The sequence below is a fragment of the Hyla sarda genome, chromosome 12, assembly GCF_029499605.1.
Source record: "Hyla sarda isolate aHylSar1 chromosome 12, aHylSar1.hap1, whole genome shotgun sequence".
Classification (NCBI taxonomy): Eukaryota; Metazoa; Chordata; class Amphibia; order Anura; family Hylidae; genus Hyla; species Hyla sarda.
Window position 1 is genome coordinate 52,036,051 of NC_079200.1, and position 72,089 is coordinate 52,108,139.

Below are 72,089 nucleotides of genomic sequence, written 5' to 3' on the forward strand. Positions count from 1 at the left end.
TTCGGAAGCACCACCTCAGGTAAATCCAGGGCTTGGAGAAAGCTGGGAAGATCCACCGGAGAGCGCAGGGACACCACGCGCCCCCTATTGCGCACTGTGAGGGAGAAAGGAAAACCCCAGCGGTACGGAATGTCCCTGTCACGCAGGACCTGCAGAAGGGGCTTAAGAGCAGCTCGTTGGGCCAGTGTATGGCGTGAGAGATCGGGGTACAACTGGACAGGGACGTCCTTGTAGGTGATCTGTCGACGTCTTCTCGCACGTCGCAAAATGTCCTCCTTCAGGGCATAAAAGTGTATCCGGCAGATTACTTCTTTTGGATTGCGGTCGTCAGAGCTCGGTGGGCGCAGAGCTCTATGTGCTCGGTCCATCTCTATGTGTGCCTCAGGAGGCCTGTCTAGGAGGTCATTGAAAATAGCAGGAAGGGCCTCCCACAGCTCCCCAGATGACACCGCCTCTGGCAAACTACGGATTCTGATGTTGTTCCTGCGGCTACGATTTTCAATATCATCCAAGTGTTGCTGAAGATGGAACAATTGGTCAGTGTGGCCACTTACTACAGCCTGCAAAGCCTGAAGGGAGGTTAAAGTAGAGTCCTGTGCCGCCTCCACGGTCTCCACCCTGGCGGACACAGAGGAAAGTTCTGAACGTAGTTGTGCAAATTCTTGCTTGCATTCGAGGACCACCTGTCGGGTCAGTGTAGAGATATCATCTTTAGTTGGGAGAGACTGTACCAACGACTGTAGGTCGGCCAGAGTGATAGGAGCAGAGGCCGCAATGGCAGGAGGCACTACCACATCACAATGCATAGAAAACTGGCCTAGATTTGCAACATGAGGCCGCAGTCCTGAAGATAATGGTTGAGAGGGGAACAGTGGTGGGTTGGCATCCAAGCTGCAGGATACCTCCTGGTGTGTGGGAGGCAGTTGAGGGCCAGGAGGGGGCGAGGGTGATGGCCCCTGGCTGGAAGGTGCAGAGGCCGGAGGGGAGGCAGCTAGTGCAGACTCTGCAGGAGATGATGAGGCAGAATGTGAGCCAGCAGCCCAGGAAGAGCCAGACACCCATGGTGGGGAAGGTGACCCAGCTACCAGGCCAGCAGGTAATAGAGATGGTGGCGGTAGGAAGGCAGGAGGTACTTGGGGAGACCCTGGGGGAGAAGCCCCCTCGGGTCTCAGGAGAGGGACATCCAGATGCAGCATAGCCGTAGTGCCCCTCCAGGAGGGTGGGGATGGGCCCAGTGGAGGCTGGAGGTGAGGTACCGTGGGGGTTAACAGGGTAACCCCTGTGAGCAAGTCTAATGTGGGGGGACCGCTGACAGGAAGCACCTCCGTGGCTGGGGGTCTCTCAGGGGTTCCTCTTACCTGGCTCCGTGAGGGTCCAGGCTCTAGACCGCACACCAGCAGAGCGGGAGCCACGTCAAAAAGGTGGGCCTGCTGTGCGTTGCCATCTTGCTGCCTGGGAGAGCCGGAGAGCAGGGGAAGGAGCCGGAGGACGCAGCGCTTCAGAAGGGATGGCCGGAGGAGCACCGGAACGCTCCGGAGGTGAGCGGTGATGATCCCGAGGGCGGGAGCACTCCTCTTCAGTGCGGCCCTGTATCAGGGCCAGAGCAGCCGGAGGGGCCGTGCGTGTACCGCTCCGCTGTTCCAAGATGGCGCCGGGCATCAGAGCAGGCAATGGGGTCCCCGTGCGGGAGGGCTGGGCCCCGGTAAAGTAAGTGTCCAGAGACATGGGAAGCGGTGGGGGGATGCCAGAGACCTTCTTCTTTTTGTTCCTCGATCTATTCCCCATAGGCACAGCACAAGAAGGGCAGAAATAGCTAACGGCAGGCAGGAGCTCCTCAGCAGCACGTCCTCACACAACCATGGCTAGACACACCCCCCTAAAGTAAATTTTTTAATGGGCGAGAACACACCTGTCATTTCTCCCAACTGTTCTTTTTCTACCTGCTTGTAAAGCATGCCTACACTAACTTTTTAATTCCTTAAAGGGGTACTCCGCCCCTAGAAATCTTATCCCCTATTAACGCATGCCTACACTCACTTCCTAATTCCTAAAAGGGGTATTACATTTTTCATTTTCACGGACCACTGTTCCAAAAATCTGTCAGACACCTGTGGGGCGTAAATGCACACTGCTCCCCTTATTACATTCCGTGAGGGGTTTAGTTTCCAAAATGGGGTCACATGTGGGGGGGTCCATTGGTCTGGCACTATGGGGGCTTTGTAGACACAAGAGGCCTTCAATTCCGGACAAATTTTCTCTCCAAAATCCCAATGGCGCTCCTTTCCTTCTGAGCAGTGTAGTATGCCCGCAGAGCACTTTACATCCACATATGGGGTATGCTCTTACTCAGAAAAAATGGGGTTACAAATTTTGGGGGGCTTTTTTCCCCATTTTCCCTTGTGAGAATGAAAAATTTAGGGTAACACCAGCATTTTAGTTAAAAAATTTTTTTTTTCCTTTTCTTATCCAACTTTAATGAAAAATTGTCAAACACCCGTGGGGTGTTAAAACTCACTATACCCCTTAATACGTTTTGTGAGGGGTGTCGTTTCCAAAATGGGGTCACACGTGGGTATTTATTTATTTATTTTGCGTTTATGTCAGAACCACTATAAAATCAGCCACCCCTGTGCAAATCACCAATTTAGGCCTCAAATGTACATAGTACACTTTAACTCTTGAGCCTTGTTGTGTGTCGGCAGAGCATTTTGAGCCCTTTCAGGAGAAATTGTGTTACAAATTTTGGGGGTCTTTTTTTCCTTTTACCTCGTGTGAAAATAAAAAGTATGGGGCAATACCAGCATGTTAGTGTAAAAATGTAAATTTTTTTACACTTACAGGCTGGTGTAGACCCCAACTTTTCCTTTTCATAAGGGGTAAAAGGAGAAAAACATGTGTGTGCGAGTGTGTGTGTGGGGGGGGGGGGGTGCAAACCTCCAGCTGTTGCAAAACTACAACTCCCAGCATGCACTGACAGAAAGTGCATGCTGGGAGTTGTACTTTTGCAACATCTGGAGGCACACTGGTTGGAAAACCTTCAGTTAGGTTCTGTTACCTAACTCAGTATGACTGTTGAGACCCAATTAGCTCCTAGCAGGCTATAACTACCCCTCCCCCTTACTACAATAATTAATTAAATAATAACTGACACAACAACAATTCAACTTTTTTATGGGTGGGGATCGGCCACAGCTTTATTTATAAAATTACTTATATAAATAACAATTTAACTGTAACAAAGACACCGATTGGCTTCTTGCCAACCCGAGAGGTGCTGCCACACTGTCCTGTGTGGAGGTCTACCCCGGGTTGACCCCGCTTTCACCGTCTTCTTACCGCCAAGCTGTGACTTACAATAAACAGAGATACAAAAAGGGAGGGAGGGAGGGCAAAACTCCGGGTCCTGGGCAGATTGAGGGGGGAAGGGAGGCACCACAGCTATAAATACCCAGGGGAGGGCCCCTGAAAGCCCGGGAAACTATTACACCACTGATTGGTGCACTCCTTCCCCCCACCCATGGGACATACCACTATAGTTAACAACAAGTTTTTACAGGCGGGGGAGGGGGCTAAAAACCTTGCCTGTATATTTCTTAACCCCTTAACTGCTCACCAGTCAGGGGGCAAGCTAGTTATGCACAGCTTGCCCCTCCAGACTGTTGAGACCCAATTAGCTCCTAGCAGGCTATAACTACCCCTCCCCCTTACTACAATAATTAATTAAATAATAACTGACACAACAACAATTCAACTTTTTTATGGGTGGGGATCGGCCACAGCTTTATTTATAAAATTACTTATATAAATAACAATTTAACTGTAACAAAGACACCGATTGGCTTCTTGCCAACCCGAGAGGTGCTGCCACACTGTCCTGTGTGGAGGTCTACCCCGGGTTGACCCCGCTTTCACCGTCTTCTTACCGCCACGGAGGAGACCAGTATAGCCCTACACTGGGCTCCGACCCCCACCCAAGAGATACTGGATAGCCAACACCTGGGGCCACTTCAGCCCCCCGAACACACCCAACACATTTCCTCTCCAGGAAATCCGCTCAACACATTTCCTCTCCAGGAAATCCGCCCAACACATTTCCTCTCCAGGAAATCCGCCCAACACTTTTCCTCTCCAGGAAAACCGCCCAACACTTTTCCTCTCCAGGAAAACCGAGGTACCTGCCGCCAGGACCTATTTCTTATACTAATTTGTATTCATTCATTTTACAGTATTTATTAATCTTTTTTTTTTTTTCTTTATTTATTTTTTTCTTTATTAACTCTTGTGCGAACACATCTCTCAGACTCACCCATACACCGAAGAGAGCCGCAGCACTCGCACCACCTTGCGGAAAACCGATCGCAAAACATAACACATATGGGAAACATCAAACTGGGCAAAAATAGCAACGCAACATGCAGATCGTCAGCGCCCCACGCGCTGCGCTACCCTCTCCGGAAACCAAGCCATCTCCGCCGGCCCCGATACAAAAGAGGGCGAATCTCAAACTCACAACACCCCATCCTATCAAAGAAAAGTAAAACCCAAAACAGACAAAAAACTCGAAACTGAATAATCGGGGCGGGGAGCAAAAAAGAAAAAAGGGGGAGGCGCCCCACAGCCGCCCCGTCAAGCAATAGGACGACAACCCGAAAAAACAGTCATTCGCTGACCCCCATGCAGCACAAGCTGCGCTACCTGGATCGCCGAAGCAGTCTCGGACAAAAAAGGGGGCCTGTAATTTTTATTATTATTTATTTTATTTATTTATTTATTTATTTATTTTTTAATGTGTCGCAAATTGCATAAAATAGGCACCCAAAAAACAGACACCCCAGTCCCAGATGAGGAGAAAGGAAGTGCCCCATCCACATAGCCCCGAAAAAAGCCAGCGCAAACCTCGGGTGAGCAAAACGACGCAAAAGCGACAACCAAAAATCCGACCCGCAGCTGCAACCAAGTGACCCAAAACTGATAGGAAAAACCGGTCGCCGACAGCAAGGCTTACCAACTCGCGGGCCCAGCCCCTAGGTACGCACCAACATCCCACCAACCGCAAAGTAGAAAAGAAAAAATTACCCCCCGCCATGCGCCAACCGCACCCCACTGGGTTGCAGCACAGTGGGAAAGCCACCCACCTGTTTTCTCCTTTTTTTTTTGAATAGAAGGTGATTCACATGAACAGGTGAAGATACCCGGCGTCATGTACTAAGAATGTTATTTGGATGCACAGAGAACACAGCCCAAATCTCGAACCTCCTTGGAGAGGTGACACAGCAGTCAACTTCCGTCATCACATCATATGAAAACGAAATAGGAATAAACATCAGAGCCCGGAAGGTAACTACAAAGGGGATTCCATGTACGAAAAACAAATCCCCTATCCACAGACACATTCGGAACCTCCGGGACCCACCTCCACTGTAGACATCCCGGCCTCCACACCACCAACCACTCGCAAACGCCTTACCGTGAGTGTGACCAAGTCGCAGGAGCCACCAAAGCGGACCAAGAAATACACACCAAACTCCACGATGACTCACGGGCCAGCCACACAGGCAAACCTTCCGACTCCGCCCGAGGGAGCAACCTCCGGAACCACTGCCAGATAAAAACGAGACAAAGCGTCAACACCCAATACCGACCCCAGGGAGCACAGCCCCAAAATAAATAGTAACTCACAACAGCGAAGCACTAAGTGCAACAAGCCGAACACAGGAAGAAATCCGCAAGAGTAATAACAGTGACAACTCCCCGAATGTCAGACCGACAACACGCCACGATCACTCAAAGCACCCCAGAAAAGAAGAAAAGTAACACCAAATTAGAGCGCTACCAAGCGCAGGGGCCAAGCCAACCCACACAGTATCGTTACAAGTCCAGAACATGAGCTGCCGAAGCAAGCACCCAAAGTCCCACAACCAATACCAAGGCAAAAGCGCTAACAAAACCCAAGCATGGCAGAAACCCACTAACTACCAAGACCCAGGGCTAAACCACCCAGCAGCACCACAGGGAAACCAAACCACACCAACAACCAACCAAACCGGCCTCATCCGGAAACAGAGCGAGCTTCCCGTGAGCTGCAACGGGGGACAGAAAGCAGGCCTGTCCACCGCACGACACATGAAAAAACCCCAACCAGCCGAAACGTCAGCCCTTAGCGCACCCGGGGCACATATGCGGGGGCACAGATACCACACACCCTCGGCGGCCAGAGACAACCTGGAGGAAAAAACTCCGCCCGGAATCATATTCCACATGGAACAATCAGGAAACCATCAAGGACAGTAACCAGGGCACCCAGCGAGCCCCGAAGAAACCAAAACAGAGAAAACGCAATCACACCCTGACCACAGGAAAGCAGCAGACCAACGCCAACGCGGCATGCGGAACCCATGCTAATCTACTCAGTATTGTTCCAATTTTAACATATGTTCTGCCGAAGCGAGCACCAAATATGGAACGCTTCACAATTTGCATGTCAGCCTTGCAACAACAAACCACACCCCCACAAGCGCAGAGCACAGGAGAATCGCCCTCCGGAATACCACCACGAACAGAAAAACTCACAAGGCAAGGCAAACAGAGACTCAAGCGAACCTACCCCCGGAGACTCAAGCGAACACATCAGCTAAAGCACCCAAAACGACATACAGAAGTCCCATGCCTACCAGAGATTGGGAAAATACGGAGAGATAAACCAAACAAAAGGGGGAGAAAACCCAAAGAAACAAACTGTAACTGGGCAGCACCCACCGAATCAGGAAAAGGAACAAGCCGCAGGAGCCAAGTCTGCCAAACCCCGGCCACCCAGAGCGTAAGGCCAAAAGAGCACTCACCGCAGAAAACATTTTTTTTTTTTTTTTTTTTTTTTTTTTTTTTTTTACTTTTTTATGATACCCTACCAAAGCCCCCTGAAATAGAGGAGGAAAGCAGGATTAGAACTCTGGTCTCCCACACAATACACATTCAACTGATGGCTGCTCAGACCACTGACCTACAGCCAGAACCCAAGAAGAGACGTACCCAACTCCCAACCAGAGACCAAACTCAACATACACACAGAAACAAAAGGACGAACACTGCACAGAACGCAGCCATAAGCACACTAACCGGGGAAGGGGCCAAGCCCCGCATCAGAACACTCACCAATTCCAGAAGATGGAGAAGCCAACAGCTGGAAGAACCACTTCACCACCGCCGCAGGCGTGGGACAAGGCAAGTCGGAGACCGCCGGGTCGCGGGCACTCCGCCACCACACTCACTACCCCTTCATGGGGGGCATTGGAAAGGCAGGAGGAAGAAGGAGGGGGGGGGAGATCTGGGAACACGGGGCAGAGAGGTGATGGGGGGGTGGGGGCAGACGCAGTGGGCAGGGGGTGTGGTAAGGGGAGAGGTGCCAGCGTGGCGGAGTGAGAAGCTGGGTAAATGAGAGGGGACGATAGGAGAGCTCAAATAGTTTGCGCCGTAATCCGAAAGAGCCCGCAGTACCCTTGGCATTTTCGGATTGTTTTATTTATTTATTTATTTTTTTTTTGTGAACGCCGTTTATTAATACATACAGTAGAAAAATTGACCGAATATGCTAAACAGAAATGTCATATGTGTATTAAATTACCAATATTATTTATTATGTATATCAAGTGTATAGTGAAATTTAATATTTATTTATTTATTTTAATTTAAAATTATTTTATTTGAATTATTCATTTATTTATATTTGCGTGCACGCCATAGACGGAACACGTCAAGCGACGACATATTGTTATACCCCAGACATGCACTCATGCGGAGATACCACATACATGCATGTCTGCAACACACATTTTTTTTTTTTTTTTTTTTTTTATTATTACATTTTTTTTTTTTTTTTTAGTTATACCTATATATACATACATACACATATATACACTTTTATTTATTTATTTATCGATTTTTTTTCCATTTATTTAAATATATATATATATATATATTTATTTTTTATTTTTTTTTGTATTATTTATTTATTTTTTATTTTTTTTGGATGGGGAAAAGGGGGCAAACCAAACTTTTATTATTGAAGGGTTAAATGACCTTTATTGACTTAAGGTTTAAGGCTTGGAGCAATCAATCAACGAGCGGACGCGCAGGAGGCAGATAAGTGACCCACCTGCTGCGTCCCAGCTGATCGGGACAACGCGATTAGATCGGGATTGTCCTGGTCAGCCCGACTGAGCAGCCGGGATGCTTGAAAGTACACCTCCAGATGCGGCGATGAACTTAGATCGCCGCGTCTAAAGATGTAATGCCGGACATCTACCCGATCGGCGATGTCCAGCATAGCATGGGTCCTGGTTGCTAAGAGCAACCGGGACCCCACGGATATAACGCGCGCTCACCTTGTGAGCGCGCATTATATCTGAAGGAGCGCAAATGGACGTTAATAAGCGTCCATTTGCACATAGGGAGTTAAAACAGCAGCAGCCCCCCAGGGGCCGCTGCCTCCAGAGCCAGGGGGGGGGGGGGGAAGAGACGGAGGGGACCGCAAAGAGGAAAAAGAGACGGAGGGGGACAGGGGGGGGGACAAGGAAAACAGCAGAGCATGCTCATAAGGAGCACGCCCATAGGGAGGGATACAGGAACAGGCAGGGGAGAGGGCTTTGGCCACGGGCAGGGAAGAGGGCAAAAGGAACGGGCGGGACAGGGCTCACAGGGACTATAGTGGGTAGGAGAGCGGGACTGTGAGAGGTCCGCCAGCCTCCCAAACCCGCCTCGGGTGCAACAGGAGGGGAGGCCAGCTCAGCCATAAGGGAGCATGCCAGCCCTCACCCTCCTGCTCCATCCAGGCCACAAATAAGGGGCAGACACATACCAGCCAGCAGTCAAAACTCCGGGTCCTGGGCAGATTGAGGGGGGAAGGGAGGCACCACAGCTATAAATACCCAGGGGAGGGCCCCTGAAAGCCCGGGAAACTATTACACCACTGATTGGTGCACTCCTTCCCCCCACCCATGGGACATACCACTATAGTTAACAACAAGTTTTTACAGGCGGGGGAGGGGGCTAAAAACCTTGCCTGTATATTTCTTAACCCCTTAACTGCTCACCAGTCAGGGGGCAAGCTAGTTATGCACAGCTTGCCCCTCCATTTCCAACCAGTGTGCCTCCAGCTGTTGCAAAATTGCAACTCTCAACATGTACTGATCTGCTTAGTGATCTCCAAACTGTACTCCTCTAAATCTTGCAATACTACATATCCCAGCATGCCCAAACAGCTGTCTGGGCATGCTGGGAGTTGTAGTTTTGCAACATCTGAAGGGCTACAGTTTAGAGACCACTGTATAGTTGTCTTCTAACTGTAGCCCTCCATATGTTGCTAGGCATCAACTCACTGGCTTCTATAGGATCGCGCACCAGGGAGCCATATCTCATCGCTGCCCGCCTGGTAAGTGACTTCTGGCGCCGATGACCACCAGTTCCCTTCTTCAGTTCTCTTCCAGAACAAAAGTCGGTGGGCAGAACGGGGAACCGAACTTTAACTCCCCCACCCCCGAACTGCTATTCGTCAGTCGTCTCTGACCGACCAATAGCAGGAATAGGAGGGGTGGCACCCCTTCCACCTTACCCCTATGCCTTCAGGGGATCGGGGGTGTCTTAGACACCCCCGATCCTCCTTATTTTCCGGTCACTGGAGACCCGTATGACCCGGAATCGCCACAGATCGCCGGTCTGAATTGAACTGATCCCTGACATGGGTGGGGGGGTTCTCAGGACCCCCCCCCCCCCCCCCCAGGGGTTTGCGCGTGATGCCTGCTGAGGCATGCTTTGTACACTTAAAAAAAAATCACAATTTTTCACAGACAGAAATAAAATAAATGAGCAAACAAGTCAAAGAACGTTTTAAAAACAGGGGAACTTTATTATTTATTAAAATGTTTGTGTAGGGGATTTATGTAACCTTCCATCACTCACAAAGAGCGTACAGTAGCTAACTCAGGACAGGAAAAACCTCCAGAGGGGAGGAAACCTGTAGGGAATCCATGGCTACTGTATTGCCCTTCCTCTGGGCATACTAAAGGAGGTTACCTCTAGAATTTGGGCAAAGTGTCTGTGTATGTGCGTGATTCGAGGGTTTATGCCTTCATCCAACTTCTTGCTGTAAGTCCGGAAATATGTGCCTTATTACAACGTCTTGATAGTCCGGAAATGCTACTCCACATCCTGGAAATAGTGCATCTAAGATAGGAAAACAAAAGATAGATTATTTACATGTTTATTATAGAAATGCACATGGAACTGCACTAAAGACCTTTTTGGACACAACAATGTGACACTTACCAATCACAGTGATGTATTCAACTTCACATTCCCGCGCGCCTACAGTGTCCAGCATCGGCCCCTCACTGATGAAGAATGAGCAGGAGCTGTGTTATTTCTGCTCAGTGCTGCTCTCTGGTGGACAATGGTTATGACATCACATGTGTGACACGCTGTTACCTCCTGGGAGTTCTAGTTGAGCAGTGCTGCTCTCTGATTGGCTGAAACCTAAAAAAGCTTTTTAACATATTCTGCATGACTGTTACCTAAGGGATTTTTTTTAAGCATTTTTTAAATAAAATGACACTACTCCCTGTGGGTGTGTTATATTTGTTTATACTCAGTATTTGTAATATCATTTGCTGTCAGGGCATGCTTGGAGTTGTAGTTTTGCAACAGCTGGACAGACGTCTGTCGGAAGGGGGGGGGGGGAGGGGGGAGACCACCAAAGATAAGGCAATGTGGGCTTTGAAAAACGCCACAGATACATTGTGTTTAGTCCCAGCCTAAGCCTAGGAACAGACACAATTTTTGTTTGAGGTTTATTTGGTAAAAAATAAAAATAAACACACCACCACAACTGCGTCCTCATTTCTATTCTCCCAAGATGCCATCTTTGTGTAATTTTTGCCAAAACCATTGGAGGAAATTTATCAAAACCTGTAAAGAGGAAAAGTGGTTGCCCATAGCAACCAGATAGTTTCTTTCATTTTTATGTGGTGGGCAGGAGAGAGTAATTGTGTCTAGGGTGTTGTAGTGGTAGTGTAGGGTCTGTTGGTATTAACCCTAAGATGTCATGATGCCAGGGCGAGGTTTCCTTAGTGTTAATAGTCCTACCGCCAACCGTCCCAGAAACGGTAGGGAGAATAACGGAATATCCACAGCAGATTTTATAAATAAACTGAAGAACTTTACTTGAAGATTTTATACAGCAGTCTTCAAACATAACAGTCTCTCAAGAGTGAACCGGGATACAGGTTCCTCACAGGTTGTGCTGGGACTCTGAAGCAATGAGCTTTGATGCTAGCCACTGTGCTACTAATTATAATATTTTAGCTGGTAGTAGTCACACAGGATTAGGTAGTTTGAGCTTTGGTAACTCACGTTTTAGTGGCTGCTGGATCTTAGGCTTTGGCCTAGCTGACTTGAATTGATGCTGATGAGATTTGTGCTGCTTGATAGTCCGGAACTAAGAGAGGCAAGAGCTAAGAGAGTGAATTGATTGACTACAGCCCCTTATATATTAAGGAGGCTGGACAAAGCTCATTGGCCGGCAAACCTGTAAGTCCTGTCCCAGTGAACTCTGGGTACATCATATGACCCTGTAAGGTCCTTAAACCATAGTACAATCCTAATTAAAGGCACGTGACCTGCTAAGGTCCTATACATAATATTTCCTATACATTAAATATATATATATGAACACAATTTACACGAGGCGACCAGGGGTAAGCCCTGCAAAAGTGCCCTATGAGAGTGAAGGAACTCTGGCTGAAGGGACTTTAGACAGGGACAGGACCAAGTCCTGTACCGGGACACCACATTTAAAAATGAAAAGTGAAAGAAGCGATCTGATTGGTTGCTATGGGCAACTGGTCAATTTTCCTCTGCACAAGTTTTCATACATGTCCCCCAATGTGTATTACTATTATGATAATAGACTTACCTCCCAACCGTCCCGGATCTGACGTGTCCTGCTTCTGTGATTTCCTGTGATGCACGGAGCCTCAGTGTGATCACTACTCACAGTACAGAGCGAAGCCCCAGGAGATCATGGAGTGTCTGCTCTATCATGTCATCTCCCCTGAGCTAAGAGGAAGCACTCATTGGTCCTGCAGCCTGGGAAAGGCACCTGCATCAACCAATCAGAGGCTTCCTGTTACAGGGGGTAGGGGGAGATGCTGCAGATGGATCAGCTACTTAACCCCTAAAGTAAATTGTTTTCTTATTCAAAATCTTTATTAATTTTCAATAATTTTCAATAAACAAAAAAACAGTAACAAGGCACGACAGTGACAGAGGCACAAGGTGTTAAGCATGGCCTCAATGCAAGATAAAAAAACAGAATAAGTCATAAAGACCGTGCATGGCAGAAAGTGCGGTCAGCACTAGAAAGTCCGTTACTCAGACAGACAGGAAGGACATCATGTCAAAGCAATCAGTATACTCAACAAGGAACACCAACTTAGAATATGTAATAACCACATCAATGCTAAAGCGGCAAGGTTCAGAAAGGAAAGAATAGAGGGATATAGATAAAAAGTGAAGAACAGAAAAATAAGAGGGTATGTAAAACACAGAAACAGGCAGACATGACAACATACAGAGACAAGGGTCTTACAGACAGACAAGAAACAACAAGGGAAGTAGGGCGGGAAGGTTACCAAGACAGACGAGAGAAAGCGTAGCCAAAAAAGGGTCATGGCGTCACAGAGGATCCCAAGGCCAATAGGTCACGGTACTCGGAGGTAGACTGGAAGGATGACCAATCATACCACGTTTTGGTACATCTTTCATTTTCTGCAGGAGTCAAGGCAATTAACTCCTCCATGTGCTGAAAATAATTCACCTCTGCAAGCCATTCCCCAACAGTCGGGGGCGTGGAAGACCTCCATTTACAGGGAATAACTGACTTAGCAGCCTGCAGAAAATAGCGTAAGAGAGATTTCCGGAAGGAAGTAGCAGAAATGTCAAACATGAAGAGCAGGACTGCCTCAGGGGAATCCGGAACAGTCACACCGGTGATATCGTGAGTGATAGAGCGTACTGAAGTCCAGAATGGACGCAGTGAGGGACAACCCCACCAGATGTGCAACATCGTATCAGTCGCTTGTCCACAACGCCAACAAAGGTCAGAGACTGACGGGTACCATCGATGCAACTGCTCCGGAGTCCTATACCAGCAGGAGAGTATTTTGTAGTTCGTCTCTTGTGATCTGTTAGGTATGATTGACTTATGTGAAAGGTGAAAGCATTTCTGCCATTGCTCCGGGGAGAACTGAGAGCCGAGGTCCGCCTCCCAAGCGCTACAGAAGGAGGGCAAAGAAGAGGTGTGTTGAGTAAGCAACAATTTGTACAGAAACCCTATGGTGTGGGGGGGCAAGGAGGGGGCCATGCAAAGTCCCTCAAAGGGAGTTAACTCCCGATGCAGGTGGGCCGAGCGTGACACCGAAGAGTAGAAATGTTTTAGTTGTATGTATTCAAAAGGCTTACGGGGATGGGGAGGTTCAACTGGACGTATGTCAGCAAGGGGCAATAAGCCCTCAGAAGACAACACGTGAAAAAAACAGAGTGGGTCAGATTTGGAGCTCCCCACAGCTGGAAGAGTTTTTAAATGATCTTAATACCAACACATGGGGACTTCATTTTACTCATAATATCTTTCACGATAATGCAGAATTCCTAGTTGTTGTTGTATTTAATGACGAAGCCAATAGACTAAGCACTCGCACTTTTTCCAAGGAGGTAGATAGCAATAGCTATTTGGAATTTTCTAGCTCCCATTACAAAAAATGGATTTCTAACATCCCGTAAGGTCAGTTCAAGCGAATTAGACGGAACTGCTCTTCTTTGGAAGATTTCAAACTACAGAGCAACACTCTTAAAACTCGCTTTAAAGCGAAGAAATATCCTAAGGCCATTATAGAGTCGGCATACAAGAAGGCCAGCTTACAGACACAAGCCGAATGTCTGTCTAAAACAACACGCAACAATTCCAAAAACTATGACTGGTCCTCCAATTTTATTACCACCTTCACACGGGAACATACGCAGGTTAAGGAAATTCTATCCAAACACTGGCCGATCCTATTAAAAGATCCCTACCTATGTGACATTCTACCTCACAAACCCTCGGTCACTTTTAGACGTGGGCGCACTCTACGCAATATAGTCGCCCCTAGCAGACTAAGAGCTGCCACTTCTGGCCAGACTAATAATTTTTTGACCAGTATAGGTTGCTATCAATGTGGCATCACAAGATGTAAATGTTGTGCCAGTATTAATAATCGCTTTAAAAAATTCACGTCCACCAAAACAGGCGAGCATTTTAATATCAAAACCTTTTTAAACTGTTCCTCTCAATATGTGATATATCTACTGGAATGCCCTTGCAAACTCCAATATGTGGGCCGTACCATCCGTTGCCTACGGGAAAGAATTAACAAACATCGTAGCAACACCGTTCATGGTTTCTTGCTACACAGTGTCTCCAGACACCTGCTTCAGGTACACAAGCAAGATTTCTGATGCATTACGGTTACACCTATTGAAGGCATCTCAAAAGAGGACCCGCAAAGATTCAGTACATTGAGGAAAAGAGAGAACTTTTGGATCTATAAACTCAAAACTCTTGCACCCGGAGGCCTTAATGAACTTATTGAATGCTCCCTGTAATCCTCACCAATATTATTATTATCTGTCCACAGGGTTATCTGTTTCTCTTGTATCAATTACTCAATATTTGTTATATATACTTTTGGTCCAATATTTACTCACTAATTTATCGAGTGTTTACATTTTAACATATTTTGCATCTTATTTACCGTGTGCTTCTATGTGGTTTTACTAACATCCCAACACTGCGTATTTATAATGGGTTTGTTTACTCCATATCTCTAAATTTTATATTTATGACATTTATATTTATATTGATTTCCCTTATGTTAATATTGATTTTATATCCATGAATTTTATACATATATAGATTTATATCCATATTTATAATATTTACATTTATATCTTTACTTTCATTTCATATCAATTTTTTTACCGTATTTTCCTATATACTGTTATTCTTTTATCTAATTTACCATAGACATTTGTACTTCTGCTTTATATGTCACACTCTTTACGACGAGGTTGTTGGTGATTTATTGCCCCCTTACGTCCGGTTTTATTATCATTATATTAAAACCATCTTATCTATTTTATTCTACACTTCTATGTGTATACTTGTCATAGACAGCTATGGTTCTGTTACCACTCATATATTCTTACATTTTGGTTATGTTACCCCTATGCCCTGATTTATTATGGCTCTCTAGACACGCTTCATCTGATAATCATGGGTCTATGATCCATTCCTATTAATCTCCCTTTTCCTCTCCCCCTCCTTATTCCCCCCCCTCTTTTTCTTTACATTTTATTATTTCTGGCAGTCCATTTGCAACTGCTGTAGGCCCTTAACTTTTAGCCCACCCCTATGAGTGTTTTTCTAGTTCTAATCGCGCTGCCTATTTATCATGTTCCGCTCCTTTTGTCACGGGGTAGGGCTAGTAACTCCGACCTTCGTAAATGACGGCCTCGCTTTCATCGTCCCATTCATAGCAACGCGTTCCTAACAACCATCAGGGACGCGTCGCTTCCTGCAAACAGCGCGGCAATGCCAGCTGATTGGCCGGACCGCGCAGTCCGCTGATGGGTCAATGCAGCTGTACGTCGCTGATTGGCTCTATCCCCCTGCCTCCCATGTGGTTAGCGACGCGTCCCTAGCAATCATCTCGGGATGAGCGCTGCCGTTATCTGCACTTATATATGTCGCTGCTTCAATGCAGCATCACAGAACATCCACCCCTTTAGCCTACCATGGTTCACACTATACAATTGTACATCCTTTCCTTACTATATTTTCATGTTTTTATGATTGTTGATTCTATGCTAGGTGTGTAAGGGCAACACCTGTAGTGACCTTTGACCATTCTAGCCACGCCCACTTTGCGTTTTTGGCGCCTGTTCACATTGTATTTAAACTTGCCATGTGTCCTATGTATGTTATGCTGATCTGATGAAGAGGGGTTTACCCTCGAAACGCGTCATCTTGTCCATTTTATTGTTTTTTTTAAATAAAATGTCCTGCTGAGGACTTTCCTATTACCTTTGGCATCCGCCTCATCTGTCTACAAGAGTCTGCAGCGCCATACCTGAGGATTTTTTCCTGCTCTACTTCTAATATTGACTCCCAGGACGACTTGTTTCCTCCTGCAATCCATCGGCATAGCAGCGACTCGCACTACAGTACCCAGATTATATCGTGGGTGATATGCTTTTTTGCATAGATCTCAAGGATCTTTCATCTATAACCCATTGCCTCCGGTGTTTTTGAGCTAGCAGCGCCTGGATTATCGTTGGTCCTTCTTCCTCTACCTCCTCGCAAAGTAAGATTAAGGTCACCACATAAGACAACAGTGCCCCTAAGTAGCGGGAGAGAAACATCAATAAAGTCAAGCAAAAAGGGGATCTGTTGGAGATTCGGGCAGTAGACATTAAGAATCGTGAATTCGTGTCCCCCAATACTTATAGAAAAGATAAAGTAACGTGCATCCGGGGCAATCGTACAGTTCAGAACCTGATGGGGAAGAGACTTGTGAATGGCGATCGCCACCCCACAGGATCTGGACAGAGGATTGTCAGCATAGAACCAGGAGGTGTAGTGTGGATGTTTGAGAGAGGGTGTGTGGCCTACCTTAAAATGTGTCTCTTGAAAACATACCAGATGAGCCCGTTGCTTGTGACAATGGTGAAGGATCTGAGCCCTTTTTTCCGGGGTGTTGAGACCTTTGGCATTAAAAGAAATAATATTGAGATCTGCCATGAGAAACTCAGAGAAACCGAGAGAAAACAAAAAACCAGAGTTAGTACAGGAATTAGGTGATATTATAGGGGGTCAGATAAAAAAAAAAAAGGGGGGGGGAAAACAAAACACAGGGATAAGACAAGGGGTAAAAACAAAAAGGAGCAACACAAAAGGAGAACAAGTACACAACAAGAGCAGCAAACACCTACACAAGACAGACCAACAAAACAAAAGAGAAGAGAAGGAAGAAAAGAAAAGAAAAGAAAAAAGAGGGGTAACGAAATAAGCAGTAGACAGACAGAGAGAAGAGACTACTGCTGCTGAAACTAACAAGAACAATAAGTAGTAAAGGAGGGAAGAAGTCCCAAGGACCAGATCGTCCCCAGGAGCCCTATACCTATAGGGGGGTAAAGTTAGTCAGGTAGCGAGAGAGACAGAACCCACTACACTGCTGAATATGTAACAGTAGCTGAAAAGAGCCCAAAAGTGCTAGAGGACAATGAAAATGAGTCAGATGAAACAGGGGAAAAACATACAAAAAGCACAATTAGAGGCACTGGGGAGAGAATAGTGACATTACAGTTTCTAATACAATAATCCCAAATCCCCAAATGGCAACTATCAGTAGCACCAGAAGATAACATTAATAAAAATGAGCAATCAACTGCTAAATAGCACATTTCTAGTGGAAAGATCAAGTGGGAGGTTGCGAGGCCCTACGAGAAGCAGCAGCCACCGAGGGCAGCTGCGACTGGCGAGACTGAGGGGCCACTCAGGGTCCGCGAGAGTATCTAGGAGGGAGTCCAGAGCGAGGGGCTCTCGCCGGAGGTGAAGTAGGGGGCGGGACTGGCCGTTGGAACGGAGGGGAATGCAACATAGGCCATTCCGGAAGCACCACCTCAGGTAAATCCAGGGCTTTGAGAAAGCTGGGAAGATCCTCCGGAGAGCGCAGGGACACCACGCGCCCCCTATTGCGCACTGTGAGGGAGAAAGGAAAACCCCAGCGGTACGGAAAGTCCCTGTCATGCAGGACCTGCAGAAGGGGCTTAAAGCAGCTCATTGGGCCAGTGTATGGCGTGAGAGATCGGGGTACAACTGGACAGGGAAGTCCTTGTAGGTGATCTGTCGACGTCTTCTCGCACGTCGCAAAATGTCCTCCTTCAGGGCATAAAAGTGTATCCGGCAGATTACGTCTCTTGGATTGCGGTCGTCAGAGCTCGGTGGGCGCAGAGCTCTATGTGCTCGGTCCATCTCTATGTGCGCCTCAGGAGGCCTGTCTAGGAGGTCATTGAAAATAGCAGGAAGGGCCTCCCACAGCTCCTCAGATGACACCGCCTCTGGCAAACCACGGATTCTGATGTTGTTCCTGCGGCTACGATTTTCAATATCATCCAAGTGTTGCTGAAGATGGAACAATTGGTCAGTGTGGCCACTCACTGCAGCCTGCAAAGCCTGAAGGGAGGTTAAAGTAGAGTCCTGTGCCGCCTCCACGGTCTCCACCCTGGCGGACACAGAGGAAAGTTCTGAACGTAGTTGTGCAAATTCTTGCTTGCATTCGAGGACCACCTGTCGGGTCAGTGTAGAGATATTATCTTTAGTTGGGAGAGACTGTACCAACGACTGCAGGTCGGCCAGAGTGATAGGAGCAGAGGCCGCAATGGCAGGAGGCACTACCACATCACAATGCATAAAGAGCGGAAAAGTGGTGGGGTGGCATCCAAGCTGCAGGCTACCTCCTGGTGTGTGGGAGGCAATTGAGGGCCAGGAGGGGGCGAGGGTGATGGCCCCTGGCTGGAAGGTGCAGAGGCCGGAGGGGAGGCAGCTAGTGCAGACCCTGCAGGAGATGATGAGGCAGAATGTGAGCCAGCAGCCCAGGAAGAGTCAGACACCCATGGGGGGGAAGGTGACCCAGCTGCCAGGCCAGCAGGTAATAGAGATGGTGGCGGTAGGAAGGCAGGAGGTACTTGGGGAGACCCTGGGGGAGAAGTCCCCTCGGGTCTCAGGAGAGGGACATCCAGATGCATCATAGCTTTAGTGCCCATCCAGAAGGGTGGGGATGGGCCTAGTGGAGGCTGTAGGTGAGGTACCGTGGGGGTTAACAGGGTATCCCCTGTGAGCAAGTCCAATGTGGGGGGACCGCTGACAGGAAGCACCTCCATGGCTGGGGGTCTCTCAGGGGATCCTCTTACCTGGCTCCGTGAGGGTCCAGGCTCTAGACCGCACACCAGCAGAGCGGGAGCCACGTCAGAAAGGTGGGCCTGCTGCGTGCCGCCATCTTGCGACCTGGGAGAGCCGGAGGGCTGGAGAGCAGGGGCAGGAGCCGTAGGACGCAGCGCTTCAGAAGGGATGGCCGTAGGAGCACTGGAACGCTCCGGAGGTGAGCAGTGATGATCCCGAGGGCGGGCACACTCCTCTTCAGTGCGGCCTTGTATCAGAGCCGTGGCTGCCGGAGGGGCCGTGCGTGTACCGCTCCGCTGTTCCAAGATGGCGCCGGGCATCAGAGCAGGCAGCGGGGTCTCCGTGCGGGAGGGCTGGGCCCGGGTAAAGTAAGTGTTGAGAGACATGGGAAGTGGTGGGGGAATGCCAGAGACCTTCTTCTTTTTGTTCCTCGATCTATTCCCCATAGGCACGGCACAAGAAGGGCAAAAATAGCTAACGGCAGGCAGGAGCTCCTCAGCAGCACGTCCTCATACAACCATGGCTAGACACGCCCCCCTAAAGTAAATTTTTTAATGGGCGAGAACACACCCAAAATCTGTCCCAACAAAACTTTGCTTTGCATCCTGCCATTTCTCCCAACTGTTCTTTTTCTACCTGCTTATAAGGCATGCCTACACTAACTTTTTAATTCCATAAAGGGGTACTCCGCCCCTAGAAATCTTATCCCCTATTAACGCATGCCTACACTCACTTCCTAATTCCTAAAAGGGGTATTTAATTTTTCATTTTTACGGACCACTGTTTCAAAAATCTGTCAGACACCTGTGGGGCGTAAATGCTCACTGCTCCCCTTATTTCATTCCGTGAGGGGTTTAGTTTCCAAAATGGGGTCACATGTGGGGGGGGGTCCATTGTTCTGGCACTATGGGGGCTTTGTAGACACACGAGGCCTTCAATTCCGGACAAATTTTCTCTCCAAAATCCCAATGGCGCTCCCTTCCTTCTGAGCAGTGTAGTACGCCCGCAGAGCACTTTACATCCACATATGGGGCATGCTCTTACTCAGAAGAAAAGGCGGTTACAAATTTTGGGGGCCTTTTTTTTCCCATTTTCCCTTGTGGGAATGAAAAATTTAGGGTAACACCCGCATTTTAGTTAAAAAAATGTTTTTTTCATTTTCTTATCCAACTTTAATGAAAAATTGTCAAGCACCCGTGGGGTGTTAAAACTCACTATACCCCTTAATACGTTTCGTGAGGGGTGTAGTTTCCAAAATGGGGTCACACGTGGGTATTTATTTATTTATTTTGCGTTTATGTCAGAACCACTATGAAATCAGCCACCCCTGTGCAAATCACCAATTTAGGCCTCAAATGTACATAGTACACTCTAACTCTTGAGCCTTGTTGTGTGTCAGCAGAGCATTTTACGCCCTCTCAGGAGAAATTGTGTTACAAATTTTGGGGGTCTTTTTTTCCTTTTACCTCTTGTGAAAATAAAAAGTATGGGGCAACACCAGCATGTTAGTGTAAAAATGTTAATTTTTTTACACATACAGGCTGGTGTAGACCCCAACTTTTCCTTTTCATAAGTGGTAAGAGGAGAAAAACATGTGTGTGTGAGTGTGTGTGTGAGTGTGTGTGTGTGTGTGTGGGGGGGGGGGGGGGGCAAACCTCCAGCTGTTGCAAAACTACAACTCCCAGCATGCACTGACAGACAGTGCATGCTGGGAGTTGTACTTTTGCAACATCTGGAGGCACACTGGTTGGAAAACCTTCAGTTAGGTTCTGTTACCTAACTCAGTATTTTCCAACCAGTGTGCCTCCAGCTTTTGCAAAATTGCAACTCTCAACATGTACTGATCTGCTTAGTGATCTCCAAACTGTGCCCCTCTAAATCTTGCAATACTGCATATCCCAGCATGCCCAAACAGCTGTCTGGGCATGCTGGGAGTTGTAGTTTTGCAACATCTGAAGGACTACAGTTTAGAGACCACTGTATAGTGGTCTTCTAACTGTAGCCCTCCATATGTTGCTAGGCAACAACTCACTGGCTTCCATAGGATCGCGCATCAGGGAGATGCACCAGGGAGCCATATCTCATCGCTGCCCGCCCGGTAAGTGACCTCTGGCGCCGATGACCACCAGTTTCCTCACTCTTCCAGGACAAAAGTCGGTGGACAGAGCGGGGAACCGAACTCTAACTCCCCCACCCCCGAACTGCTGTTGGTCAGTCGTCTCTGACCGACCAATAGCAGGAATAGGAGGGGTGGCACCCCTGCCACCTTACTCCTATGCCTTCAGGGGGATCGGGGGTGTCTTAGACACCCCCGATCCTCCTTATTTTCCCGGTCACTGGAGACCTGTATGACCCGGAATTGCCGCAGATCGCCGGTCTGAATTGAACTGATCCCTGACATGGGTGGGGGGGTTCTCAGGACCCCCCCAGGGGTTTGCACGTGATGCCTGCTGAGGCATGCTTTGGACACTTAAAAAAAAAATTCACAATTTTTCACAGACAGAAATAAAATAAATGAGTCAAACAAGTCAAAGAACGGTTTAAAAACAGGGGAACTTTATTATTAATAAAATGTTTGTGTAGGGGATTTATGTAACCTTCCATCACTCACAAAGAGCGTACAGTAACTAACTCAGGACAGGAAAAACCTCCAGAGGGGAGGAAACCTGTAGGGAATCCATGGCTACTGTATTGCCCTTCCTCTGGGCATACTAAAGGAGGTTACCTCTAGAATTTGGGCAAAGTGTCTGTGTATGTGCGTGATTCGAGGGTTTATGCCTTCATCCAACTTCTTGCTGTAAGTCCGGAATTATGTGCCTTATTACAACGTCTTGATAGTCCGGAAATGCTACTCCACATCCTGGAAATAGTGCATCTAAGATAGGAAAACAAAAGATAGATTATTTACATGGTTATTATAGAAATGCACATGGAACTGCACTAAAGACCTTTTGGACACAACAATGTGACACTTACCAATCACAGTGATGTATTCAACTTCACATTCCCGCGCGCCTACAGTGTCCAGCATCGGCCCCTCACTGATGAAGAATGAGCAGGAGCTGTGTTATTTCTGCTCAGTGCTGCTCTCTGGTGGACAATGGTTATGACATCACATGTGTGACACGCTGTTACCTCCTGGGAGTTCTATTTGAGCAGTGCTGCTCTCTGATTGGCTGAAACCTAAAAAGCTTTTTAACATATTCTGCATGACTGTTACCTAAGGGATTTTTTTTTTTAGCATTTTTTAAATAAAATGACACTACTCCCTGTGGGTGTGTTATATTTGTTTATACTCAGTATTTGTAATATCATTTGCTGTCAGGGCATGCTTGGAGTTGTAGTTTTGCAACACCTGGACAGACGTCTGTCGGAAGGGGGGGAGGGGGGGGAGACCACCAAAGATAAGGCAATGTGGGCTTTGAAAAACGCCACAGATAGATTGCGTTTAGTCCCAGCCTAAGCCTAGGAACAGACACAATTTTTGTTTGAGGTTTATTTGGTAAATAATAAAAATAAACACACCACAACAACTGCGCCCTCATTTCTATTCTCCCAAGACGCCATCTTTGTGTAATTTTTGCCAAACCCACTGGAGGAAATTTATCAAAACCTGTAAAGAGGAAAAGTGGTTGCCCATAGCAACCGGATAGTTTCTTTAATTTTTATGTGGTGGGCAGGAGAGAGTAATTGTGTTTAGGGTGTTGTAGTGGTAGTGTAGGGTCTGTTGGTATTAACCCTAAGATGTCATGATGCCAGGGCGAGGTTTCCTTAGTGTTAATAGTCCTACCGCCAACCGTCCAAGAAACGGTAGGGAGAATAACGGAATATCCACAGCAGATTTTATGAATAAACTGAAGAACTTTACTTGAGGATTTTATACAACAGTCTTCAAACATAACAGTCTCTCTAGAGTTAACCGGGATACAGGTTCCTCACAGGTTGTGCTGGGACTCTGAAGCAATGAGCTTTGATGCAGGCCACTGTGCTACTAATTATAATATTTTAGCTGGTAGTAGTCACACAGGATTAGGTAGTTTGAGCTTTGGTAACTCACGTTTTAGTGGCTGCTGGATCTTAGGCTTTGGCCTAGCTGACTTGAATTGATGCTGATGAGATTTGTGCTGCTTGATAGTCCGAAACTAAGAGAGGCAAGAGCTAAGAGAGTGAATTGATTGACTACATCCCCTTATATATTAAGGAGGCTGGACAAAGCTCATTGGCCGGCAAACCTGTAAGTCCTGACCCAGTGAACTCTGGGTACATCACATGACCCTGTAAGGTCCTTAAACCATAGTACAATCCTAATTAAAGGCACGTGACCTGCTAAGGTCCTATACATAATATTTCCTATACATTAAATATATATATATGAACACAATTTACATGAGGCGACCAGGGGTAAGCCCTGCAAGAGTGCCCTATGAGAGTGAAGGAACTCTGGCTGAGGGGACTTTAGACAGGGACAGGACCAAGTCCTGTACCGGGACACCACATTTAAAAATGAAAAGTGAAAGAAGCGATCTGATTGGTTGTTATGGGCAACTGGTCAATTTTCCTCTGCACAAGTTTTCTGTTTCAATAGTTTTTATTGAAAAGTATTTTCAGTGATTTACAAACAAACTTTCAAGGTACAAGAAATAAACAAGCAATCTGCCTTAGAATCACTTAAGGAGTAATGGGTATGTAATGGTTGCACCGCGGTGTCTGAGAGCAGTCGTACAAGACATAGTATGACAGTTATCAATCGTTTTACCTAACAAGCAGCACACACCGCAATCCAAATCACCACTTTGACCGTTGCTGCAAACTGGCCAACAATGAAGGCAAATGAAGTATACCGAACAAGACAATGGGATATAACTAGGGGGTTGGAATGAGAGGAGAGATGAGGAGGAGAGGGCAAAGGAGGTGATAGAGAGAGAAAGGGAGGGTGAAGGAAAGGGAAGGTAGGAGGGAAAAGAGGCGTATTAGAGGGGAGAGAAGGGAGAAGAAGCAGAATAGGTGCTACAGTTGAGTATGTGTCATTCACCGGCTTTTGTACAATGCCTAAACAATTTTCATAACATCTCATCCAAGGAATCTGAATAACATAGCATTTCCTATCTCCTTTTAATACAGAACATGCAATTTATACTCCATCCTATTCATGAAGTAAGGTGAGCAAATCGAGATTTTATCCAAGCTTCCCACATTTTTGCCACGTTGGTGATGGTGCCTGTGTTCAAGTAGACTGCCCTCTCACATTTATATGAAAAGTTCAATAAAGCGACCAATTCTGCAATAGGGGGTGATGTGGCAGATTTCCAATGTCGAGTGATTACCAACTTGGCTAAGATCAATATTTTAATCATCAGACATCGGCAATCGGGTGGTACTGTTTGGATGTCTAATAACAACAAGGCCATCGCAGGCGTTATGGATATGTCACATTCAAAAATCTCCCTCAACATTATACCAACCTCCCTCCAATATTCCTCAATCTTCGGGCAAGCCCACAAGATATGTAACAAAGTGCCCTTGGCACCACACCCTCTCCAGCACTCCGAGGATGTTCCTGGGTAGATGACCTGTAGTCTGTCAGGCGTTAGGTACCATCGTAGTCTGGATTTAAAAAATGCCTCTAGGTGTGTCACTGAGGGTAACGCCCTTCTCGCCCATTTACAAGCGCCCAGCCATTCCCCATCAGTAATGGTCCTTGACAGGTCTTTCTCCCAAGATTTATAGGGTGCATGTGTGGACAGGGGCCTAGTACTTTCCAAAAGGTCGTATATGGGGCGTAGACCCTTGAATGGTGTGGTCATCAGTTTAAAAAGATCTTCGTTATAGTTCCATGCATGGTGCGTGTATGATCCCAAGCAATGTCTAATTTGTAGGAATTTGTAGAAATCCCTAGTAGAGATATTGTAGTGTGCAGAGAGGGAGGTAAATGTGCGTAGTATGTTTTTGTCAAACAAATGAGATACCTGTGTGAGACCAGCTGATATCCAATCTTGTATGTCTAGGAGTGGGATAACTGCAGACAATATTAAAAGAGGAGTTGTAGAGGGGCTGTGGAGGTGTTTCTTACCCGTGTTGTTATATATGATGTGCCAGCAGAACAAACCTGCTGCTGTTAATGGGGAAATGTGCTGTGGAATACTAAGGGACCATATTCGATAGAATAAAAGGGACTTTAAATCTCCATTATCACATAAATATTTCTCAGCCTGTAGCCACGGCAGTCGCGCCCCCTCACTCCAATAATGTTTCAATTGTGTTGTCAGAGTAGCTAAATAGTATGCGTACGGATCAGGTAAGCCCACCCCTCCTCTATCCTTGTGTTTACTCAGAAGTATTTTGGATATTCTTCTACGCCCCCCCTTCCATATGTAATCCAAGAGCATTTTAGATATGCGTGTGAAAAAGGAGGTCGGAAGAAGGATAGGCAGGGTTCGGTATAGATATAGTAACTTGGGAAGTATTGACATTTTAAAGGCTGGAATCTTGCCTAACCACGACACCTCCACCCTGCCCAATCTGTCAAGATCCTCTTTAAAGGTATGCAGAAACGGGATATAATTGGAACTATATAGCTGCGGGACTGACGGTGTAACCTGAATGCCTAAGTAGGTGATGCTGTCAGACTTCCAGTCAAGAGGATATGTATTTTTTAACTTTAGTAGGGTGTGGCTGTCTAGATGTATTGGCAAGGCTTGTGTCTTGGACATATTTAGTTTATAGTAGGATACTGCACTATACTTCATGATAGTGTCAACGGCCCCCGCCAGGGAACACTCTGGGTCTTCCAATGATAGGATTATGTCATCCGCATACATAGATATGAGATGTACATCAGGGCCAAGTCGTACCCCTCTTATTGCAGAATTAAGTTTGAGCGCTATAGCCAGAGGTTCTATACATAGTATAAACATTAGAAGTGAAAGTGGACATCCCTGGCGGGTGCCATTACCCAATGAGAAGCTGTTAGAAAGCGTACCATTTGAAAACACTCTCGCGTTTGGGGAAGAATATAGTGCTTTAATCGCTGTTACAATAGGGCCCTTAATACCCATGGCTTCCAAGACCGCAAATGCAAAAGACCAGTTCAGACGGTCAAATGCTTTTTCAGCATCTAAAGCTAGAAGGACCGACGCCATGCGTTTCGAGTCCAGGTAATGTACTAAATTAAGGATACGTCTTGTGTTCTCATATGCCTGCCGTCCTCTAACAAAGCCCACCTGATCAACCGAAACCAGGGTAGGAATCAAGGGAGCTAATCTATTTGCTATCAGTGTGGCGTATATTTTTGCATCTATATTTAAGAGCGAAATAGGCCTAAAGTTGCAAGGCCTATCAGGAGGTTTGCCCGGCTTCGGGAGGGTAACTATTAGGGCTTCTTGGTTCTCCTTCGGTAAGGAGCCTTTTTGCATAGCTTCATTAAAGAAATTTGTGGCATGGGGCGTTATGATATGTGAAAAGGACTTGTTATAGCATGCCGTCAGCCCATCAGAACCGGGAGACTTGCCTATAGGTAAACCTCTAATAGTTTTAGTGACCTCCGTGTGGGTAAAGGGAGCATTAAGTGAAGTTAGTTGGGTATCATTCAACGAGGGAAGGGGAAGATCCTGTAGAAATGAGGCAATTTCTGCTATCGTTGGCTGAGGGATGCTTTGATCCTGGGAAAGGTTATAGAGGGTTGCGTAGTAACCCATAAAGCTGTATGCAATATCTTTAGGGGATTGGAGTTTGTAGGTGTGCGATGGATCCCATAAGAAAGGAATTCTAGTTTTTGCACGTTTGTGTTTGAGCCTATTCGCTAACACTCTACCTGTTTTGTTGTCAAAGTGGTAATATTGGGCCTTCAGTTTATTCATTTGTCGAGCGTGATGATCTAGAAACAAAGTGCGAATTTTCTCCCTAACACCTTTCAGTTTTGCCGCCTGTGTCGCACTTGGGTGTTGCTTATTCGCCTCTTCCAATAGTCTCTGGTCAGCCAATAAACTGTCCAAGTGCCGGGACCTTTCTTTCTTTACAATGTGTCCTAATTTTATCAGGGACCCCCTAATGACTGCTTTGTGCGCGTTCCACACCGTGCTATGAGCCAGACCTATATGTGCATTTAAAGTGAAGTATTGGTCAAGTTCTGAAGCTATAGTTTCCCTGTATTTATCATGTCTGATTAGATATTCATTACACCGCCACAAGTAAGTAGGTGTAGTCGCCATTTTCTCAGAAATGGTCAATGTGATAGGTGTGTGATCTGACCATTTGAAAGGTTCAATCGTGGCAGACGTAACCGAGTCTAAAAGACATCTACCCACTAAAGACAGGTCAATACGAGAGTAACTATTAGAAGGGACTGAGTAAAAAGAGAAGTCCCTTTCACCAGCATGTAGTAGGCGCCATACATCATATACTTCTTCAACATGTAATAAGGATTGTAGTGATATAGCTCGTCTCTTGCTAAGAGAGGATACATCTATGTCTGCGTCAGGGACTGCATTGAAATCCCCTATTAATAGTAGATGACCCTGAGCATGAATGCGAAGCTTACGAAAGACCTTTTTTAGGAAACCTAATTGGCCTCTATTAGGTGCGTATACAGACGCTATTGTATAGTTAACATTATTGATGTTGCATACTATAATCACAAATCTTCCCAGTGGGTCAGAAATCTCAGACAGTAGTTGAAACGCTAGGGTATCCCTGACTGCAATGAGCACACCCCTCGACTTTGTGTGGTAATGAGAATGAAATACATAAGGAAAGTTTTTATGTCTAATCCTAAATGCATCTTCACATACTAAATGCGTCTCTTGTACACACAATATGTCCCCAGCCAACTGTTTGGCTTCCGCCCACAAATAGGACCGCTTTAGCGGAGTGTTCAGTCCATTAATATTAATTGATACGACCTTTATAGTCATAATGAGTCCTCGTGATGCTTAAGATGAGATCTTCGTCGACTAGGATAAGATGCGGTGAAAAATCGTGACAGTTCAGCGATCCATGTTCTGCTGGAGCACCTGTAAAGAAAGGGGAGAAGAAGGGGGAAGGGGGAAACGCAAACAAATAAACAATAGAGAAACGGCTGGCCCGAGCCAGAAAAACTGGATATGTCCAGGGACGGGTGATGAATATTCCTCTTCATCAGGTGTGGAGGGGGAGAACAGGTAGTCCTCTGTGAGCGGAACAAGACTGCAAAGTCCAGGGCCAAGCTCCACAGCAGTTAACGCATTCCCTGTTTCTTTTTTCCAGCCAATTGCCAATCAGGATCCACTCTATCTGGAGGGGACGTTGTCTGTGATTCTGGAATCTTCACAGGGATTCCCCATGCAGTAAGCTGTTTAATACCTTCCTCTAATGAGCAAATCACATGCATTTTTTTCGTTTCGGTGTACCAGCAGGGGGGTGGGGAATCCCCATTTGTAAAGAATAGAACGGTCACGAAGTGCAGATGTTATTGGTGCCAGGTTTCTGCGTATTTGCAAAGTCATTGCTGACAGATCGGTATATAGAGCAATTTTTCGATACTGATCCGGGACATTTTGGCGATCTCTAGATTTAACCATAAGGGCCTCTTTAATGTGGAAGAAATGCACCCTGGCAAGTACATCCCTTGGTACATCGTCGGCCAGGTGCCTCGGTTTAGGAACACGATGCGCTCTGTCCAGAAGCAGCTCAGTCAGGGTTGCCTCAGGTAGATAGCTTTCCATAAGAGAAGTAAGGTAGGCATTAAGTTCTTTTGGAGGAACAGTCTCTGGGATGCCCCGGAATTTGACATTATTCCTCCTCGACCTGTCTTCAATGTCAGCGACCTTTGCACGTAGCGCTGTCACGTCAGACTCCAGATCATAATGAGAATCTATGAGGTCGTTGTAAGATTTAACCAGTGAAGCCATTTTCGTTTCCGTATGGTCCACCCTTTGTTCCACCTCTATGATAGCAGAGCGGATTGGTTGCAAGGTATGGAGCAAGTTGTTGGTAATGGACGTGTTCAACAATAGCAACATGCGTTTCAAAGATACTTCTGTTACAGGTACCTCCGATGCAGGCACCTTGCTGAAGAATTCCTCCCCCGCAACTTGGAAGGCTTCCACTAGTGGGTTAGCCTCATCTGGCTCCGTGCTGGCCTCTATGCGTGGTCTTTGCCTTAGCAGGCTGTCTGTGGCTGAGTATGGTGATGCAGGAGCTGAGGCGCCACGCTGGTTCAGCACATTGCCGTCTTTAGTAGGGCTATTATGTGGGGACGGCGAAACAGCATCTCGGCTTTCCGCCATTGTATCTGCTTCAGAAGGTAAGGAGAGGCTGCGTCTAGCATTAGACAGGGAGTTTTGAATGTCTGACCTGCTGCCGAAGTCCCCGCTTCTCCTGTGGTGCGGGGAGGACGCCTCCACGCCATCTTGTGAGGCCCGGAGTTGAGGCCGTGTGTAGAAGACTGTCAGCTTACGGGGCTGGCGGCCCGCTTTCCCTCTCCTCCGGGTGTACATGTTCGACTGCGGGTGCTCCGATGGCTGGAAATGTACAAAGTGAGCTCAATAACTCTGTGTGAGCGGGTATTTGTCGCTTATGAAGTTGCTTGCTGCAGGAGCTCAGATCTCAGGCGGCCATCTCGCTCCGCGGCCAGACCACGCCCCCCTCTGCACAAGTTTTCATACATGTCCCCCAATGTGTATTACTATTATGATAATAGACTTACCTCCCAACCGTCCCGGATCTGACGTGTTCTGCTTCTGTGATTTCCTGTGATGCACGGAGCCTCAGTGTGATCCCTACTCACAGTACAGAGCGAAGCCCCAGGAGATCATGGAGTGTCTGCTCTATCATGTCATCTCCCCTGAGCTAAGAGGAAGCACTCATTGGTCCTGCAGCCTGGGAAAGGCACCTGCATCAACCAATCAGAGGCTTCCTGTTACAGGGGGCAGGGGGAGATGCTGCAGATGGATCAGCTACTTAACCCCTAAAGTACATTTTTTTCTTATTCAAAATCTTTATTAATTTTCAATAATTTTCAATAAACAAAAAAACAATAACAAGGCACGACAGTGACAGAGGCACAAGGTGTTAAGCATGGCCTCAATGCAAGATAAAAAAACAGAATAAGTCATAAAGACCGTGCATGGCAGAAAGTGCGGTCAGCACTAGGGAGTCCGTTACTTGCGCAACAGACAGGAAGGACATCATGTCAAAGCAATCAGTATACTCAACAAGGAACACCAACTTAGAATATGTAATAACCACATCAATGCTAAAGCGGCAAGGTTCAGAAGGGAAAGAATAGAGGGATATAGATAAAAAGTGAAGAACAGAAAAATAAGAGGGTATGTAAAACACAGAAACAGGCAGACATGACGACATACAGAGACAAGGGTCTTACAGACAGACAAGAAACAACAAGAGAAGTAGGGTGGGAAGGTTACCAAGACAGACGAGAGAAAGCGTAGCCAAAAAAGGGTCATGGCGTCACAGAGGATCCCAAGGCCAATAGGTCACGGTACTCGGAGGTAGACTGGAAGGATGACCAATCATACCACGTTTTGGTACATCTTTCATTTTCTGCAGGGGTCAAGGCAATTAACTCCTCCATGTGCTGAAAATAATTCACCTCTGCAAGCCATTCCCCAACAGTCGAGGGCGTGGAAGACCTCCATTTATGGGGAATAACTGACTTAGCAGCCTGCAGAAAATAGCGTAAGAGAGATTTCCGGAAGGAAGTAGCAGAAATGTCAAACATGAAGAGCAGGACTGCCTCAGGGGAATCCGAAACAGTCACACCGGTGATATCGTGAGTGATAGAGCGTACTGAAGTCCAGAATGGACGCAGTGAGGGACAACATCATCAGATGTGCCACATCGTACCAGTCGCTTGTCCACAACGCCAACAAAGGTCAGAGACTGACGGGTACAATCGATGCAACTGCTCCGGAATCCTATACCAGCGGGAGAGTATTTTGTAGTTCGGCTCTGGTGATCTGTTAGGTATGATTGACTTATGTGAAAGGTGAAAGCAACATAGAAATGTTTTAGATGTATGTATTCAAAAGGCTTACGGGGATGGGGAGGTTCAACTGGACGTATGTCAGCAAGGGGCAATAAGCCCTCAGAAGACAACACGTAAAAAAAACGGAGTGGGTCAGATTTGGAGCTCCCCACAGCTTGAAGAGTTTTTAAATGATCTTAATACCAACACATGGGGACTTCATTTTACTCATACTATCTTTCACAATAATGCAGAATTCCTAGATGTTGTCGTATTTCATGACGAAGCCAAAAGACTAAGCACTCGCACTTTTTTCAAGGAGGTAGATAACAATAGCTATTTGGACTTTTCTAGCTCCCATTACAAAAAATGGATTTCTAACATCCCGTAAGGTCAGTTCAAGCGAATTAGACGGAACTGCTCTTCTTTGGAAGATTTCAAACTCCAGAGCAACACTCTTAAAACTCGCTTTAAAGCGAAGAAATATCCTAAGGCCATTATAGAGTCGGCATACAAGAAGGCTAGCTTACAGACACAGGCCGAATGTCTGTCTAAAACACCACGCAACAATTCCAAAAACTATGACTGGTCCTCCAATTTTATTACCACCTTCACACGGGAACATACGCAGGTTAAGGAAATTCTATCCAAACACTGGTCGATCCTATTAAAAGATCCCTACCTATGTGACATTTTACCCCACAAACCCTCGGTCACTTTTAGACGTGGGCGCACTCTACGCAATATAGTCGCCCCTAGCAGACTAAGAGCTGCTACTTCTGGCCAGACTAATAATTTTTTGACCAGTATAGGTAGCTATCAATGTGGCATCACAAGATGTAAATGTTGTGCCAATATTAATAATCGCTTTAAAAAATTCACGTCCACCAAAACAGGCGAGCATTTTAATATCAAAACCTTTTTAAACTGTTCCTCTCAATATGTGATATATCTACTGGAATGCCCTTGCAAACTCCAATATGTGGGCCGTACCGTCCGTTGCCTACGGGAAAGAATTAACAAACATCGTAGCAACACCGTTCATGGTTTCTTGCTACACAGTGTCTCCAGACACCTGCTTCAGGTACACAAGCAAGATTTCCGATGCATTACGGTTACACCTATTGAAGGCATCTCAAAAGAGGACCCGCAAAGATTCAGTACATTGAGGAAAAGAGAGAACTTTTGGATCTATAAACTCAAAACTCTTGCACCCGGAGGCCTTAATGAACTTATTGAATGCTCCCTGTAATCCTCACCAATATTATTATTATCTGTCCACAGGGTTATCTGTTTCTCTTGTATCAATTACTCAATATTTGTTATATATACTTTTGGTCCAATATTTACTCACTAATTTATCGAGTGTTTACATTTTAACATATTTTGCATCTTATTTACCGTGTGCTTCTATGTGGTTTTACTAACATCCCAACACTGCGTATTTATAATGGGTTTGTTTACTCCATATCTCTAAATTTTATATTTATGACATTTATATTTATATTGATTTCCCTTATGTTAATATTGATTTTATATCCATAAATTTTTTTACCATATTTTCCTATATACTGTTATTCTTTTATCTAATTTACCATAGACATTTGGGCTTCTGCTTTATATGTCACACTCTTTTCGACGAGGTTGTTGGTGATTTATTGCCCCCTTACGTCCGGTTTTATTATCATTATATTAAAACCATCTTATCTATTTTATTCTACACTTCTATGTGTATACTTGTCATAGACAGCTATGGTTTTGTTACCACTCATATATTCTTACATTTTGGTTATGTTACCCCTATGCCCTGATTTATTATGGCTCTCTAGACACGCTTCATCTGATAATCATGGGTCTATGATCCATTTCTATTAATCTCCCTTTTCCTCTCCCCCTCCTTATTCCCCCCCCCCTCTTTTTCTTTACATTTTATTATTTCTGGCAGTCCATTTGCAACTGCTGTAGGCCCTTAACTTTTAGCCCACCCCTATGAGTGTTTTTCTAGTTCTAATCGCGCTGCCTATTTATCATGTTCCGCCCCTTTTGTCACGGGGTAGGGCTAGTAACTCCGACCTTCATAAATGACGGCCTCGCTTCCATCGTCCCATTCATAGCAACGCGTCCCTAACAACCAGCAGGGACGCGTCGCTTCCTGCAAACAGCGCGGCAATGCCAGCTGATTGGCCGGACCGCGCAGTCCGCTGATGGGTCAATGCAGCTGTACGTCGCTGATTGGCTCTATCCCCCCGCCTCCCATGTGGTTAGCGACGCGTCCCTAGCAATAATCTCGGGATGAGCGCTGCCGTTATCTGCACTTATATATGTCGCTGCTTCAATGCAGCATCACAGAACATCCACCCCTTTAGCCTACCATGGTTCACACTATGCAATTGTACATCCTTTCCTTACTATATTTTCATGTTTTTATGATTGTTGATTCTATGCTAGGTGTGTAAGGGCAACACCTGTAGTGACCTTTGACCATTCTAGCCATGCCCACTTTGCGTATTTGGCGCCTGTTCACATTGTATTTAAACTTGCCATGTGTCCTATGTATGTTATGCTGATCTGATGAAGAGGGGTTTACCCTCGAAACGCGTCATCTTGTCCATTTTATTGTTTTTTTTAAATAAAATGTCCTGCTGAGGACTTTCCTATTACCTTTGGCATCCGCCTCATCTGTCTACAAGAGTCTGCAGCGCCATACCTGAGGGTTTTTTCCTGCTCTTCTTCTAATATTGACTCCCAGGACGACTTGTTTCCTCCTGCAACCCATCGGCATAGCAGCGACTCGCACTACAGTACCCAGATTATATCGTGGGTGATATGCTTTTTTGCATAGATCTCAAGGATCTTTCATCTATAACCCATTGCCTCCGGTGTTTTTGAGCTAGCAGCGCCTGGATTATCAGTGGTCCTTCTTCCTCTACCTCCTCGCAAAGTAAGATTAAGGTCACCACATAAGACAACAGTGCCCCTAAGTAGCGGGAGAGCAACATCAATAAAGTCAAGCAAAAAGGGGATCTGTTGGAGATTCGGGCAGTAGACATTAAGAATCGTGAATTTGTGTCCCCCAATACTTAAAGAAAAGATAAAGTAACGTACATCCGGGGCAATCGTACAGTTCAGAACCTGATGGGGAAGAGACTTGTGAATGGCGATCGCCACCCCACAGGATCTGGACAGAGGATTGTCAGCACAGAACCAGGAGGTGTAGTGTGGATGTTTGAGAGAGGGTGTGTGGCCTACCTTAAAATGTGTCTCTTGAAAACATACCAGATGAGCCCGTTGCTTGTGACAATGGTGAAGGATCTGAGCCCTTTTTTCCGGGGTGTTGAGACCTTTTTGCATTAAAAGAAATAATCTTTAGATCTGCCATGAGAAACTCAGAGAAACCGAGAGAAAACAAAAAAACCAGAGTTAGTACAGGAATGAGGTGCTATTATAGGGGGTCAGATAAAAAAAAAAGGGGGGGGGGAAACAAAACACAGGGATAAGACAAGGGGGAAAAACAAAAAGGAGCAACACAAAATGAGAACAAGTACACAACAAGAGCAGCAAACACCTACACAAGACAGACCAACAAAACAAGAGAGAAGAGAAAGAAGAAAAGAAAAAAGAGGGGTAACGAAATAAGCAGTAGACAGACAGAGAGAAGAGACTACTGCTGCGGAAACTAACAAGAACAATAAGTAGTAAAGGAGGGAAGAAGTCCCAAGGACCAGATCGTCCCCAGGAGCCCTATACCTATAGGGGGGTAAAGTTAGTCAGGTAGCGAGAGAGACAGAACCCACTACACTGCCGAATATGTAACAGTAGCTGAAAAGAGCCCAAAAGTGCTAGAGGACAATGAAAATGAGTCAGATGAAAAGGGGGGAAAACATACAAAAAGCACAATTAGAGGCACTGGGGAGAGAATAGTGACATTACAGTTTCTAATACAATAATCCCAAATCCCCAAATGGCAACTATCAGTAGCACCAGAAGATAACATTAATAAAAATGAGCACTCAACTGCTAAATAGCACATTTCTAGTGGAAAGATCAAGTGGTAAGTTGCGAGGCCCTACGAGAAGCAGGAGCCACCGAGGGCAGCTGCGACTGGTGAGACTGAGGGGCCACTCGGGGTCCGCAAGAGTTTCTAGGAGGGAGTCCAGAGCGAGGGGCTCTCGCCGGAGGTGACGTAGGGGGCGGGACTGGCCGTTGGAACGGAGGGGAATGCAACATAGGCCATTCCGGAAGCACCACCTCAGGTAAATCCAGGGCTTGGAGAAAGCTGGGAAGATCCTCCGGAGAGCACAGGGACACCACGCGCCCCCTATTGCGCACTGTGAGGGAGAAAGGAAAACCCCAGCAGTACGGAAAGTCCCTGTCACGCAGGACCTGCAGAAGGGGCTTAAGAGCAGCTCGTTGGGCCAGTGTATGGCGTGAGAGATCGGGGTACAACTGGACAGGGACGTCCTTGTAGGTGATCTGTCGACGTCTTCTCGCACGTCGCAAAATGTCCTCCTTCAGGGCATAAAAGTGTATCCGGCAGATTACGTCTCTTGGATTGCGGTCGTCAGAGCTCGGTGGGCGCAGAGCTCTATGTGCTCGGTCCATCTCTATGTGCGCCTCAGGAGGCCTGTCTAGGAGGTCATTGAAAATAGCAGGAAGGGCCTCCCACAGCTCCCCAGATGACACCAGCTCTGGCAAACCACGGATTCTGATGTTGTTCCTGCGGCTACGATTTTCAATGTCATCCAAGTGTTGCTGAAGATGGAACAATTGGTCAGTGTGGCCACTCACTACAGCCTGCAAAGCCTGAAGGGAGGTTAAAGTAGAGTCCTGTGTCGCCTCCACGGTCTCCACCCTGGCGGACACAGAGGAAAGTTCTGAACGTAGTTGTGCAAATTCTTGCTTGCATTCGAGGACCACCTGTCGGGTCAGTGTAGAAATATCATCTTTAGTTGGGAGAGACTGTACCAACGACTGTAGGTCGGCCAGAGTGATAGGAGCAGAGGCCGCAATGGCAGGAGGCACTACCACATCACAATGCATAAAGAGCGGAAAAGTGGTGGGGTGGCATCCAAACTGCAGGCTACCTCCTGGTGTGTGGGAGGCAGTTGAGGGCCAGGAGGGGGCGAGGGTCATGGCCCCTGGCTGAAAGGTGCAGAGGCCGGAGGGGAGGCAGCTAGTGCAGACCCTGCATGAGATGATGAGGCAGAATGTGAGCCAGCAGCCCAGGAAGAGCCAGACACCCATGGGGGGGAAGGTGACCCAGCTACCAGGCCAGCAGGTAATAGAGATGGTGGCTGTAGGAGGTACTTGGGGAGACCCTGGGGGAGAAGCCCCCTCGGGTCTCAGGAGAGGGACATCCAGATGCAGCATAGCCGTAGTGCCCCTCCAGGAGGGTGGGGATGGGCCTAGTGGAGGCTGTAGGTGAGGTACCGTGGGGGTTAACAGGGTATCCCCTGTGAGCAAGTCCAATGTGGGGGGACCGCTGACAGGAAGCACCTCCATGGCTGGGGGTCTCTCAGGGGTTCCTCTTACCTGGCTCCGTGAGGGTCCAGGCTCTAGACCGCACACAAGCAGAGCGGGAGCCACGTCAGGAAGGTGGGCCTGTTGCATGCCGCCATCTTGCTGCCTGGGAGAGCCGGAGGGCCGGAGAGCAGGGGCAGGAGCCGGAGGACGCAGCGCTTCAGAAGGGATGGCCGGAGGAGCACCGGAACGCTCCGGAGGGGAGCAGTGATGATCCCGAGGGCGGGCGCACTCCTCTTCAGTGCGGCCTTGTATCAGAGCCGTGGCTGCCGGAGGGGCCGTGCGTGTACCGCTCCGCTGTTCCAAGATGGCGCCGGGCATCAGTGCAGGCAGCGGGGTCCCCGTGCGGAAGGGCTGGGCCCGGGTAAAGTAAGTGTCGAGAGACATGGGAAGTGGTGGGGGGATGTCAGAGACCTTCTTCTTTTTGTTCCTCGATCTATTCCCCATAGGCACAGCACAAGAAGGGCAAAAATAGCTAACGGCAGGCAGGAGCTCCTCAGCAGCACGTCCTCATACAACCATGGCTAGACACGCCCCCCTAAAGTAAATTTTTTAATGGGCGAGAACACACCCAAAATCTGTCCCAACAAAACTTTGCTTTGCATCCTGCAATTTCTCCCAACTGTTCTTTTTCTACCTGCTTGTAAGGCATGCCTACACTAACTTTTTAATTTCTTAAAGGGGTACTCCGCCCCTAGAAATCTTATCCCCTATTAACGCATGCCTACACTCACTTCCTACACAGAAGGTAAATGGGACATCTTTAAATCAACTCTAAATAACTATACATCTAAATATATACGAAAGGGGAACAAATATAAACGATTAAAACTAAATCCTACATGGCTGACACATGATGTTAAAAGAGCAATAAACAACAAAAAAATAGCCTTCAAAAAATACAAATCTGATGGGTCAGCGATAACATTTAAACAGTACAAAGAGCTTAATAAAATCTGTAAGTGCTTGCTTTGGCAGCACATATACTAAAATTGGAACGATACAGAGAAGATTAGCATGGCCCCTGCGCAAGGATGACACGCAAATTCGTGAAGCGTTCCATATTTTTTCTAGGACATTATAGAAATGAACCTACAACTTGAGCTCTAAGAGGACATTTTATTGGATCATAAGTATGCTGAGATTATCTGCTTAGATGAGGGGTATTCGACAGGAGAAGAGTAGTTTCCCTTTTTACAGTTACCATTAGGGTATAGATTATCCAAAATGTTTCTTTAGTCAAACAGGAGTTACTATTAGAATTACAATAAGTATTTAAGGCCAAAAAAAATATAATTACAAATGTTTTTCTAGTATATAACCGCTTAATTTTTGATACCCAATATCTGGCTTAACCATGCAGAATTTAGTTACATAATCAGGTTATCTGTTTATTTGGTCAGATGTTGGGAAAGTTTAACATAAGGGGTGGAGGGTGACGAGAGGTGAAGACGATAAGTAGACAGTTCTAAGTCTTGCTTTGGATTGCCCACCCACTGTTCCCCATAAGTTGAGGTGGTAATGTGTTCCCTTGAGCTTTTTCAGCTGAAGGTGGTAATTTCCTCTACCAGTAACTTAAGACTAAAGGGTTTAATCCTTGGATTTACAGAATTGTACCTAATGTTAGTCATCTATATGTTTACTATTTATGATTTGTATTCTTCCCTATTAATCTTTTCTTCTTTTCTACTAGTACAACATGCCTGTGCGACCCGACCTCCTCCATCAGATCGTCTCAGTGAAAGGCCTGACGATTCCAGTCTACTTAGGGAGATCCTTTCTGGAACTTTACCTCTAGCAACAATGATCATCAGGGGTAGGAAACTGAACATTATTATGAATTCCCCTGATTCATATTCACCATGACACGTTTTTTAACACTCAATGTAAAGGGCTTAAATACAGATGTGAAAAGACGTCTTCTTTTAAAAGATCTAAAATCTAAAAAAATAGATATAGCCCTTATCCAAGAAACGCATCATGATGAATCGTGTTCTTTTAAATTTGCATCTAGATACTATCCCACAGAATTTTCTGCTACACAGGATAAAAAAAAGGGGTGGAGTGGCTGTGTTGATATCCCGCACATGTCCTTTTCAGCTTTCAAACACAATGTTAGATCCTAATGGGAGATGGGTTATAGTCTCGGGTACACTGACAGGAGTCCCTCTCACAATATGTAACACGTACGCACCCAATTCATCCCAGATAACATTCCTGAATAATATCTTTTCCAAACTGGAAACGTTACTTCCAACAACATTGATAATTGGAGGGGACTTTAACATCCCATTCTCGAGTACAACCGATAGACATTCAGTACTACATAACACACCTTCCTCAGCAGTAATACGACTTTCCACTGCCTTCCGGAAACTTGTGAGAAAATACCATTTTTTTTACCTCTATAGGATAAGTAATCCCAATAGCAGAGAGTTTACATTCTTCTCACATCCTCATTCCACCCACTCTAGAATAGACACCTTCTTTGGGAATCTTTTAGGCCTCAAATTAGTTGACAATGTTAAAATACTCCCTATAACATGGTCAGACCATGCTCCAGTGATAATGGAATTAAAATCAACTACAACGCCTAGAAAAACCTGCCATTGGAGACTGAATGAATTATTAATAAAGAAATTAGAATATAGAGATTCCATTGGAGGGTGTCTGAAAGATTACTTTGAAAGGAATGAGGGTAGTGTTACAAACAGTCATACCCTATGGGAGGCACATAAGGCGGTCATAAGGGGACACTGTATTTCGCTGTCTTCTCGGCTGAAAAAGAATTCTGCGTCTCTTACGAATGAGCTAAAAAAGAAACTAAAAAAACTGGAGGATGGAATGGTCTTATACCCCTCCTTGAGAAGGTTAAAACAGATTGTGCTCATACGAAATCAGTTGAAGGACGGTGAAATCGCCCAGGTGGAGAAAATGCTAACTTATACTAGACATACATATTACAGTAAAGCGAATAAACCTCATACCCTATTGGCCGCACAGCTAAACTCACAAAAGACACAATCAAATCCTTTTGCTATAAAAAATTCCCAGGGACAATTGCACTGTGATCCAACACAAATTGCCAATATTTTTCAGGAATATTATTCTAATTTATACAATTTATCTTCCCAACTACCCTCAGATCACACCACCAGAGATTCTATATTAAAAAAGTACCTTGATTCCTGTAAGCTCCCTAAAATGACTATATCGGATTTGACCAATCTAAACAGAGAATTTTCTCAGGAAGAAATAATAGATACTATTAAAGAACTACCAAATGGCAAGTCTCCTGGCCCAGATGGCCTTCCATACTCTTATTATAAAACTTTTTCTGAAATCTTACTTCCACATATGATCTCCCTTTTCAACTCCTTCTTAGGTGAAACTCCCATTCCGTCAAATATGTTAGAATCTTACATCACAGTCATTCCGAAGTTATTTGAAGTTATTTACAAAAATACTGGCCAACAGACTTAGCTTAATTCTTCCGAAATTAATAGATAAAGACCAAGTAGGTTTCACCTTAAATAGACAAGCTGGAGATAACACTAGACGCACGGTCGATCTCATTGAGGTAATAAATAGGACTAAGTCCTCTGGACTTGTGTTAAATTTAGACGCGGAAAAAGCGTTTGATCGCTTAAGTTGGCCTTTTATGGAATCTACCTTGCGAGCTTTTGAAGTCTCGGGACCGTTTATGACAGCGATCTCACACCTATACTCATCCCCAACGGCACGAGTTAGACTCCCTCACGCCACATCTCAAAAAATAAAAATTCATAATGAGACAAGACAGGGATGTCCTCTGTCCCCATTATTATTTGTGCTATGTATAGAACCATTAGCGGCCCTTGTCCGCGCAAATCCTGATGTTAAGGGGATAGTGGTAAAACATAGAGATTATAAGATAGCGCTATTTGCTGATGACGTATTGCTAACCATCTCTACTCCCCTGACCTCACTACCTTCCCTCCACTCCATTATCCACACTTATAGCCGTATGTCAGGATATAAGATAAATGAAGGTAAAACAGAAGCCTTACCCATTAACATACCTGACACCCAACTTTCTCTTCTTATACTAAATTATTCGTATAGATGGCAGGATAACGCTATTACCTATTTAGGTGTACGCATTACCTCTAAATACTCTGCCCTTTACAAACATAATTTTCCTCAATTCTTTAAAGACATCAAATCCCAGATGGAAAAATGGTCTGGTCTCCCGATATCCCTTATTGGCAGGATTGCAGCAGTCAAAATGTCAGTATTGCCCAGATTCCTTTATTTATTAGAAACTTTGCCAGTATTAATACCTAGGGGAGCATTAAGGGGCTTTCAATCATCCATCCTCAGGTTTGTTTGGAGGGGGGGACGCCACAGGGTGGCGTTGTCTGTCTTGACGGCCAAAAAGAACTATGGAGGACTAGCACTGCCAGACGTCTTTGACTATTATTATTCAGTTCACCTTAAAAATATTCCATCATGGTCACAATTTCGGGCATATAATAAATGGACGGACATAGAGAAGCTGTGGTCGGCCCCGGTCCATTTATGTGCTTTGATATGGGACTCAAACTATCAGGTCAATCTAAAACACTTACTTGGCCCGATGAGAACCACATTAAAAATATGGGAAACTGTCAGGACTAAATATTCATTAATGTCCCCCAACTCCCTTCTAACTCCCTTTATTTTTAATCCCTCTATTCCTGATAGTAATGATGTAGATATCATTTCCCCCTGGGTAGAGGCTGGGTTGTTTCACTTTGCAGATCTAGTGGACCCGATCAAAAGAACATTCCTAACCTTTCAAGCCCTTAGTGACAAGTTTAATCTTCCTAATGACACACAAAACTTTCTCCAAACCGTCACTTCACATGCAGGGTTAAGCTCACCTGAAGCTGCTTTCCCTAAACCAACATCCTTTGAGTTGTTGTGTAGGGGTGAGACCACCACGAGAGGTTTGATATCCTCCATTTACAATATTTTACATTCTTTCATATATCAAGATAATTGGAAACACCCCTACATGACAAAATGGGAAGAATATTTAGGCTATGAAATTCCAAGAGCCACATGGCAAACTATATGGGATAGAGCAGCGAAGTCTTCTTCCTGCGTAATACATAAAGAAAATCAATACAAAATTCTCTTTCAGTGGTATCACACACCGGAAGTATTAAACAAACTTTATCCACAAAATAATTCTAGTTGCTGGAGGTGTAGTATGGAGTTAGGTACACTACCACACATATTTTGGGATTGTCCCTCCCTGCGTCATTTTTGGTTGGAAGTGCAGTCTTTAATAGGGAAGATACTGAAACTGAAGATACATCTGAACCCAATCAATTATCTCTTAAATGTGCCCCCCCCTGGTATTAGAAAAAATAAACTCAGATTATTCCATTCCATACTCACGGCTGCAAAGTGTTTGATAGCCAAAGAATGGAAAAAGCCTACCCCTCCATCCGTACAAGCCCTAACCAATAGGATTCTGGAAGTTAGGCGGATGGAATATCTCTCTGCAATGACAGATAACAGGCTTTCTCATTTCTACGAAACTTGGAAGGAATGGGATGATTATATAGAAGACGATAACCAACACTGAATGGAGGAGAGTCGGAAGAGGTCGCATAGGCATGGATGTATTCTATATTTCATATCTTGGTCAAACAGGTACTTTATTTTTATTATTTTTATCTTTTATTTATTTTTTCTTTCTTTTCCTTCTTCTTTTCATTTTCTTTATTCCGTTTCTGGAATCTAACCAAAATAATATAGATTGCTATGTTCCTACCTAATACACACTCACGGATTTGAATGTATTGTAGATAATCTATAAATCTGCAACTCAATTCCTATAGAAACATGGCAATTGCTTCAAGCTACCTAGTTGTAGGGTTCTTGTTACAATATTGCATATACGCTTTGACAATGAACTCTATTCTTGCTGCTGCAAGATTTTTCTTTCTTTGTTATTTTTATTTTTCTATTTTATTGAATTGAAAATTGTATTGATAAAACGATAAATAAACAGTTAAATAAAAAAAATAAAAAAATCTGTAAAAATGTAATAAAAACAGCAAAAATTCTAAACGAGAGTGGCCAAAGAAAGCAAAACTAATCCTAAATATTTTTTTAGATATATAAATGCAAAAAAACCAAGGACAGAGCATGTAGGATCCCTTAATAATGATAATGGGGTGGTTTTCACAGGCGATCAAGAGAAAGCGGAGCTACTGAATGGGTTCTTTAGTTCTGTATACACTATGGAAGAAGGAGCTGACATTGGCCAGGTCAGTGCTGGTAACACATCATGTAATGTGCTGAACTGGCTTAATGTAGAGATGGTACAAGGTAAGTTAAGTGATATAAATGTAAGCAAATCTCCAGGGCCAGATGGACTACACCCAAGAGTTCTTAGAGAGGTAAGTTCAGTAATACCTGTACCCCTGTTCATGATATTTAGAGATTCTCTGGTGTCTGGTATTGTGCCAAGGGACTGGCGCAAGGCGAATGTGGTGCCAATCTTCAAAAAGGGCTCTAGGTCTTCCCCAGGAAACTATAGACCGGTAAGTTTAACGTGCATTGTGGGTAAATTGTTTGAAGGACTTATAAGGGATTACATACAGGAATACATAGGGGATAATAGTATTATAAGTGATAGCCAGCATGGGTTTACTAAGGATAGAAGTTGTCAAACCAATCTAATTTGCTTTTATGAAGAGGTGAGTAGAAGCCTTGACAGAGGAATGGCTGTGGATATAGTGTTTCTGGATTTTGCTAAAGCGTTTGATACTGTCCCTCATAGACGTCTGACAGGTAATTTAAGGTCTTTGGGTTTGGAAATTTTAGTTTGTAACTGGATTGAACACTGGCTCATGGATCGTACCCAGAGAGTGGTGGTCAATGATTCGTACTCTGATTGGTCCCCGGTTATTAGTGGTGTACCCCAAGGTTCAGTACTGGGCCCGCTGTTGTTTAATTTATTTATCAATGATATAGAGGATGGTATTAACAGCTCTGTTTCTATCTTTGCAGATGACACCAAGCTTTGTAGCACAGTACAGTCTATAGAGGATGTGCATAAGTTACAAGATGACTTGGATAGACTAAGTGTCTGGGCATCCACTTGGCAAATGAGGTTCAATGTGGATAAATGTAAAGTTATGCATCTGGGTACTAATAACCTGCATGCATCGTATGTCTTAGGGGGGATTAAACTGTCAGAGTCACTGGTAGAGAAGGATCTGGGTGTACTTGTAGATCACAGACTACAGAATAGCATGCAATGTCAGGCTGCTGCTTCCAAAGCCGGCAGGATATTGTTATGTATCAAAAGAGGCATGGACTCAAGGGACAGAGACATAATACTCCCCCTTTATAAAGCATTGGTACGGCCTCACCTGGAATATGCTGTTCAGTTTTGGGCACCTGTCCATAAAAGGGACACTGCAGAGCTGGAAAGGGTGCAGAGACGCGCGACTAAACTAATATGGGTGTTACGCCGAGCGCTCCGGGTCCCTGCTCCTCCCCGGAGCACTCACGGCATCTCTCTCCCTGCAGCGCCCCGGTCAGACCCGCTGACCGGGAGCGCTGCACTGACATTGCCGGCGGGGATGCGATTTGCACAGCGGGACGCGCCCGCTCGCGAATCGCATCCCAAGTCACTTACTTGTCCCGGTCCCCGGCTGTCATGTGCTGGCGCGCGCGGCTCCGCTCTCTAGGGCGCGCGCGCGCCAGCTCTCTGAGACTTAAAGGGCCAGTGCACCAATGATTGGTGCCTGGCCCAATTAGCTTAATTGGCTTCCACCTGCTCCCTGGCTATATCACATCACTTCCCCTGCACTCCCTTGCCGGATCTTGTTGCCTTGTGCCAGTGAAAGCGTTTAGTGTTGTCCAAGCCTGTGTTACCTGATCTCCTGCTATCCATATTGACTACGAACCTTGCCGCCTGCCCCGACCTTCTGCTACGTCTGACCTTGCCTCTGCCTAGTCCTTCTGTCCCACGCCTTCTCAGCAGTCAGCGAGGTTGAGCCGTTGCTAGTGGATACGACCTGGTTGCTACTGCCGCAGCAAGACCATCCCGCTTTGCGGCGGGCTCTGGTGAACACCAGTAGCCTCTTAGAACCGGTCCACCAGCACGGTCCACGCCAATCCCTCGCTGACACAGTGGATCCACAACCTGTAAGCCGAATCGTGACAGTAGATCCGGCCATGGATCCCGCTGAGGTGCCGCTGCCAAGTCTCGCTGACCTTCCCATGGTGGTCGCTCAGCAATCGCAGCAGATTGCCCAACAAGGACAGCAGCTGTCGCAGTTGACCGCCATGTTACAGCAACTTCTGCCTCTGCTACAGCAGCAACCATCTCCTCCGCCAGCTCCTGCACCTCCTCCGCAGCGAGTGGCCGCTCCTAGCCTCCGCTTGTCCCTGCCGGACAAATTTGATGGGGACTCTAGACTCTGCCGTGGATTTTTATCTCAATGTTCCCTGCATATGGAGATGTTGTCGGACTTGTTTCCTACAGAACGGTCTAAGGTGGCGTTCGTAGTGAGCCTTCTTTCAGGAAAGGCCTTGTCTTGGGCCACACCGCTCTGGGACCGCAATGATCCTGCCACAGCCACAGTCCAGTCCTTCTTCGCGGAAGTCCGTAGTGTCTTCGAGGAAACAGCCCGAGCTTCTTCTGCCGAGACTGCCCTGCTGAACCTGGTCCAGGGTAATTCTTCAGTAGGCGAGTACGCCATCCAATTTCGTACTCTTGCTTCCTAATTATCTTGGAATAACGAGGCTCTCTGCGCGACCTTTAAAAAATGCCTATCCAGTAACATCAAAGATGTGCTGGCCGCACGAGAGATTCCTGCCAACCTGCAAGAACTTATCCATTTGGCCACCCGCATTGACATGCGTTTTTTTGAGAGACACCAGGAACTCCGCCAGGAAAAAGACTTAGATCTCTGGGCACCTCTCCCACAGTATCCTTTGCAATCTACGCCTGGGCCTCCCGCCGAGGAGGCCATGCAAGTGGATCGGTCTCGCCTGACCCAGGAAGAGAGGAATCGCCGTAGGGAAGAAAATCTTTGTCTGTACTGTGCCAGTACCGAGCATTTCTTGGTGGATTGCCCTATTCGTCCTCCACGTCTAGGAAACGCACGCACGCACCCAGCTCACGTGGGTGTGGCGTCTCTTGGTTCAAAGTCTGCTTCTCCACGTCTCACGGTGCCCGTGCGGATTTCTCCTTCAGCCAACTCCTCCCTCTCAGCCGTGGCCTGCTTGGACTCTTGTGCCTCTGGGAATTTTATTTTGGATTCTTTGGTGAATAAATTTTGCATCCCGGTGACCCGTCTCGTCAAGCCGCTCTACATTTCCGCGGTCAACGGAGTTAGATTGGATTGCACCGTGCGTTACCGCACAAAACCCCTCTTAATGTGCATTGGACCCCATCACGAAATGATTGAATTTTTCGTCCTTCCTAACTGCACCTCTGAGGTCCTCCTCGGTCTGCCATGGCTCCAGCTTCATTCTCCCACCCTTGACTGGACCACCGGGGAGATCAAGAACTGGGACTCTGCTTGCCACAAGAAATGCCTCTCCCCCCCTCCCAGTCCCGTCAGGCAAGCCTCAGTGCCTCCTCCTACACCTGGTTCCCCCAAGGCTTATCTGGACTGTGCCTTGCCTTCTCATGGCCCCCGTCCTGGTGACACCCTGCCCCGTGCCAAGCTTCACCCTCTGCCCTCCCTCCCCATTCCCACTCCTGCTGTACGGCCTGCCTTTGAGGAAACCCTTCAATCACTCCCGGTGTCCTCATCCCATGGGAAGCAGTTGCCGGACAAAGAAAGGGGGAGACCTAAGGGGGGGGGGGTACTGTTACGCCGAGCGCTCCGGGTCCCTGCTCCTCCCCGAAGCGCTCACGGCGTCTCTCTCCCTGCAGCGCCCCGGTCAGACCCGCTGACCGGGAGCGCTGCACTGACATTGCCGGCGGGGATGCGATTCGCACAGCTGGACACGCCCGCTCGCGAATCGCATCCCAAGTCACTTACCCGTCCCGGTCCCCGGCTGTCATGTGCTGGCGCGCGCGGCTCCGCTCTCTAGGGCGCGCGCGCGCCAGCTCTCTGAGACTTAGAGGGCCAGTGCACCAATGATTGGTGCCTGGCCCAATTAGCTTAATTGGCTTCCACCTGCTCCCTGGCTATATCACATCACTTCCCCTGCACTCCCTTGCCGGATCTTGTTGCCTTGTGCCAGTGAAAGCGTTTAGTGTTGTCCAAGCCTGTGTTACCTGATCTCCTGCTATCCATATTGACTAAGAACCTTGCCGCCTGCCCCGACCTTCTGCTACGTCTGACCTTGCCTCTGCCTAGTCCTTCTGTCCCACGCCTTCTCAGCAGTAAGCGAGGTTGAGCCGTTGCTAGTGGATACGACCTGGTTGCTACTGCCGCAGCAAGACCATCCCGCTTTGCGGCGGGCTCTGGTGAACACCAGTAGCCTCTTAGAACCGGTCCACCAGCACGGTCCACGCCAATCCCTCGCTGACACAGTGGATCCACAACCTGTAAGCCGAATCGTGACAGTAGATCCGGCCATGGATCACGCTGAGGTGCCGCTGCCAAGTCTCGCTGACCTTCCTACGGTCGTCGCTCAGCAATCGCAGCAGATTGCCCAACAAGGACAGCAGCTGTCGCAGTTGACCGCCATGTTACAGCAGCTTCTGCCTCTGCTACAGCAGCAACCATCTCCTCCGCCAGCTCCTGCACCTCCTCCGCAGCGAGTGGCTGCTCCTAGCCTCCGCTTGTCCCTGCCGGACAAATTTGATGGGGACTCTAGACTCTGCCGTGGATTTTTGTCTCAATGTTCCCTGCATATGGAGATGTTGTCGGACTTGTTTCCTACAGAACGGTCTAAGGTGGCGTTCGTAGTGAGCCTTCTTTCAGGAAAGGCCTTGTCTTGGGCCACACCGCTCTGGGACCGCAATGATCCTGCCACAGCCACAGTCCAGTCCTTCTTCGCGGAAGTCCGTAGTGTCTTCGAAGAAACAGCCCGAGCTTCTTCTGCCGAGACTGCCCTGCTGAACCTGGTCCAGGGTAATTCTTCAGTAGGCGAGTACGCCATCCAATTTCGTACTATTGCTTCCGAATTATCTTGGAATAACGAGGCTCTCTGCGCGACCTTTAAAAAATGCCTATCCAGTAACATCAAAGATGTGCTGGCCGCACGAGAGATTCCTGCCAACCTGCAAGAACTTATCCATTTGGCCACCCGCATTGACATGCGTTTTTCTGAGAGACACCAGGAGCTCCGCCAGGAAAAAGACTTAGATCTCTGGGCACCTCTCCCACAGTATCCTTTGCAATCTACGCCTGGGCCTCCCGCCGAGGAGGCCATGCAAGTGGATCGGTCTCGCCTGACCCAGGAAGAGAGGAATCGCCGTAGGGAAGAAAATCTTTGTCTGTACTGTGCCAGTACCGAGCATTTCTTGGTGGATTGCCCTATTCGTCCTCCACGTCTAGGAAACGCACGCACGCACCCAGCTCACGTGGGTGTGGCGTCTCTTGGTTCAAAGTCTGCTTCTCCACGTCTCACGGTGCCCGTGCGGATTTCTCCTTCAGCCAACTCCTCCCTTTCAGCCGTGGCCTGCTTGGACTCTGGTGCCTCTGGGAATTTTATTTTGGATTCTTTGGTGAATAAATTTTGCATCCCGGTGACCCGTCTCGTCAAGCCGCTCTACATTTCCGCGGTCAACGGAGTTAGATTGGATTGCACCGTGCGTTACCGCACAAAACCCCTCTTAATGTGCATTGGACCCCATCACGAAATGATTGAATTTTTCGTCCTTCCTAACTGCACCTCTGAGGTCCTCCTCGGTCTGCCATGGCTCCAGCTTCATTCTCCCACCCTTGACTGGACCACCGGGGAGATCAAGAACTGGGACTCTGCTTGCCACAAGAAATGCCTCTCCCCCCCTCCCAGTCCCGTCAGGCAAGCCTCAGTGCCTCCTCCTACACCTGGTTCCCCCAAGGCTTATCTGGACTGTGCCTTGCCTCCTCATGGCCCCCGTCCTGGTGACACCCTGCCCCGTGCCAAGCTTCACCCTCTGCCCTCCCTCCCCATTCCCACTCCTGCTGTACGGCCTGCCTTTGAGGAAACCCTTCAATCACTCCCGGTGTCCTCATCCCATGGGAAGCAGTTGCTGGACAAAGAAAGGGGGAGACCTAAGGGGGGGGGGGGTACTGTTACGCTGAGCGCTCCGGGCCCCTGCTCCTCCCCGAAGTGCTCACGGCGTCTCTCTCCCTGAAGCGCCCCGGTCAGACCCGCTGACCGGGAGCGCTGCACTGACATTGCCGGCGGGGATGCGATTCGCACAGCGGGACGCGCCCGCTCGCGAATCGCATCCCAAGTCACTTACCCGTCCCGGTCCCCGGCTGTCATGTGCTGGCGCGCGCGGCTCCGCTCTCTAGGGCGCGCGCGCGCCAGCTCTCTGAGACTTAAAGGGCCAGTGCACCAATGATTGGTGCCTGGCCCAATTAGCTTAATTGGCTTCCACCTGCTCCCTGGCTATATCACATCACTTCCCCTGTACTCCCTTGCCGGATCTTGTTGCCTTGTGCCAGTGAAAGCGTTTAGTGTTGTCCAAGCCTGTGTTACCTGATCTCCTGCTATCCATATTGACTACGAACCTTGCCGCCTGCCCCGACCTTCTGCTACGTCTGACCTTGCCTCTGCCTAGTCCTTCTGTCCCACGCCTTCTCAGCAGTCAGCGAGGTTGAGCCGTTGCTAGTGGATACGACCTGGTTGCTACTGCCGCAGCAAGACCATCCCGCTTTGCGGCGGGCTCTGGTGAACACCAGTAGCCTCTTAGAACCGGTCCACCAGCACGGTCCACGCCAATCCCTCGCTGACACAGAGGATCCACAACCTGTAAGCCAAATCGTGACAATGGGGCATGGAACATCTTAGCTATGAGGAGCGATTAAAGGAGTTACAATTGTTTAGTCTTGAGAAGAGACGTTTAAGAGGGGATATGATAAACGTATATAAGTATATTAATGGCCCATTCAAAAAATATGGAGAAAAACTGTTCCAGGTTAAACCTCCCAAAAGGACGAGGGGGCACTCCCTCCGTCTGGAGAAGAAAAAGTTTAGTCTCAAGGGACGACATGCCTTCTTTACCGTGAGGACTGTGAATTTATGGAACGGTCTACCTCAGGAACTGGTGACAGCAGGAACAATTAACAGCTTTAAAACAGGATTAGATACATTCCTGGAACAAAATAACATTAATGCTTATGAAGAAATATAAAATCCCATCCCTTCCCCAATATCGCGCCATATCCCTACCCCTTAATTCCCTGGTTGAACTTGATGGACATATGTCTTTTTTCGACCGTACTAACTATGTAACTATGTAATTCCTAAAAGGGGTATTTAATTTTTCATTTTCACGGACCACTGTTCCAAAAATCTGTCAGACACCTGTGGGGCGTAAATGCTCACTACTCCCCTTATTACATTCCGTGAGGGGTTTAGTTTCCAAAATGGAGTCACATGTGGGGGGGGGGGGGTCCATTGTTCTGGCACTATGGGGGCTTTGTAGACACACGAGGCCTTCAATTCCGGACAAATTTTCTCTCCAAAATCCCAATGGCGCTCCCTTCCTTCTGAGCAGTGTAGTACGCCCGCAGAGCACTTTACATCCACAGATGGGGCATGCTCTTACTCAGAAGAAATGGGGTTACAAATTTTGGGGGGCTTTTTTTTCCCATTTTCCCTTGTGGGAATGAAAAATTTAGGGTAACACCAGCATTTTAGTTAAAAATATTTTTTTTTTCTTTTTCTTATCCAACTTTAATGAAAAATTGTCAAGCACCCGTGGGGTGTTAAAACTCACTATACCCCTTAATACGTTTCGTGAGGGGTGTAGTTTCCAAAATGGGGTCACACGTGGGTATTTATTTATTTTGCATTTATGTCAGAACCACTATAAAATCAGCCACCCCTGTGCAAATCACCAATTTAGGCCTCAAATGTACATAGTACACTCTAACTCCAGCCTCCAGCTGTTGCAAAATTGCAACTCTCAACATGTACTGATCTGCACAGTGATCTCCAAACTGTACCCCTCTAAATCTTGCAATACTACATATCCCAGCATGCCCAAACAGCTGTCTGGGCATGCTGGGAGTTGTAGTTTTGCAACATCTGAAGGGCTACAGTTTAGAGACCACTGTATAGTGGTCTTCTAACTGTAGCTCTCCATATGTTGCTAGGCAACAACTCACTGGCTTCCATAGGATCACGCACCAGGGAGCCATATCTCATCGCTGCCCGCCCGGTAAGTGACCTCTGGCGCCGATGACCACCAGTTTCCTCACTCTTCCAGGACAAAAGTCGGTGGACAGAGCGGGGAACCAAACTCTAACTCCCCCACCCCGGAACTGCTATTGGTCAGTCGTCTCTGACCGACCAATAGCAGGAATAGGAGGGGTGGCACCCCTGCCACCTTACTCCTATGCCTTCAGGGGGATCGGGGGTGTCTTAGACACCCCCGATCCTCCTTATTTTCCGGTCACTGGAGACCCGTATGACCCGGAATCGCCGCAGATCGCCGGTCTGAATTGAACTGATCGCTGACATGGGGGGGGGGGGGGGGGGTTCTCAGGACCCCCCAGGGGTTTGCACGTGATGCCTGCTGAGGCATGCTTTGGACACTTAAAAAAAAAATCACAATTTTTCACAGACAGAAATAAAATAAATGAGTCAAACAAGTCAAAGAACAGTTTAAAAACAGGGGAACTTTATTATTTATTAAAATGTTTGTGTAGGGATTTATGTAACCTTCCATCACTCACAAAGAGCGTACAGTAACTAACTCAGGACAGGAAAAACCTCCAGAGGGGAGGAAACCTGTAGGGAATCCATGGCTACTGTATTGCCCTTCCTCTGGGCATACTAAAGGAGGTTACCTCTAGAATTTGGGCAAAGTGACTGTGTATGTGCGTGATTCGAGGGTTTATGCCTTCATCCAACTTCTTGCTGTAAGTCCGGAAATATGTGCCTTATTACAACGTCTTGATAGTCCGGAAATGCTACTCCACATCCTGGAAATAGTGCATCTAAGATAGGAAAACAAAAGATAGATTATTTACATGGTTAATATAGAAATGCACATGGAACTGCACTAAAGACCTTTTGGACACAACAATGTGACACTTACCAATCACAGTGATGTATTCAACTTCACATTCCCGCGCGCCTACAGTGTCCAGCATCGGCCCCTCACTGATGAAGAATGAGCAGGAGCTGTGTTATTTCTGCTCAGTGCTGCTCTCTGGTGGACAATGGTTATGACATCACATGTGTGACACGCTGTTACCTCCTGGGAGTTCTAGTTGAGCAGTGCTGCTCTCTGATTGGCTGAAACCTAAAAAGCTTTTTAACATATTCTGCATGACTGTTACCTAAGGGATTTTTTTTTTAGCATTTTTTTAATAAAATGACAATACTCCATGTGGGTGTGTTATATTTGTTTATACTCAGTATTTGTAATATCATTTGCTGTCAGGGCATGCTTGGAGTTGTAGTTTTGCAACAGCTGGACAGACGTCTGTCGGAAGGGTGGGGGGGGGGGGGAGACCACCAAAGATAAGGCAATGTGGGCTTTGAAAAACGCCACAGATACATTGTGTTTAGTCCCAGCCTAAGCCTAGGAACAGACACAATTTTTGTTTGAGGTTTATTTGGTAAAAAATAAAAATAAACACACCACAACAACTGCGTCCTCATTTCTATTCTCCCAAGACGCCATCTTTGTGTAATTTTTGCCAAAACCACTGGAGGAAATTTATCAAAACCTGTAAAGAGGAAAAGTGGTTGCCCATAGCAACCAGATAGTTTCTTTCATTTTTATGTGGTGGGCAGGAGAGAGTAATTGTGTCTAGGTTGTTGTAGTGGTAGTGTAGGGTCTGTTGGTATTAACCCTAAGATGTCATGATGCCAGGGCGAGGTTTCCTTAGTGTTAATAGTCCTACCGCCAACTGTCCCAGAAACGGTAGGGAGAATAAAGTAATATCCACAGCAGATTTTATGAATAAACTGAAGAACTTTATTTGAGGATTTTATACAACAGTCTTCAAACATAACAGTCTCTCTAGAGTGAACCGGGATACAGGTTCCTCACAGGTTGTGCTGGGACTCTGAAGCAATGAGCTTTGATGCTAGCCACTGTGCTACTAATTATAATATTTTAGCTGGTAGTAGTCACACAGGATTAGGTAGTTTGAGCTTTGGTAACTCATGTTTTAGTGGCTGCTGGATCTTAGGCTTTGGCCTAGCTGACTTGAATTGATGCTGATGAGATTTGTGCTGCTTGATAGTCCGGAACTAAGAGAGGCAAGAGCTAAGAGAGTGAATTGATTGACTACAGCCCCTTATATATTAAGGAGGCTGGACAAAGCTCATTGGCCGGCAAACCTGTAAGTCCTGTCCCAGTGAACTCTGGGTACATCATATGACCCTGTAAGGTCCTTAAACCATAGAACAATCATAATTAAAGGCACGTGACCTGCTAAGGTCCTATACAGAATATTTCCTATACATTAAATATATATATATATATGAACACAATTTACATGAGGCGACCAGGGGTAAGCCCTGCAAGAGTGCCCTATGAGAGTGAAGGAACTCTGGCTGAGGGGACTTTAGACAGGGACAGGACCAAGTCCTGTACCGGGACACCACATTTAAAAATGAAAAGTGAAAGAAGCGATCTGATTGGTTGCTATGGGCCATTCAAAATCTTTATTAATTTTCAATAATTTTCAATAAACAAAAAAACAATAACAAGGCACGACAGTGACAGAGGCACAAGGTGTTAAGCATGGCCTCAATGCAAGATAAAAAAACAGAATAAGTCATAAAGACCGTGCATGGCAGAAAGTGCGGTCAGCACTAGGGAGTCCGTTACTCGTGCAAAAGACAGGAAGGATATCATGTCAAAGCAATCAGTATACTCAACAAGGAACACCAACTTAGAATATGTAATAACCACATCAATGCTAAAGCGGCAAGGTTCAGAAGGGAAAGAATAGAGGGATATAGATAAAAAGTGAAGAACAGAAAAATAAGAGGGTATGTAAAACACAGAAACAGGCAGACATGACAACATACAGAGACAAGGGTCTTACAGACAGACAAGAAACAACAAGGGAAGTAGGGCAGGAAGGTTACCAAGACAGACGAGAGAAAGCGTAGCCAAAAAAGGGTCATGGCGTCACAGAGGATCCCAAGGCCAATAGGTCACGGTACTCGGAGGTAGACTGGAAGGATGACCAATCATACCACGTTTTGGTACATCTTTCATTTTCTGCAGGGGTCAAGGCAATTAACTCCTCAATGTGCTGAAAATAATTCACCTCTGCAAGCCATTCCCCAACAGTCGGGGGCGTGGAAGACCTCCATTTACGGGGAATAACTGACTTAGCAGCCTGCAGAAAATAGCGTAAGAGAGATTTCCGGAAGGAAGTAGCAGAAATGTCAAACATGAAGAGCAGAACTGCCTCAGGGGAATCCGGAACAGTCACACCGGTGATATCGTGAGTGATAGAGCGTACTGAAGTCCAGAATGGACGCAGTGAGGGACAACCCCACCAGATGTGCAACATCGTATCAGTCGCTTGTCCACAACGCCAACAAAGGTCAGAGACTGACGGGTACCATCGATGCAACTGCTCCGGAGTCCTATACCAGCAGGAGAGTATTTTGTAGTTCGTCTCTTGTGATCTGTTAGGTATGATTGACTTATGTGAAAGGTGAAAGCATTTCTGCCATTGCTCCGGGGAGAACTGAGAGCCGAGTTCCACCTCCCAAGCGCTACAGAAGGAGGGCAAAGAAGAGGTGTGTTGAGTAAGCAACAATCTCTACAGAAACCGTATGGTGTGGGGGGGCAAGAAGGGGGCCATGCAAAGTCCCTCAAAGGGAGTTAACTCCCGATGCAGGTGGGCCGAGCGTGACACCGAAGAGTAGAAATGTTTTAGTTGTATGTATTCAAAAGGCTTACGGGGATGGGGAGGTTCAACTGGACATATGTCAGCAAGGGGCAATAAGCCCTCAGAAGACAACACGTGAAAAAAACGGAGTGGGTCAGATTTGGAGCTCCCCACAGCTTGAAGGGTTTTTAAATGATCTTAATACCAACACATGGGGACTTCATTTTACTCATAATATCTTTCACAATAATGCAGAATTCCTAGATGTTGTCGTATTTCATGACGAAGCCAATAGACTAAGCACTCGCACTTTTTTCAAGGAGGTAGATAGCAATAGCTATTTGGAATTTTCTAGCTCCCATTACAAAAAATGGATTTCTAACATCCCGTAAGGTCAGTTCAAGCGAATTAGATGGAACTGCTCTTCTTTGGAAGATTTCAAACTCCAGAGCAACACTCTTAAAACTCGCTTTAAAGCGAAGAAATATCCTAAGGCCATTATAGAGTCGGCATACAAGAAGGCCAGCTTACAGACACAAGCAGAATGTCTGTCTAAAACAACACGCAACAATTCCAAAAACTATGACTGGTCCTCCAATTTTATTACCACCTTCACACGGGAACATACGCAGGTTAAGGAAATTCTATCCAAACACTGGTCGATCCTATTAAAAGATCCCTACCTATGTGACATTCTACCCCACAAACCCTCGGTCACTTTTAGACGTGGGCGCACTCTACGCAATATAGTCGCCCCTAGCAGACTAAGAGCTGCTACTTCTGGCCAGACTAATAATTTTTTGACCAGTATAGGTAGCTATCAATGTGGCATCACAAGATGTAAATGTTGTGCCAGTATTAATAATCGCTTTAAAAAATTCACGTCCACCAAAACAGGCGAGCATTTTAATATCAAAACCTTTTTAAACTGTTCCTCTCAATATGTGATATATCTACTGGAATGCCCTTGCAAACTCCAATATGTGGGCCGTACCATCCGTTGCCTACGGGAAGGAATTAACAAACATCGTAGCAACACCGTTCATGGTTTCTTGCTACACAGTGTCTCCAGACACCTGCTTCAGGTACACAAGCAAGATTTCCGATGCATTACGGTTACACCTATTAAAGGCATCTCAAAAGAGGACCCGCAAAGATACAGTACATTGAGGAAAAGAGAGAACTTTTGGATTTATAAACTCAAAACTCTTGCACCCGGAGGCCTTAATGAACTTATTGAATGCTCCCTGTAATCCTCACCAATATTATTATTATCTGTCCACAGGGTTATCTGTTTCTCTTGTATCAATTACTCAATATTTGTTATATATACTTTTGGTCCAATATTTACTCACTAATTTATCGAGTGTTTACATTTTAACATATTTTGCATCTTATTTACCGTGTGCTTCTATGTGGTTTTACTAACATCCCAACACTGCGTATTTATAATGGGTTTGTTTACTCCATATCTCTAAATTTTATATTTATGACATTTATATTTATATTGATTTCCCTTATGTTAATATTGATTTTATATCCATGAATTTTATACATATATAGATTTATATCCATATTTATAATATTTACATTTATATCTTTACTTTCATTTTATATCAATTTTTTTACCGTATTTTCCTATATACTGTTATTCTTTTATCTAAATTACCATAGACATTTGGGCTTCTGCTTTATATGTCACACTCTTTTCGACGAGGTTGTTGGTGATTTATTGCCCCCTTACGTCCGGTTTTATTATCATTATATTAAAACCCTCTTATCTATTTTATTCTAAACTTCTATGTGTATACTTGTCATAGACAGCTATGGTTCTGTTACCACTCATATATTCTTACATTTTGGTTATGTTACCCCTATGCCCTGATTTATTATGGCTCTCTAGACACGCTTCATCTGATAATCATGGGTCTATGATCCATTCCTATTAATCTCCCTTTTCCTCTCCCCCTCCTTATTCCCCCCCCCCTCTCTTTTTCTTTACATTTTATTATTTCTGGCAGTCCATTTGCAACTGCTGTAGGCCCTTAACTTTTAGCCCACCCCTATGAGTGTTTTTCTAGTTCTAATCGCGCTGCCTATTTATCATGTTCCGCCCCTTTTGTCACGGGGTAGGGCTAGTAACTCCGACCTTCGTAAATGACGGCCTCGCTTCCATCGTCCCATTCATAGCAACGCGTCCCTAACAACCAGCAGGGACGCGTCGCTTCCTGCATACAGCGCGGCAATGCCAGCTGATTGGCCGGACCGCGCAGTCCGCTGATGGGTCAATGCAGCTGTACGTCGCTGATTGGCTCTATCCCCCCGCCTCCCATATGGTTAGCGACGCGTCCCTAGCAATCATCTCGGGATGAGCGCTGCCGTTATCTGCACTTATATATGTCGCTGCTTCAATGCAGCATCACAGAACATCCACCCCTTTAGCCTACCATGGTTCACACTATACAATTGTACATCCTTTCCTTACTATATTTTCATGTTTTTATGATTGTTGAGTCTATGCTAGGTGTGTAAGGGCAACACCTGTAGTGACCTTTGACCATTCTAGCCACGCCCACTTTGCGTTTTTGGCGCCTGTTCACATTGTATTTAAACTTGCCATGTGTCCTATGTATGTTATGCTGATCTGATGAAGAGGGGTTTACCCTCAAAACGCGTCATCTTGTCCATTTTATTGTTTTTTTTAAATAAAATGTCCTGCTGAGGACTTTCCTATTACCTTTGGCATCCGCCTCATCTGTCTACAAGAGTCTGCAGCGCCATACCTGAGGGTTTTTTCCTGCTCTACTTCTAATATTGACTCCCAGGACGACTTGTTTCCTCCTGCAACCCATCGGCATAGCAGCGACTCGCACTACAGTACCCAGATTATATCGTGGGTGATATGCTTTTTTGCATAGATCTCAAGGATCTTTCATCTATAACCCATTGCCTCCGGTGTTTTTGAGCTAGCAGCGCCTGGATTATCGTTGGTCCATCTTCCTCTACCTCCTCGCAAATTAAGATTAAGGTCACCACATAAGACAACAGTGCCCCTAAGTAGCGGGAGAGCAGCATCAATAAAGTCAAGCAAAAAGGGGATCTGTTGGAGATTCGGGCAGTAGACATTAAGAATCGTGAATTTGTGTCCCCCAATACTTAAAGAAAAGATGAAGTAACGTGCATCTGGGGCAATCGTACAGTTCAGAACCTGATGGGGAAGAGACTTGTGAATGGCGATCGCCACCCCACAGGATCTGGACAGAGGATTGTCAGCACAGAACCAGAAGGTGTAGTGTGGATGTTTGAGAGAGGGTGTGTGGCCTACCTTAAAATGTGTCTCTTGAAAACATACCAGATGAGCCCGTTGCTTGTGACAATGGTGAAGGATCTGAGCCCTTTTTTCCGGGGTGTTGAGACCTTTGGCATCAAAAGAAATAATCTTAAGATCTGCCATGAGAAACTCAGAGAAACCGAGAGAAAACAAAAAACCAGAGTTAGTACAGGAATGAGGTGATATTATAGGGGGTCAGATAAAAAAAAAGGGGGGGGGAACAAAACACAGGGATAAGACAAGGGGGAAAAACAAAAAGGAGCAACACAAAAGGAGAACAAGTACACAACAAGAGCAGCAAACACCTACACAAGACAGACCAACAAAACAAGAGAGAAGAGAAAGAAGAAAAGAAAAGAAAAAAGAGGGGTAACGAAATAAGCAGTAGACAGGCAGAGAGAAGAGACTACTGCTGCGGAAACTAACAAGAACAATAAGTAGTAAAGGAGGGAAGAAGTCCCAAGGACCAGATCGTCCCCAAAAGCCCTATACCTATAGGGGGGTAAAGTTAGTCAGGTAGCGAGAGAGACAGAACCCACTACACTGCTGAATATGTAACAGTAGCTGAAAAGAGCCCAAAAGTGCTAGAGGACAATGAAAATGAGTCAGATGAAAAGGGGGAAAAACATACAAAAAGCACAATTAGAGGCACTGGGGAGAGAATAGTGACATTACAGTTTCTAATACAATAATCCCAAATCCCCAAATGGCAACTATCAGTAGCACCAGAAGATAACATTAATAAAAATGAGCAATCAACTGCTAAATAGCACATTTCTAGTGGAAAGATCAAGTGGGAGGTTGCGAGGCCCTACGAGAAGCAGCAGCCACCGAGGGCAGCTGCGACTGGCGAGACTGAGGGGCCACTCGGGGTCCGCGAGAGTCTCTAGGAGGGAGTCCAGAGCGAGGGGCTCTCGGCGGAGGTGAAGTAGGGGGCGGGACTGGCCGTTGGAACGGAGGGGAATGCAACATAGGCCATACCGGAAGCACCACCTCAGGTAAATCCAGGGCTTAGAGAAAGCTGGGAAGATCCTCCGGAGAGCGCAGGGACACCACGCGCCCCCTATTGCGCACTGTGAGGGAGAAAGGAAAACCCCAGCGGTACGGAAAGTCCCTGTCACGCAGGACCTGCAGAAGGGGCTTAAGAGCAGCTCGTTGGGCCAGTGTATGGCGTGAGAGATCGGGGTACAACTGGACAGGGACGTCCTTGTAGGTGATCTGTCGACGTCTTCTCGCACGTCGCAAAATGTCCTCCTTCAGGGCATAAAAGTGTATCCGGCAGATTACGTCTCTTGGATTGCGGTCGTCAGAGCTCGGTGGGCGCAGAGCTCTATGTGCTCGGTCCATCTCTATGTGCGCCTCAGGAGGCCTGTCTAAGAGGTCATTGAAAATAGCAGGAAGGGCCACCCACAGCTCCCCAGATGACACCGCCTCTGGCAAACCACGGATTCTGATGTTGTTCCTGCGGCTACGATTTTCAATATCATCCAAGTGTTGCTGAAGATGGAACAATTGGTCTGTGTGGCCACTCACTACAGCCTGCAAAGCCTGAAGGGAGGTTAAAGTAGAGTCCTGTGCCGCCTCCACGGTCTCCACCCTGGCGGACACAGAGGAAAGTTCTGAACGTAGTTGTGCAAATTCTTGCTTGCAGAGGCCGGAGGGGAGGCAGCTAGTGCAGACCCTGCAGGAGATGATGAGGCAGAATGTGAGCCAGCAGCCCAGGAAGAGCCAGACACCCATGGGGGGGAAGGTGACCCAGCTGCCAGGCCAGCAGGTAATAGAGATGGTGGCGGTAGGAAGGCAGGAGGTACTTGGGGAGACCCTGGGGGAGAAGCCCCCTCGGGTCTCAGGAGAGGGACATCCAGATGCAGCATAGCCGTAGTGCCCCTCCAGGAGGGTGGGGATGGGCCTAGTGGAGGCTGTAGGTGAGGTACCGTGGGGGTTAACAGGGTATCCCCTGTGAGCAAGTCCAATGTGGGGGGACCGCTGACAGGAAGCACCTCCATGGCTGGGGGTCTCTCAGGGGTTCCTCTTACCTGGCTCCGTGAGGGTCCAGGCTCTAGACCGCACACCAGCAGAGCGGGAGCCACGTCAGGAAGGTGGGCCTGCTGCGTGCCGCCATCTTGCTGCCTGGGAGAGCCGGAGGGCTGGAGAGCAGGGGCAGGAGCCGTAGGACGCAGCGCTTCAGAAGGGATGGCCGTAGGAGCACCGGAACGCTCCGGAGGTGAGCAGTGATGATCCCGAGGGCTGGCGCACTCCTCTTCAGTGCGGCCTTGTATCAGAGCCGTGGCTGCCGGAGGGGCCGTGCGTGTACCGCTCCGCTGTTCCAAGATGGCGCCGGGCATCAGAGCAGGCAGCGGGGTCCCCGTGCGGGAGGGCTGGGCCCGGGTAAAGTAAGTGTCGAGAGACATGAAAAGTGGTGGGGGGATGCCAGAGACCTTCTTCTTTTTGTTCCTCGATCTATTCCCCATAGGCACGGCACAAGAAGGGCAAAAATAGCTAACGGCAGGCAGGAGCGCCTCAGCAGCACGTCATCATACAACCATGGCTAGACACGCCCCCCTAAAGTAAATTTTTTAATGGGCGAGAACACACCCAAAATCTGTCCCAACAAAACTTTGCTTTGAATCCTGCCATTTCTCCCAACTTTTCTTTTTCTACCTGCTTGTAAGACATGCCTACACTAACTTTTTAATTCCTTAACCCCTTCATGACCCAGGGTTTTTCCATTTTTGCACTTTCATTTTTTCCTCCTTACCTTTAAAAAACCATAACTCTTTCAATTTTGCACCTAAAAATCCATATCATGGCTTATTTTTTGCGCCACCAATTCTACTTTGTAATGACATCAGTCATTTTACGCAAAAATCTACAGAGAAACGGAAAAAAAATTCATTGTGCAACAAAATTGAAGAAAAAACACAATTTTGTAACTTTTGGGGGCTTCCGTTTCTACGCAGTACATTTTTCGGTAAAAATGACATTTTCTCTTTATTCTGTAGGTTCATACGGTTAAAATGATACCCTACTTATATAGGTTTGATTTTATTGTACTTCTGGAAAAAATAATAACTACATGCAGGAAAATTTATATGTTTAAAATTGTCATGTTCTGGCCCCTATAACTTTTTTTATTTTTCTGTGTATGGGATGGTATGAGGGCTAATTTTTTGCGTCGTGATCTGATGTTTTTAGCGGTACCATTTTTGTAATGATTGGACTTTTTGATCGCTTTTTATTTATTTTTTCATGATATAAAAAGTGACCAAAAATAAGCTTTTTGGACTTTGGAATTTTTTTGCGCATACGCCATTGACCGTATGGTTTAATAAATAAGATATTTTTATAATTCAGACATTTCCGCACGCGAAGATACCACATATGTTTATTTTTATTTACACTGTTTTTCTTTTAAATAGGAAAAGGGGGGTGATTCAAACTTTTATTAGGGAAGGGGTTAAATGATCTTTATTCACTTTTTTTTCCACTTTTTTTTGCAGTTTTATAGGTCCCATAGGGACCTATAACACTGCACACACTGATCTTTAACATTGATCACTGGTTTCTCATAGGAAACCAGTGATCAATGATTCTGCCGCTTGACTGCTATTGCCTGGATCTAAGGCACGGAGCAGTCATTCGGCGATCGGACAGCATGGAGGCAGGTAGGGATCCTCCGACTGTCATGTAAGCTGTTCGGGATGCCGCGATTTTGCCGCGGCGATCGCGAGCAGCTCGGCATTAGTTTACTTTCACTTTAGATGCAGCATTCAACTTTGAACGCCGCGTCTAAAGGGTTAATAGCGTGCGGTACCGCGATCACTGCCGCGCACTATTAGCCACGGGTCCTGGTCATTGCTAGGTGCCAGGCCCGACCCGCTATGACGAGGGGCCACGCCGTGGCCCCACGTTATAGAATGGGAGCTGACCCATGGCATACATGTATGCCATGGGTCGGGAAGGGGTTAAAGGGGTACTCCGCCCCTAGAAATCTTATCCCCTATTAACGCATGCCTACACTCACTTCCTAATTCCTAAAAGGGGGATTTAATTTTTCATTTTCACGGACCACTGTTCCAAAAATCTGTCAGACACCTGTGGGGCGTAAATGCTCACTGCTCCCCTTCTTACATTCCGTGAGGGGTTTAGTTTCCAAAATGGAGTCACATGTGGGGGGGGGGGGGTCCATTGTTCTGGCACTATGGGGGCTTTGTAGACACACGAGGCCTTCGATTCCGGACAAATTTTCTCTCCAAAGTCCCAATGGCGCTCTCTTCCTTCTGAGCAGTGTAGTACGCCCACAGAGCACTTTACATCCACATATGGGGCATGCTCTTACTCAGAAGAAATGAAAAATTTAGGGTAACACCAGCAGTTTAGTTAAAAAATTTTTTTTTCATTTTCTTATCCAACTTTAACCTCTTAAGGACCCAGGACGTACTGGGACGTCCACGCACCCTGGGCCTTAAGGACCCAGGACGTCCCCGTACGTCCTGGCGTTTTCCGGTCTCTGCCGCTCGCCGGGCAGAGATCGGAACTGGATGCCTGCTGAAATCCTTCAGCAGGCATCCAGGGCAAACGCCGAGGGGGGCAATGTAGGCCCCCCATGTCGTCGATCGCCGCAAATCGCAAGGGAAATCGCCTCTGGGACCCGACCGCCCGGTAATTTCGCATGATCCCGGCTGTCACAGACAGCCAGGACCATGCTGATGTATAGGAGCGAGGTGGCAAGCCTGCCACCTCCTCCTATACCCTGCGATCTGTCGGTTAGTTAACCGACCAATCGCAGGAGGGGGGGCGGTTACTTCCTCCTGTCCTGCCCGGCCCCTGAAAGTCCGGAGAGGACGGGAGGAAGACCGGAGAACGCGGCGGGGGACGGGGGAGTGCTGAGGACCGGCCCCGGTACTTACCTCGTCCCTGAAGACCCGGATCCAGACGATGAAGACGGCGGCGGCGGCGACAGGTGAGTGGATCTTCAGCCGCGGTCGGGCCCTTTACAGCAATGCACGTCGCCGTAAAGCGACATGCATTGCTGTAATAGGACCCTGTAAACTACAACTCCCAGCATGCCCAGACAGCCCTTGGCGTCTGGGCATGCTGGGAGTTGCAGTTTTGCAACATCTGGAGGTCCACAGTTTGGAGACCACTGTGCCCTTCCAGATGTTGCAAAACTACACATCCTCAGCATGCCCTTACTGTCCAGGCATGCTGGGAGTTGTAGTGCTGTAACATCTGGCCCTTCAGATGTTGCAGAACTACAACTCCCAGCATGCCTGGACAGTTTTGGCATACTGGGGGTTGTAGTTTTGCAACATCTAGAAGGGCCCAGATTGGGAACCACTGTATTAGTGGTCTGCAAACTAGTCCTCCAGATGTTGCAAAACTACAACTCCAAGCATGCTGGGAGTTGTAGTTCGGCAACATCTGGCTCTAAAGATGTTGCCGAACTACTACTCCCAGCATGCCTGAGAATGTTTGGGAGTTGTGGTTTTGCAACAGCTGGAGGCACACTGGTTGGGAAACATTGTTTCCTAACTCAGTGTTTCCCAACCCGTGTGCCTCCAGCTGTTGCAAAACCACAACTCCCAAACATTCTCAGGCATGCTGGGAGTAGTAGTTTTGCAACAGCTGAAGGTCCCCCCTGTGAATGTACAGGGTACATTCACATGGGCAGGCGGCTTACAGTGAGTATCGGGCTGCAAGTTTGCAATGCAGCAAATTTTGCGCGGCAGCTCAAACTCGCTGTAACCCCCCCGCCCGTGCGACTGTACCCTAAAAACACTACACTACACTACACTACCACATAATAAAATAAAAAGTAAAAAACACTACATATACACTTACCCCTACACAGCCCCCCTCCCCTCCCCAATAAAAATGAAAAACGCCTGGTACGCCACTCTTTCCAAAATGGAGCCTCCAGCTGTTGCAAAACAACAACTCCCAGTATTGCCGGACAGCCGTTGACTGTCCAGGCATGCTGGGAGTTTTGCAACAGCTGGAGGCACCCTGTTTGGGAATCACTGGCGTAGAATACCCCTATGTCCACCCCTATGCAAATCCCTAATTCAGGCCTCAAATGCGCAGGGCGCTCTCACTTTGGAGCCCTGTCGTATTTCAAGGCAACAGTTTAGGGACACATATGGGGTATCGCCGTACTCGGGAGAAATTGACTAACAAATCTTGGGGGTCTTTTTCTCCTTTCACCCCTTATGAAAAGGTGAAGTTGGGGTCTACACCAGCATGTTAGTGTAAAAAAAATAAACTTTTTACACTAACATGCTGGTGTTGCCCTATACTTTTCATTTTGACAAGAGGTAAAGGGGAAAAAAATTTGTAACGCAATTTCTCCCGAGTATGGAGATACCCCATATGTGGGCGCAAAGTGCTCTGGGGGTGCACAACAAGGCCCAGAAGGGAGAGTGCGCCATGTACATTTGAGGTGATTTGCACAGGGGTGGCTGATTGTTACAGCAGTTTTGACAAACGCAAAAAAAACAAAACCCCACATGTGACCCCATTTCGGAAACTACACCCCTCACGGTATGTAATGAGGGGTGCAGTGAGAATTTACACCCCACTGGTGTCTGACAGATCTTTGGAAGAGTGGGCTGTGCAAATTAAAAATGTTGTACAGCCCACTGTTCCAAAGATATGACAGACACCAGTGGGGGGTAAATGCTCACTTTACGCCTTCTTACGTTCCTCAAGGGGTCTAGTTTCCAAAATGGTATGCCATGTGGGGGTTATTTTGCTGTCCTGGCACCATATGGGCTTCCTAAATGCGACATGCCCCCCGAGCAAAATTTGCTCTCAAAAAGCCAAATATGACTCCTTCTCTTCTGAGCATTGTAGTTCGCCCGTAGTGCACTTCAGGTCAACTTTTGGGGTACCTCCATACTCAGAAGAGATGTGGTTACAAATTTTGGGGGGTATTTTCTGCTATTAACCCTTGCAAAAATGTGAACTTTGGGGGGGAAACACACCTTTTAGTGATTTTTTTAAAAAATTTTTTTACGTATGCAAAAGTCGTGAAACCCCTGTGGGGTATTAAGGCTCACTTTATTTCTTGTTACGTTCCCCGAGGGGTCTAGTTTCCAAAATGGTATGACATGTGTTTTTTTTTTTGCTGTCCTGGCACCATAGGGGCTTCCTAAATGCGACATGCCCCCGAGCAAAATTTGCTCTCAAAAAGCCAAATATGACTCCTTCTCTTCTGAGCATTGTAGTTCACCCATAGTACACCTCAGGTCAACTTATGGGGTACCTTCATACTCAGAAGAGATGGGGTTACAATGTTTGGGGGGTATTTTCTGCTATTAACCCTTGCAAAAATGTGAAATTTGGGGGGAAACACACATTTTAGTGAAATTTTATTTTTATTTTTTTACATATGCAAAAGTCGTGAAACACCTATGGGGTATTACGGCTCACTTTATTCCTTGTTACGTACCTCAAGGGGTCTAGTTTCCAAAATGGTATGCCATGTGGGGGATTTTTGCTGTTCTGGCACCATAGGGGCTTCCTAAATGCAACATGCCCCCCAAAAACCATTTAAAAAAAACGTACTCTCCAAAATCCCCTTGTCGCTCCTTCGCTTCTGAGCCCTCTACTGCGCCCGCCGAACACTTTACATAGACATATGAGGTATGTGCTTACTCGAGAGAAATTGGGCTACAAATATAAGTATACATTTTCTCCTTTTTCCCCTTGTAAAAATTCAAAAATTGGGTCTACAAGAACATGCGAGTGTAAAAAATGGAGATTGTGAATTTTCTCCTTCACTTTGCTGCTATTCCTGTGAAACACCTAAAGGGTTAAAACGCGGACTGAATGTCATTTTGAATACTTTGGGGGGTGCAGTTTTTATAATGGGGTCATTTGTGGGGTATTTCTAAAATGAAGACCCTTCAAATCCACTTCAAACCTGAACTGGTCCATGAAAAATTGTGAGTTTGGAAATTTTGTGAAAAATTGGAAAATTGCTGCTGAACTTTGAAGCCCTCTGGTGTCTTCCAAAAGTAAAAACACGTCAATTTTATGATGCAAACATAAAGTAGACATATTGTATATGTGAATAAAAAAATAAATTATTTGGAATATCCATTTTCCTTACAAGCAGAGAGCTTCAAAGTTAGAAAAATGCAAAATTTTCTAATTTTTCATAAAATTTGGGGATTTTTCACCAAGAAAGGATGCAAGTTACCACAAAATTTTACCACTATGTTAAAGTAGAATATGTCACGAAAAAACAATCTCGGAATCAGAATGATAACTAAAAGCATTCCAGAGTTATTAATGTTTAAAGTGACAGTGGTCAGATGTGCAAAAAAAGGCCGGGTCCTGAGGTGTAAAATGGCTGGGTCCTTAAGGGGTTAATGAATTGTCAAGCACCCGTGGGGTGTTAAAACTCACTATACCCTTTAATACGTTTCGTGAGGGGTGTAGTTTCCAAAATGGGGTCACACGTGGGTATTTATTTATTTATTTTGCGTTTATGTCAGAACCACTATAAAATCAGCCACTCCTGTGCAAATCACCAATTTAGGCCTCAAATGTACATAGTACACTTTAACTCTTGAGCCTTGTTGTGTGTCGGCAGAGCATTTTACGCCCTCTCAGGAGAAATTGTGTTACAAATTTTGGGGGTCTTTTTTTCCTTTTACCTCTTGTGAAAATAAAAAGTATGGGGCAACACCAGCATGTTTTTTTTAAATTCGTTTTATTGAAAAGTAAATAACTTTAGACCACAGGCCCATTAAAGTGAACACGAAGCATATCTACAGTACATAGAAAAGGGTCATGAGACCATACATCAAAATACAGAATGCAAGCGACAGGATACTCCAGGTTACATCACATGGTATACATCGAAGTCATAAAACACTACCCAACTGAGGTAGGTAAACTGAAAACAAAATAGAACAAGAAGGCAAACATTCGCCAAAATTAGCAATCGTATACCATCCCGCGAGGAGCAACAATACTATCACTAGTTAGTGGTACCATCAAATAACCCATGATAAATAACCCCGAAAGGCAACCCACGCATCCAAGGAAGAGGAAAAGAATCGACAAACGTACACAGAAAGAGAAACAAAGGTTAGTAGAGACAACAGACAGCAAGCATAGCATCAATGTATCTTACATTGTCCCAGAGGAGGTCACAGAGTACGAGCATTGAGTCAAGGGAGAGGAACACCAACCACCCCACACAGAATAAAATTTACCCGGGCACTTCCTATTTTTGTACACTATGTGTGAGAAAGGCAGTGTAGCATTTACCATAGCCTTCCATTGAGTCAGGGTAGGAGAGCCGGGGTCCATCCATTTAAGAGCAATAGCCTTCCTGGCCAAGAACAAAGTTTCCCGCAAAAATGTACGTACGTGATGTGTCCATATCTCTTCATCTAAGATACCAAAAAGGCAGATCAAAGGATCAAGAGATAGGGAAGGTTGAGCCAGAGTAGCTAAAAAAGTGAGCACTGCATGCCAGAAAGCTGCGATATAGGGGCAGGCCCATATCAAATGCCAAAAGTCTGCCCTGGCAGCGCTACAGCGATGACAAGCATCGGAGTCTGAACGACCCATTCTATGGAGCCTTAAAGGAGTGATATAACTATAGTGTATAATGTTCAATTGGATCAATTTATTATTCGCTGCCGGGGACACTAACATGTGGGAGGAAAAAATGTCCTTCCATTCATCCTTAGTCAAATTAGGGATATGGGATTCCCAATGCCGGACCGCCTGTACTGGAGTGCGGGAGTTCTTGGCCTGAATAAGGTGCGTGTACAGGATGGACACCAGCCCCCTGGGACCCTGTGACTTCAGAACCCCAATGAGGGGAAACGCTGATATCAATGGGCTCCCCATTGGGAACTGGGCATTCAGGGCGTGTCGGAGCTGGAGGTATTTAAAAAAACTGTTTCTGGGAAGAGCATGACTGGATTGCAACTGATCAAATGAACAGAGCACATTGTCACGATAAACATGCCCCAAAGTAAGCACCCCCGCGTTCTGCCAGAAGACTGGGTCCAGAGCATCGCTCACTTGAGGAAGTTGAGGATTATGCCATAGAGGGGTATCCTCAGCGATGTCAGTATATCCATATATTCCCTTAACAGCCCGCCATACCTTTATGGCCAACTTATGAAGTTGGAGGTAAGCTCCACCTCCAAGGACAGGGCTATCTAGCAGCATCCTAAGGGTCATTATCGGGACAGACCTAGCTAAGGACTGTTCGGAATCCGGCACCACATCCCCAGAGATCCAGTGCCTGATATACCAAAGTTGACCGGCCAAATAATATAAATAAAAATCAGGGAGTGACATTCCCGCCGCCAACTTGGGGCGTTGTAATGTGGCTAGCCGAATTTTAGGTCTATTGGGGCCCCAAATAAATGGTGAAAGAAGGGAGTGAAGAGAATCAAAGAAGTGTCTAGGTACAGGCACTGAGGCATGCTCCAGCGCATAAAGGCACTTAGGTAAGACAATGAGTTTAATAAGATTGATACGGCCAGCAACCGATAATGGGAGCGTGGCCCACACCCGGAACTTCGCTTTAACATAAGGAAGTAGAGTGAGTATGTTGGCGGACAGGTCAAGCAAAGGATCTCTGTGAATGTGAACCCCCAAATACTTAAATGAGGAAACCACCGGGAGGCCATTCATTACCGGGGGCCAATCCCTAGACAGAAGCGGCATCACTGCAGACTTAGTCCAGTTGATGAGTAGACCAGAGAAATACCCAAAACGGTCCATGAGTGCCATGACGTAAGGAAGCATCAATGTAGGGTCAGAGAGGAATAACACCATATCATCGGCATAGAGGCCTATGCGCTCCTCCCGGCCCCCCGTAGACATACCTCGGAAGCCAGGATCCTGCCGAATGCGGAGGGCGAGGGGCTCCACTGCCACCGCAAACAGAAGCGGGGACAAGGGACACCCCTGACGCGTGCCCCGGCCGAGAGCAAATGGGGAAGAACACACACCATTCACCAGGATCTGGGCCTGCGGGCATCTGTACAGGAGGGACACCCATTTTCTAAAGTTAGGACCAAAACCAAATTTAACAAGGGTAGCCTGCAAATAACCCCATTCCACGGAATCAAAGGCCTTGGCGGCGTCCAGCGACGCCAAAGCCCAATCTCCCCCCAGAGCGTTCCCCACCTGGACAGCCGCCTGTACCCTACGGATGTTATCGGATGTGGATTTGCCAGGCATGAAGCCGGATTGATCTGGGTGAATTATGGATAGGATTACCTTGTTCAATCGGTTAGCTAAAACTTTCGTAAGCACCTTATAATCCAGATTCAGCAGCGAAATGGGTCTGTAAGAACCGCACTCCACAGGATTTTTATCAGGTTTTAGGAGGACAACTATGGTTGCCTCATACATAGAGGCAGGTAGAATACCATCCTCAAATGCCCGTTCAAACATTGCAAGCAGGGATGGAAGGAGCATGTCGGAATACCGCAAGTAAACCTCCAGTGGAAGGCCATCAGGGCCCGGAGATTTACCCTTAGTCATGTCCCCCATGGCATCCTGAATCTCCAGTAAGGAGAGGGGGGCCTCCAACATCATCCGATCACTATCCGATAGTACCGGAAAGTCAATACCGTCCAGGTAGGTGTCCAGCTCCTCAGCACCATACTGCACCTGTGAAGAATAAAGATTAGAGTAGTATGTGGCAAAGCAACGCGCAATGTCCGCAACCCCCAACAGCTCGGACCCATCCGAGGCCACTATCTTAAGAATCGCAGGGGCAGAAGAGTTCTGCCTGACTATATGTGCTAACAGCTTACTAGATTGATTGCCATGATCAAAGTAGAATTGTTTTGTGAAAAACAGCTTTCTATTGGCCTTCTCTGAGAGGTGCAGCATATATTGCCGCCCCGCACTCAGCCATTCAACCTTATTAGCCTCGGATGAGTCCGCAACGTATCGGGCCTCCAGCTCCGCACATCGTCCAGCCAGCTCCTCCTCCCGCCTAGACGCTGACTTTTTGAGAAAGGAGATAGTGGAGCGCAAGCATTCCCTCAAATACGCCTTCAATGTCTCCCACACCAGGATGGGGGAACTCCCAGGGGAATTGGCCTCAAGAAAGACTCGAAGCTGGTCTGGAATACGGTCGCAGGAGCCTATCTGTTCCAGCCAGAAAGGGTGGATTTTCCACCTCCGCGGTGAACCAGGATCTACCATGGAGACATCAAGCATTAGGGGGGAATGGTCTGATATAGCCCGCGGTTCATAGGAAACCGCTGAAACCTGGGGAAGAAGGAGCGAGTTGCCACATGCAAGGTCGATCCTGGACAGCGCATTTCTGCCCAGAGTGTGACAAGAGTATTGCCTAGCCTGAGGGTACCTGGCCCTAAAAATGTCTACCCATCCAACCTCCTCCAAAAACAGCGATAAAGGGCCACCCCCAACTCCCACCGGGATCCCCCTGGGGCTATGGCGATCTAGGGACGGATTCGGTACCATGTTGAAGTCCCCCATACAGAGGACACGGGTAGAGGGATAACTAGCTGCGAAGGTAACCGCCCTATGGAGTATATCCATAGAGGCAGGGGGAGGGTTGTATATGAATAAGAAGACAAAAGGCACATTATTTAAAAATGCGTATACAAAGATAAAACGACCCTGTGAATCCTTACGTACTGTAACTGGGTCCCACCTTACTCTCCGACTAACCAGTAGGGAAACCCCCCTTGAGAAGGACGTGTGATAGGAGTGCAAGGACCATTGGACCCAGGGTTTAGAAAACTGTCTAGCTTTATCTAGAGTAAGATGTGTCTCCTGCAGTGCCACAATATGAGGCTGATACTTTCTAATATGGGAGAATATCATAGTGCGCTTGCGTGGGGTGCGTGCTCCTCTAACATTCCATGACATTATCTTAATATCAGCCATAAGAAGAGACAACACGTAAAACAGCAGGGGGAGAGGTAAAGACAGAGAAGACATACATGCCCCAGCCGAGGTGAGAAACACTGACAGGGATGCGCGGGACCATATATAGGCCATGGTACTGAAGTGGTAAGACAAAAAACCCTACTAATAGGCGACCTCGCGGGTAGGTATCTTGGAGGCAAAATGAAACCCCAAACTAAGTAGGGGACCAGTAAGTAAATCAAACAGTAAACATAACTATACCAGTGTTGCATAAACATCAGTGGAGCAACAGCTCCATCTAGTGGGGAGAACCTGCTCATACATGCTAACAGTGGAGAACCCTGAGTATGTTCATCAATCATTAAAAGAGTATGAGTCCAACTGGGACCCGAGAGAAGAAGTGGCGGAAAATACAGGAAAATAAAAACAGGGGGGGGGGGGAAGGGAAAAAGAGGAAGAGAAAAAAGGGAAAAAAGGAGAAAGCAGGGAGAGAGAGGAAGGAAGTACAGGGAAGAAAGAAAAAAAAAAAAAAAAAAAAAGGGGGGAGAGAGAGAGGGGGGACGGGAGGGGGAAAACAGGGGGTGGAGGGAGGGTCTTGCGAAGGAGAGAAGGATAGGGGAAGCAGGAGAAAGAGAGAGGAAATAGAAAATGATAAAACATATATGGTCAACAGTAAATCCCATCCCCGACTCAGGAGATTGTCCACCCGCCGCCCCGACCCCCCACAAATGGAAAAAAAAAAAAAAAAAAAGAATAAAAAAAAAGAAAAACAAAAATAATAATCCCAGCAAACAGTAGTCCCACAGCAAGGGACAGTCCAGGTAATCGAGGAACAAAAGGTCTCAGGCACTATGGGGGGGGGGGTTGGCCACTATCTTAAGAATCGCAGGGGCAGAAGAGTTCTGCCTGACTATATGTGCTAACAGCTTACTAGATTGATTGCCATGATCAAAGTAGAATTGTTTTGTGAAAAACAGCTTTCTATTGGCCTTCTCTGAGAGGTGCAGCATATATTGCCGCCCCGCACTCAGCCATTCAACCTTATTAGCCTCGGATGAGTCCGCAACGTATCGGGCCTCCAGCTCCGCACATCGTCCAGCCAGCTCCTCCTCCCGCCTAGACGCTGACTTTTTGAGAAAGGAGATAGTGGAGCGCAAGCATTCCCTCAAATACGCCTTCAATGTCTCCCACACCAGGATGGGGGAACTCCCAGGGGAATTGGCCTCAAGAAAGACTCGAAGCTGGTCTGGAATACGGTCGCAGGAGCCTATCTGTTCCAGCCAGAAAGGGTGGATTTTCCACCTCCGCGGTGAACCAGGATCTACCATGGAGACATCAAGCATT

The 72,089-nt window shown here is 46.6% G+C and overlaps 1 long non-coding RNA gene and 1 other non-coding gene across 2 annotated transcripts; one reads left to right on the forward strand and one right to left on the reverse strand.

Annotated features, from left to right (window-relative positions):
* Window positions 1–21,582: 21,582 nt before the first annotated feature.
* On the reverse strand, window positions 21,583–22,139 carry LOC130296858 (uncharacterized). Its single transcript, XR_008849312.1, has 2 exons — window positions 22,025–22,139; window positions 21,583–21,923 (listed from the first exon to the last, which is right to left on the reverse strand). It is a non-coding gene; the product is annotated as an uncharacterized LOC130296858 (long non-coding RNA).
* Window positions 22,140–37,492: 15,353 nt separating this feature from the next.
* On the forward strand, window positions 37,493–37,599 carry LOC130297132 (U6 spliceosomal RNA). Its single transcript, XR_008849412.1, has one exon. It is a non-coding gene; the product is annotated as a U6 spliceosomal RNA (small nuclear RNA).
* The last annotated feature ends 34,490 nt before the right edge of the window (window positions 37,600–72,089 follow it).